Source organism: Rhamphochromis longiceps, linkage group LG12 (assembly GCF_057381845.1).
Source record: "Rhamphochromis longiceps isolate RC_006_pf linkage group LG12, R_longiceps_female_GT1.1, whole genome shotgun sequence".
In the NCBI taxonomy this organism is placed as follows: domain Eukaryota; kingdom Metazoa; phylum Chordata; class Actinopteri; order Cichliformes; family Cichlidae; genus Rhamphochromis; species Rhamphochromis longiceps.
Window position 1 is genome coordinate 19,929,961 of NC_140568.1, and position 72,089 is coordinate 20,002,049.

The 72,089-nt window shown below is 41.4% G+C and overlaps 1 protein-coding gene across 7 annotated transcripts; it reads right to left on the bottom strand.

Annotated features, from left to right (window-relative positions):
- Positions 1-2,946: 2,946 nt before the first annotated feature.
- LOC146657194 (pre-B-cell leukemia transcription factor 3) lies at positions 2,947-59,346 on the bottom strand. 7 transcript variants are annotated; one of them, XM_085425105.1, is made up of 11 exons: positions 57,836-59,346; positions 57,168-57,247; positions 14,899-15,140; positions 13,776-13,966; positions 12,649-12,784; positions 11,796-11,825; positions 8,038-8,203; positions 7,373-7,450; positions 6,827-6,939; positions 5,838-5,927; positions 2,947-4,232 (listed from the first exon to the last, which is right to left on the bottom strand). In XM_085425105.1, exons 1-11 carry the CDS (start codon positions 58,081-58,083, stop codon positions 4,140-4,142), a joined length of 1,467 nt encoding a protein of 488 aa, XP_085281231.1. In that variant the 5' UTR covers positions 58,084-59,346; the 3' UTR covers positions 2,947-4,139. The 7 variants fall into 7 exon arrangements, with proteins under 7 accessions (XP_085281231.1, XP_085281232.1, XP_085281233.1 ...); XM_085425106.1 differs by having other exon boundaries at positions 57,168-57,241; positions 57,836-59,344; XM_085425107.1 differs by lacking the exon at positions 11,796-11,825.
- Between the last annotated feature and the right edge of the window lie 12,743 nt (positions 59,347-72,089).

Sequence of the window (72,089 nt, forward strand, 5' to 3'; positions counted from 1 at the left end):
TTGTCCAAGGGTGGCGATTAGCGAGTTAGCCAGACCCTTCTCATCCAAACATTCTGTGCTAAATAAGAGCTACGGCACCATGTCTTCAGTGTTTACATGTAGGTTACTGTGTGCTTTTAAAAGAAAGAAAGAAAGAAATATAGTTTAATTACATATTTAAATATCCTATTAAAATAACTAAAACGTGATTTCTTAATTATGGCTCTATGTTCAGAATAACAAATACATTTTTCCATGAAAAACAGATGTTCAAAGAGACACACGACTACTCTAATTTGCACTCTTCAGTCACTGTTAGGCTGAGGAGAATTGTTACTCTCGCATAGAAGTGTACACTTCTCAATATGATGATTTAGTAAAACACGGCTTTAATAGTCAAAAGAGAGATTTTATAATTGTGGATAAATGCAAAAAATGGAAATGTCCTTATGATTACATCACTATGATAGTGTCATAAAGCACTGATTAAAACTAAAAAAGCTAAAACAACAGAATATAAGTAAGAACTGAAGCCAGTCTTTCAGAGGACTTTTTTTGTCTTTGTTTTTGCCACTCTGCTGAACATATTAAACAATATAATGGCTGTAAGCTTCTTCCTCTTAAAATCTCTTCATTGGGTATTGGTATCATTTGCACTTGACACCACAGATGCTTTTAGATTTGAATGCTTTTGGAGTTTAACTGTTGATTATATTTTTTAATAGGATTTCCAAATTTTTTAAAAATGCATACACTGTTGTTTATTAACTCAGATTATCTTACACAGTGCTGTTCAAATCTTCAAATACAAATTCAGAAGATTTACATATACTTTCTGTTTTTTATCATATTGCTGCAATCTTTGATCGGCGATCAAAGCACCAACGTACACTTGTAATTATTCTCTGAAATCAGAAAGCATTGATTCCAGCATTATAGCGTTAATAAGGTTAACAACATAATGCTGTTTATGTTTTAGGGTGTTTGTGTGTACATTTTGAATATCAAGTCATATTGAAGAGAGGAACAATACGTTTGGCAGCTCATAAATTTCAGTTTGAACTTCCTACCAATTAAATCGAGCAAAAGTGTGATGCAATTACTTTTTTTTTTTTTTACATTTTAATATTAACAATCACTCTGTTGAAACACAGTATAACATGGGTCCATGAACCAAGCATTGCAAGGCATAAATCATAACGTGACAAAATTACATTTTATATTTAATCTAATACGAACTCTACCTTAATAATACAAATGATATCTTTCTCTAATTTAATTGGCGCTAGCTTGGTGCATATTGCTAATATAATTCAGGATTTCCATATTTAATGATGCATGCCTTTCATGGTGAGTTTTACTTAGAAAATGTCGTCTTTAATGAACCTTAGAAAAACCTCTAATAGGCATAATCTTAGAAAATGTAACTTCTTTATTTAAAAGGTTCTGAGAGCAATTTTGCTGAGTGCAGTACTTAAAATGTAATAGTTGAAGAATTGAGGAAGCAAATGCATTTGTAAAGCTAGAATAAGCAAATAGATTGCACTCTGAATGGCTGAGAAACACTGAACTGACCTCTGCATGCTTTCAAGGATCCTTAGAGGGGATCAGAAAAGGATCAGATGTAAAAAAGGGTAAAACTGGGATTTTAATTTCATCTTCTAAGAAAATGTGTGCATGTGCACAGAAATCTGTGACATGGGTGTGTAGTATTAGGACAAAGGCACGGTTTCCAGAGAAAGGTGTTCAGTGTTTTTGCCTGGATGAGTGGACAAATATGTTCTCCTAGAAATTGCCTGTGCATTGCACTTGAATCACTCTTGTGCTGTTACTTTTTTTTTTTTTTTTAACTGTGTGTATCAAAGAAAAAAAACAAACTTGTACATGTGCTTTGAACTTGCTGCTTGCTGGGGATGCTGGGAGTGTTTGTTGCAGCACTTTGTTGAAAATCTAGAGGGATCCATGACTGAAAGGGACAAACTCTGGACACGAGCTTAGTAGAAAGACAAGAATGAAGAACTATGCTAAGAAAATGAGAATAAATGGATGTCAATTTCCATGTGGAATTGGTAACCAATGATCCATTAAGCCAGCCTTTCCACAACAGACAGACAAAACAGCCTGAATAAGAAGTGCCTGACATTTCAGTTAATTGCACTTTGTCAGCTCTACAGTAGCTACAACCCAGGTCAAGTCCTCAGCGTCTACCCACAATATGTAAAGCTGGCAAATCCATACGTGATGAATAAATAACATGATTTTATCTCTAATTTGTATTTAATCTATCTAAAAACTAAACAGGAATGTGTTTAAAAAATGAGAAGAAATGGCTTTTAATGACTCTGAAGTTTCGATTAATGAGCAGGAGCAGTCAGCTACCATTAAGTTGCATCCCTCGTTGAGAGTTTACAGAGATGGAGAAGAGAGCCGAGGTTCTACTTACCAGACAAGCGTTAAGGGAAAAACTAGAGACAACAAACACACCCCCTTGCTGTCATGAAAGCAAAAGGTTTATTCATGTTTGAAATTACACAACTACCACAAGGAAGACTTTTCAGTCCAGGGTGTAGTCTGGTTAGAAAGTAACACTAAACATCTTTAATACATTAGAATCACTGCCACAAATCATTTGTCATGACTTTTCAGTTTCAGAATCACATACAATAGAAAAAAGAGAAAAGAAGTCTTGAACCCTGTTGAACAGAGCTGGAAATGTACAGTTCTGAATACTGAAACCTCTATGCATTACACTTTTTATAGTGATTTTTTTTGTCTTTTTTCTCCGCATGATTTAGTAACAAGATGAGCAACATTCAAAATGTTCTTTTTTTTTTCCTCCCTTCATTATTTACAACAGTTTTAACTGTTTGGTGTTAATTTAACAACAATATTCGCCACACGTCCCCGCCCCTCCCGCGCGCCCACACCCCCCAGCCATATAAGCCACAGAGCAACAACATCTTCAGCCACCCAACCCCACCCCCTCCCATCCTCTCCCCGTCTATTTTCCATGGTATTAATATTGTTATTTCGTTGTTTTGTTTTGTTTTTATTTGTTATTTTAAGTTGCACAGCTGCAACATCATTTTATTAAAAGATTAAAATATACATTAGATTACATAGAGAATGAAGAGTTTACAGTGTTACAAGATGTGATCAAAATAACTACATAAAAACATTAAATAAGGGCCAAAGAAACTGTGGTGGTGATATGGTTTAGAGGTAGTAGGTGAGCGCTCTAAGCTACAGAAATGTTGGAAATTATTGGTTTCTATGAATGAGGTAATAAAGCTGGGTATTGATTGGTGGGGTGTATAATTACTCTTAAGCTATATTATGTACAACTTTTCCTGTGTAATGGGGGCCTGCTCCTGTGTGCCATGTTGTAATGATCTACTGTCCGTGTGTGTGTGTGCTGTCGAGGGGGGCTTCCATAAGCAGTACAAAAAAAAAGGTTTACATATGTACATACTAAACATCAAATTATAAAATATGCAGTGGTGTCATGTTATAGTCAAGCAATCAATTATGCTTCTTTATGTTCCAGAGTTTGAATAGTCATTTCCTTGTACTAATGTATACAGCTGTAAGGCAAAAATAAATCTTGAAAGTAACTACAAAGCTGCCATTGAGCTGTCAACAACAGCATTGTTGAGTTGCCGGACAAGACTGCGAGCACATTACAGTCAAAGAAACAGCTGCTTTAATCTCTATGTTGTAAGGACTCAATTATCAAAATGGAGAGTGGCAATTAAATCAAGAATCGAACAAATGGGCCTTTAAGGTGTCATAAAATGTCACGGAAAACACACAAGTGTCATCCCGTACTTTTGAGTGGAGATAATTATCCTGAAAGCTTACTCTTATTTTTGTTTGGAAATGTGCATGTGTTTACCTCTACAGTGAACCAACAAATTAAAAAGAAGAAGAAAAGCATGGTGTGTACACTTGATTGATTTATGAAGAAAGAACAAAACAGCTACCGGGAAACACTTGGTGTTCATAATGGAGGATGGAGTTTCAATGCGTGCAACACGGTCGTGATACATTTTAAGATACGTGAAAACCAATCTGCTGTGAAAGTTTATGTTTCAATATCCTCTTCAGGTGGTCAGCCAGTTAAAAAGTCCTGCTAGAGGCGAAGATGCATTAATAGCGGATCAATTCGAGGTATCGGAGTGCACACTTCCAGGTCCTTCTGTTGGAGATATTACAGAAGATGGAGTCGTTGCATCTTGCCATCCCCCATTAGCCTTGGACACAAATGGAAAAGGTTGAGATTACAATCAAACACTCAATGCAATATGAACCTGGTAAATTCTAGACACTCCAAAAACAGAATATGTAGATATATAGACTGATTGCCCTAATGTGTCAGTTGATATTAAAATGTTGCAGACGCAGTTAGTCTAGTCTCTGTGTTACAGTAGCATCAGCAAAGAGACTCTCAAAAACAAATTTGTCCTGTGTCCCGACCAATGAGAGCGATCCCTGAAATCAGTGTCTAAGCAGATTTCAGAAGCGACCGACAGCTTGTCGCTACATATTCTCCTGTCAGTCAAGAAGAGGGAGGGCTAGGGCTGCATGAGGTGGGGAGAGCTGAGGGAAAGTGACAGGGCAGGGCCTCTCCAAGAGAGCCAGTCTTAGCCAGCCTGACTTTGCTTTGCTCCAGGCGTGACCTAGCCTTTACTGGATCCCTCTACGTCACCACCAACACAGCTAAAGGTCTATGTGAATATATCAATAGTGCATTTTCTGGGCTATGGCTAAAAATGGCTGCTTTTCCACAGCTTTCTGTTCAGAATATGTTTTTTACTTTATTACTCTTTGTGCTCCGATCCTCTCTTTTCATGTGTTAAGGTTATTCGACTATTAATATTTTAGTAGGGATCACACTGAGCTCTGCTGAGCCAGTAGGCACAGGTCTACACTGCACATGGAAGTGAGAAACCTTGTGAGAAAGAAAGAAACACTTGATCCTACAAGGAGTTGACATGTCTAAAGAGCTTATAGCAATAAGGCTACAGCAAAGCCAAAATGACACCAACAGCACAGAATTGCTGGCAACAGCCACCACTGTTTGTTTATATTTAAAAAAAAAAAAAAAAGAAATAGATTTTTTAAAAACTAATTTAATACCTTATTTTCATGCTTAACTCTTACATACTATTAAGACTGTGAATATCTGTGCATTTCACCCAACAGGAATGCTAACACAAAGAGAGCAAATGCTGCAGTGTTGATACAGTGCCGAGAGAACGAGCTGTCTCCTCCTATTTCTCTCTCTTTCTCTCCTTCACTCTCCATCCTCCCTCATCAACGAAATTAATCTTTACTCTGATAGCTTCAGATTATGTGCTGCTTTACAAAAAGGCGCCATATCAAACCTCATCAGGGAAGAAGAAATTCATGTCTGGAAAAAGGCTGCGGGCGATCACGTGATCATATTTTATCATGAAGATAAGTCTACGGAAAATGCTGTGAAGCATTTCAAAGCAGCTGAAATGCAACAGATAGGGTGTGTTTTTCCCCCCCTCCAAATCTCATTCTTGGTTTGAGTCAAACAAAGTATTAAAAGCCGTTTATTAAAGTAAATCTGATTTTATTCACCTGCTGTGTAGCATATTTTTTTATTAAAAGCAGCTTTTATTTAGATCAGGTGACACAGTGATGTGACACACTGGCTAATATTTTATTGTGCAGGTTGTAAAGCAATGTAATGCACTGTAATTTCATTGAATAAAATTAAAGGATAAACATGCAGCACTTTTATTGAAAAAAAAAAAAAGTATCAATGAATTTCACACTCCCTTTGCCTCAACAAGCTCCACGTGTAAGCCAATAAAACCTTCACTTACATTTAGGCCATGTGGACTATACATCGTGTTTCCCCCCAGAGCATCATTGTATCCTGCCGTCTGACTGATAACATGGCGCAGGGTATCCACCTGAAGGGACAGACAAGGTGGACAAGCTGGTCAGCCGAGTGTCTCGCAGACTTCCAACACTAACTGTAAACATGCTTAGTAAAGCAAAAGATATTAACTGAAGTGAAATTAACAAAAAGGGACTTCTGAGACAGCAAATGTACTAACCAGAAAAAAACAGGGCAAAAAGATTTTCAAAATAAAATTAAAAACAAAGGATAGTGATGTTACGAGCATGCTCAGGTATACTACTTCATCTAAAGCAGTTGTGGATTGATACCAAATAAAAGCATAAGTAAAAGTAATGGAACACATAGACTTTAAAAAAAATCTTAAATTAGCTTTGATTTTTCTTTACCTTTATTATGAATGAGCATATATTTTTTCTGGTGTGGTAGTGAGTGTGTGCAGTGTGTCGGCTGTGTAGCTGCGTTAAACTCACAAAATGGAAGACATCAACAACAAACAATAACAAGATGAGACAGGAAGATAGCGATACAGAAGTACAGAAAAAAAGGGGATAACATTGTACCAAAAAACCCAAATACCAACCCAAGAGCTCAAGTCAAAGCCAAATGCATTCAGACAATGTTTTGAATAGTAACCAGGAAACTGCTTTGCGGCATGATTGCAGTGGGGTGGGATCATATTTTGGCGGCCAAAGCATTCCATCCAAAGCGAAATAGTCAGTAAACACTTCAGTCAATGGGCTGTTATTGGAGGCCTCACTTGGTAATTTGAACTGCCCGTGGATGGGCAGCATGTTTTTCTTATTTATGTTTTTTGGATTTTTTTTTTTTTTTGCTTTTTTCAGTTTGTTGTGCTTCTTAGACTGCACTGTGGATGGCTCAGTACACAGGCAAGACAAGGACAGCTCTCTGCACTAGTCGTCAGGAACTGTCCCTGATTGTTGCTCCTACCTGTGACTGTACATTGGCTCCGACTTGTGCCCCTTGGTAAGAATCCCCATTCAGACTCTGCATGCTCAAGAACATGTCCCCAGAGTTTGGGAGGTTAAAAGAACCTGAAGAACCTGGAAAGGGAAGATGTAAGTAGCTGAATACATGAGAGGGCTATAAAGGGAAAGCACAGGCACACACACAGACACGCACGCACACTGGCGCACACACATTTATCTGTAAAAAACACACCCAGCTCAAGCAGACAAACACACAGAAGAAAGACTCCCATAAAGCAGGCAACTACAGGGGTGACGGAAGAAAAGGCAAGGAACCAAAACAGAGGAGGAGAAGGATGATGTGCAGAAGAACTGAAGATCTTTTTTTACGAATGCAGTGAGCACAAATTAAATGAAAATCACATGACAACAAGGGGACCGGTTCTATATGTGGTTGGTCGCTTAAGCTCCCAATTGTTCCACATCACCTACTTCCAGTCTAAATTAGCAGGGAGGTATCACATGGTAAATGACAAGGACAATAAGAAGCTTATGAAAAGACCAGTACCAGTAAACATGTTGCTTAAAAGAGTGTTTTTGCTCTCTGCAGAATCCAGCTGAAACTCTTCATCTTTCATCTGGAATCCTGGGTGCAAGAAAAAGGGACCACTTCATAAGCTTACCACATCCCGACGAAGCTCAAGCTAGTCCAAACTCAGCATTACATTACTCATCAAACTTGACTAAATATGCCCTTTCAGGCTCTTTGCTTTTATCTCTATTTTTATTCAGCATCAACTGCACATAATACCATTTTGATACTACTACTGCAGGTAAAATGCTCCCAGCAATTATGTTTCACTTTTTTGCAAAATGCCTTTACCATTCAGTGGGAATACATACCATTACATTAGAAATGACAAGAAGTTGACAGAAAGTCAAGGGAAAACAAATCCCACGGCATTATTTTGAAAAAATTTTTCTTATTTTGCCAAAAATACATGTGTTCTCGGTTCACAAGTCAGGAACGCTCTCTTTATGCATGAGTTTGCTTGGCATCAACTGTCTTATAGACAGGAGACACTGTGATCCCCAAGCTGGGAGCAGAGCCTGTCACTCTAGCCTGTGTGAATGGTGCATGAGAGAGTGAGGCAGGCAGGCAGCAGGTTAAGGACTGAGGTAGAAGGTAGATCTTTTCGTTTGTTTTATTTGTCTATATGCAGGAATGCCTACCGGAGTTGGGTGTGGTAGGGGAGTTGGCCTGGCTGTTCTGCACTGCAGCGGCTGCAGCGTGTGCCGCATTTACAGCAGTCTTGGCGGCATACAGGTTGGCTTCTTCCTGAAACTTGCCGATATTTTTCTTGTACCGGATCCTTTTGTTGCCAAACCAGTTGGATACCTGCGTGGGAGAGCAGAAGGAGGAGGAGCAGAGGAGTCAGATGTCAAGCAGGCACAGCACCATGCACTGAGCAGTGCGATTGTTTCAAGATGTCATGTTTGGGTCCATCAAGTACCCAATTCCCAGCCCCTGTGCTAATGTCCGCCGGGTACACAAGCTAATTAAGCCGTAATCAGGAGCCACTTGTGTCTTCTCATGGATGGGAGCATGACATGCTCTCAGATCTGTCTCCTGACAAAACTAAAACACAAGGGGCTCCTATTGCACAGACACTGAAGTCGGTACATATTTCTCATATGAGGACTGGTTGTTAAGGATACAAATTTTGACATTTCCCTCAGTGCAACATATGAATGTTCATATTTTATCCTCCACAGAATTCTCACTGGTTCCAGACGAGTGGGTCCAGGTGATTGACATTTTATAGAAATACAGTTGCTTAACGTATTGTAATAATTCATCATATGACGAGTACGTCCAATTTAGCATAACCACTGGAAAACATTACACAGTTTTTTGGGATTACTGGGTCTGGGTTGCTTTACTTTGGAAGATCATAAAACACTAAGGCAATGAAACATTTGTGCACGCTCAGTGATTTAGAGCGCCGTAGACATGAGAAGCAGTACAGGGATTATTGGGGCAGGCCTAGAGCTCTTAAGGCTCGAGAAAGACTCGAGATCAAACATGCACTAGAAACTGGGTACGTTCAGATTTAGAGCAGTCGGATATGTTAATTTTGTTGGACCGAAACGATGCCATTCAACATCAGACACTGAAAAGTTGTATGGTGTGAACCTTATGTGTGAATGCTGGCTCTGCAATAACAGTGGAATAATAATGAGATGATGCTTGTTTTTAATGGTCCTATAAATTAGAGTGTCTTGTCGCTGTGCTGCAGCCCCCCTCTCAGGCCCTGCAGCCCACGGCTGGACCAGCCAAAGAGCAGCTGCCCCTAATGACGCTTTATTTAATTTCCACCCATGTGCTTAAATTTTAATATCCCCAGCAGCCCACCGATGCTGTGGCGTAAAAACTGACTGGATTTGCAGGACATCAGATCATTTCTATCCTCCACGTCTCTGTGCTCTAAATCTTTAATATCTAGGCAATTAAAATTAATGACCATTCAGGCGAGGCCCACTGTTGGCAGGGTTTCCTTGACATCAATTGTTTGATGGGTTTACCTAGAGGTTAAACTAACAAGCAAGGCTTAATTGGAAGCAATGAAAGCCCTGGCCATCATCCTTTTTACTTAACCTGCTTAGAGTGGATTGTAGAGCCTAAGACGATGCAATATTGTTGCTCTTTTGGACAGCTCGCAATGTGCCCACAAACCCCTGAAAAATCATATAAAATGTTTTGTAAAGCTCATCAGTCTGTTTAATTTAACAAAATGTTCATAAAAACAGTGCATTAAACAGATCTGCATTTATTAAAATGTCAGTTGTGGCCAGTTGTGGTGTTTGCACGTTCAGACCTATTTTTATCATTAAATTTGACTTAATGGATACAGACTATACACTAGTTTACTTTCATCGCATATTACTTTCATCAGAAAGGAGGCAAATCCTGCAATAAAATATGACTGATTACTTCATAAAATTAATAGATTTTTTTTTTGAGTGTGTTATGACTGTAGTGCACACATTTATTGTGTTACAAGCCTCAGCAGTCTGGACAGACTCAGCCGCGGTGGCGTCACATCTTGTAGATGTTATACCACCCTTTTTTCTGCACACACATTTCTCTCCTGCCCGATGAACTCTGGCTTCAGTGATTCTCGGGTTCAGCTAAAATATTGAATAGATGCACAGCACAGCATCGTAGCAGACCATGCATTCAATTGACTCCTATGTTTGGTAAGAATTACCTGACACCACCCGCACTCAAAGGCAGCGATTGTGTCATGACAATGCAGACTTCCTGTGCAAAGCTATAATACAACTGGCTTCATTGTTGCACACTGTAGTTAAGAGTTTGGACTATTTCATTGTGTCTCAGACTGCTTTCTGATCAATATATGACCAATGCATGAGCCAAAAGTGAGCTTGCAATGCCCTACTGTAAGATCAAATACAAAAAATAAAGCATTCGCTGCTTTGAAATTATTATTATTTTTAAATAGCTGAAATATTGGAAAGGGTGTCATACATTTTGCATTATAACAGAACATATTAACCCTGTGGTGGAATCAGGTTTAACAGTTAACCAGTGTTATATTGACACATATTACATCAAAGGTGGCCTCTGAAGCATCCACACACCTCAACACAAACTACATCCATCATATCCCATGCCCTTAGCCCTTTCTGCAATGCACATGCAAATTAAATAATAATAATAATAATAATAATAATAAAATGAATAAAAAAGGAAATAAGACCTGGTATCGCACTAGGTAATATTACCACCTTAAATACATCATTGTGCATCAGTTCTGTGCTCAAGCAGTAATTGGACATGAAACAGACATCTGCAATTTTGTTAATTCAAGGGTATTTTAAGGGCATTAAAAGTAATAATAGAAAGGAAATGTGGCGTTTGGACTGCTGGAATCTGAGTGTGCGCTTGACTTGAAGATGACTTCATTTTCAATGATCCCTGTTAAAATGATGCAGGGTGTTTCATCAGCAAAGATGTATTGAGCAAAGCTGCAAAGCGATATTGGCATACCATTCACAACTGATGGTGTTTAGTTAATGAACTACTTGTGCAATCAAGAAAGCACCAAAAAAAAGGGGGTGGGGGGGAGGTGGGGGTATTAGTCCAGCCTGCAGCGTGACCACAGTAAGCCATATATGAATCTGAAAGGCTGGGCCACAGTGAGGGATAACATACTTATAGTGAACCCAGCATTATGTCAAGCCTCTCACTCTGTTACCCTCCTAAAATGAGCCAAAGCACTAAGAATAAGTCAATAATGATGTCTGCCATGGCCTCCGCTTATCGAGGAGTACACCACTAATGGGGCCCGGGATGAGTTCAGGTGAATTTTTAAAAGCCCTCTAATTTCTGCAAAGACTTATTTGTTCTCATGGGAACTGGTTCAGCGGACTGCTTTAGGAGACACTCAGACAACAATGCCCATTTCTTTAACTGCTGTAAATCACACAGTGATCATGAGGTGGGAGGGATATAAATAAACTCTAAGTGCAATTTTTTTTGTTCAAGATTTAAAAAGATCACACAATTATTCAAGCTTCTACAAGAAAACAAAACAACAATAAAAGAAAAGAAAAAGAAAACAAATAAATCATGTCATAAACCATAGCCAGAAAGTAAAAATTACATGTGACACATTTGTACACACATAGTATGGTGATAATATGGGTGTAGTGTAAAGATGTCAAACATTAAAAATAGGCTGCAATCTCTTGTTAAAAGTGGGATGTAAATGCTGATATAGCTTAGCCACGCTTTTTTTTAAATGTAAATTTAAACTTTAAATTTGATATTATAGCATTAGCATGGATCCAATAGTGTAAGAGAGGGAGGGTCTGTGCACTGGACAACTGTGAGGCCATTACATACATGAACAAAGGAGGTACAAAAAAATGAAAACAGTGGATCAGGAGAAGTTATGACATACCTGTGATACTGTGATGGTGCTTCCCACCCCCTGAAGGCAAAAAAGAATGGGCTTTTACAGTATCTGACTCTTCATGACTACACTCAATATACCCCTCATCACCCCCTCCCCACACAGACAAAACACTGCAGATTATTGTATAGATTCATGTTTCTCTGATATTGTGTCTCAAGAGGACAACCATAGAACAATGGAGAATAAAAAAAATCTAGATAGTAGTCACAATCATAGCAAAGGGGGGAGGAAAAAAAAGAGAAGACAGGGTAATAATACTTTGGATGTGGGGGTTAGGTGTGAGAGATATTGCCTTCAGGTTTACCCAATGAGGAGGCTATGATAGATATCAAATTGGAAAGTTGACTTTTTAAGTGTGAAATATAACAGAATTAGCAGACTCCTGCAAGGTCACTTGAAGAGCAAACATATGAGTAAATACCCAGGATCATCCAGTGTTTTTGAAGCACCGGAGTGACCGCTTTTCTTAAAGTAATGGATGATGCCTTTTTTTTTCTTTCCATATGACCTGAGCGACTGACCAGGCAAGAGAGAGAGAGCGCACATGGTGGATGGGAATGAGGGGGAAAAATGGCAGGGGACCCAGCGCTGGGGCGACTAAGGAAGGACAGCATAGTGCTTTGATTGAGGCTAAGATGATACAGGCCTCCCTTCCCTGTGGCCCTGCTCTGACTGACTGGGACCAGCCTTGACTGAAGGATCATTAGGAAGTCACAATGTCAAGGTTAGCAAAGGACATTGCGCCTTGGTGGTGCGACCTACGGTAACTATCCCTCAAGGCTTTTAGCCTTTCCCAACCTGATTACCCACCAGCTACTGTTAGACGAGCACTACCCACCTGGGAAACTGTGATGCTGCACTTCTTGGCCAGCTCCTCTTTTGCCTCCTCGCTCGGATACGGGTTGCTGAGGTGCGAGTAGAAATATTCGTTCAAAATTTCTGTTGCCTGCTTGCTGAAGTTTCTCCTTTTCCGCCTGAGTGGGGAGCAAAACGAGAGAAACACCGAGCAAGCCTATTAGTGAGACCAGCATTAACTCATCCATTTGGATTGCACAAATTGCACAATCAATCTCACACATAAATGGTGAAAATAATGAGGAATGGGCTCTAAGGGCCCTCAGGAGCAGGATATCGTGTCCTGCTCCAAGAGCCTCATCAACACACAAAAGACTACAACCAATAAACTGACAAGCACACAGAAAGACACACATACACATACCGTTGCAAAATACATACAATGTTTAATTTGGTGTGTTGGTCTCCAATCTCTAGTCCAAGCGTGTAATGTGTAGAGTTTAGTGCAGCGGATGGGTGGGCTTCATGATGGAGCGCAAAGCCCAGTCGGAGTGCATCTCGGTACATTATAGAAATCATGGCATGCACAGTTGAGCATTGTTCCTGAAGTGCCACAGCCCCAGGGATCTCAGTAGAAACAAGCAAACTCTAACTAGATCTGGGTCCCCTTCCCTCCCAGGGCACTACTTATCATGTTGTTGAGCATTTGCTTATTTTGCCTTGTTTACTGTGCTTCACACAGGCAGTGGGCAGCAAATGTGCTTCCACTTGGCTTGTTTGGCCCAAACTTGTGCTTCTCTCCGCAGAGCTTCTACAATGCACCATACTGTTAGTGATTAGAGTAATCCACAACACCTGCTGATGACCTCCCCTCCACCCATTTCATTTGGGTCCTAACTGCTCTCAGGTGTGAGGGCATGATTGTCTTGGAAATGGATAACGCATGGAACATGGGCATAATTAAAATCATGCATCTCTGCAGTGCTCACACTGTGTGCTGTGCCAGAAAAGTGAAAAGAAACTTCAGACCTGCGCACCGTCTAAAAATGACCTCGCCCACTGGATTTACTTATGTGGGTCACGCAGAAGCAATAAAAAAGTCGAAACTTTATACCTACACACACACACGCGCGCGCGCGCATTCGCACTAAGCACACACGATCAACTGACCTGGCATCAAGGAATCTGGAGCGCAGGATCATGACAGCCTCACAGGTGCTCTGCTTCAGTTGCATCTGGATGGAACTGAACTTACGGTGGATGATTCCCACCATGCGCTCAATCTCTTTGGGAGAAATGGGCCGCGTACGAGACTGTTCCCTCAGCAGGTTCATCACGTGGGTAGTGAATTCGTTACATGCCTGCCAAGCGAAAGAGTGACAAAAACAACCAACGTGAGGCGGGGTTTTTGTTGTTTGTTTGTTTTAGAACTTTAAAAAGCTCTTGACTGATGTTTTAAAGTTATATCCATTTTTCATGTATTAAATGAGTTAATATGCACGCTGTTCTTGATAAAAGCCTCCACGGAGTGCGGTGTTTGCATATAACTCTGACATAATAGGTGAAGTCATCTCAGAATAAATGCAGATCTGCAATTTGGCCTGGCCTTAATGCACTGAAGTTAAGCAGCTTTTCGTTAACACGGTAGTTCATACATGATTAATTAGAATAACTCATTTACGTAGTGCACACTTTAGCTCATTACTCTGAGTAAAATTTGTTAAGTATTTACATTTAGATAATTAAAACCTGGAAACACCCTTAAGAAAGATGCATTTACTCCAGGCGAAGTGTTGTGTGCCCCCGCATACCCACCTCCTCTCTCGGAGAGAGCACAAAGTAAATTACTCTAATTTACCTCACTGGCTTGCTGAGGCATCACAGTTTCACCTTCTATTTTCACCCATAATGCCCGTGTTTAATGACAGGCTCAAAGTGCTGGGTGAAAGAGCTGATCATACTTTCATTTAACACAGATGACTGGGGCACTCCTTTGGATCTCTATAATCAACTACAACACAGTGAATAATACGGCAATTTCGCTTTTTCCCGAGCTGCTTTTTTCCCCACATCCTCCTCTATCGTACATATTCGCCACAGTTTGCAGTTGTGAAAGTACAACTCAGTGGCTTTTAAACATTTAAACACAAAGTGAAAATTTGAAAGCTGGTTGCCACATGGAATAATGCATAAAGAACATTTTGGAGGGTGTGTGCTATTTCCAATAAAAACTCATTCGGGAGGCATTTCTTGGGAGGATCTTAACCTTGGGGTTGTAAAGCTCCCTCCTTACCTGTTCGTATTTCTCCAGCTCTGTGTGGTAAATCTGTCTGATCTGGGTGAGTTTGGCTCTGTAGTCGGAATGTTCGATTGAGTTGTCGGCTGCCCCGCCCGAGGCAGCGGCGGCGGCGGCTGCGGCGGCAGATCCGCCACCTTTCTCTGGTCCCGCTACTCCCTCTGCCAACAGCATATTGTCTAAACGCATGAGCTGAGGGTCTGGGGGGTCCTCCTCCTGAGCGCCACGGATGCTGAGACCTGCAGAGACACAGAAACAGGGACAGGTTTCAGCAAATGCATTCAAGAGATGAATTAAGATGGGGAAATTAACATTATTAATAAGAGAATAAGTCAAAACTGCTGAAATCAGAAGCGTTGACTCTATATCGTTTGATACTGTGATGTTTCCCCGTCAGGTAGGAACTGAGCGCCTCCTGTGTATATGCTGTGTTCCTGTCGCCCATGTGTACGCCTGTTCTCTTTTATTTACACACTGCGCTGCACACTGTGTGTACGGGAAGGCTGACATGACAGCAACATCCATAAACTGACAAATGCTCAATGGTGAAGTGGCACTTCTACTCTGTGAAAGGATGCTAAACAGAAAACTATACCTCTAGTAAGTGTCTGTCTTTCACACAGTGAATGCTGGGAAATCCACAAAAGTAACTGCTGTTTTACTCGCGTCTATTTCCTTGTGAGTTTTGAATCTTCAATTCATTTAATTTAAGACGAATCTAGGCCATTATAAGACTGAGCTGTGAAATAATAATAATAATAAGGAAAAAATTGTGCAGTGAATTGCATGCAAAGCGCAAAGCCTGATTTCTGTGTTTGTTTTCAGATGGTGCTGTTTATTTCCTCTGGTCTTCTGTCTCGCCAGCCTGTCAGCAGGTCGTAATCACACAGCAGATAGCGCAGGCTACGTGCACACCTGGATGCGCTGGCAGTGAAACCACAATGTCAGGCTTTTCAGAAAACAAACACAAAAAAAAGCTCTCGCAGGTCAAAATTACACCAAAAACACGCTCGAGCAATCAGGTCTAGTAAGTGGATAAAAATGTGGCTCAATGGGCAGTAAATACTGAGTGGCTACTCAAACGTTATGATTACCAGAGTTGTTTCAATTCAATAATCCCTCCCGCAATTCAGGGATTTTCAAGCGCTCATTACAGCTTCATTAAGATATGGCTAGCCTTTGGATTCTAAATAAGAAGATTAGCGGCTCTATTGTGTCAGCCAGTAGGCATGCAATCAGAGAAGCCCTTTTTACCGTGCTTTGACCGACTGACCCTGCGAGCCGTTCACAAGAGTAAATACTAGAGAGAAAACACTCCTTTTCTTCTTAATATCTTTCTTATAAACACAATCGTAGGTTAAAAAAAGCCCACAGTGTAACCTCTTTTCTGATGTTTTCATCCCCGTTGGTGGTTTGTTCAACTGCAATGCCACTGAAAAACAAATTTTCCTCTATTTATAGGTCGGCTGGCTTTGAGTCTTTTAGGTGTAATGGTGTGAAAGGAGTGGATGAATGTGGCTATTTGTGCTGGAGACATTGAGATGCTGGACAAGGCTCCATCAGGCTTTGCAGAGCCAAGCCATCCATGTGGACAATATGCCGCTGCTCCACTAACCCTCATCCACATCACGCTGCATCTGCACAACTCCACCCAAAGCCATCATTCTGGACAGATTCGACTGTTTCCATTCCAGTTTGTGCTGCGTGAAACAAAACGGCACATGATTCAAATGTGACTGACCAGATGCCCGGCTCGGGATCTCAACATGCTCTAATAGCTGGTGGTTTGTCTGCCACGACGGTTCATATTTTCCCTAATTCAGTGTTTACACCCACTCTCTGAATCAACGCAAACTCAGCAGGCTGCACTTTTCTTTGTGCTGCGGGTGGTGGTAAGTAGGTAGCCACGTTTTTCATGTCAGGTATATTAAATATAACTCTGGGACGCGGCGTACATTTCCACACCAAACCTAGTTGTCACTTTCACTCCACTCACTCCATATCCAGGGGAAATGCAGCTGAGGGAATTTACAGGGCTTTTCAGCTAAATGGGCATAAATCACTGATTTCATTCAAACTAAATAATCACAGGCCATAAAGAGCTACTTGTCTCTTACCATATATTACCACAAAGTTCCTGTGTGCAATACTGTGGCCATTCACAGCAAAGGAAAACAGAGCGAGGCATTAGAAAGTGACACGTAATCCTGTTAGTCCGCTGACATGTGGAGTGGCTGTGACATTTTTATCATACGTGTCCATTTCTATTTAGGAAATCAGCAGGATAAAAATGATTACTGCGCTGCTCCAAGAAGGAGACGGCCCTGCAGGAGTCCACCAGGGTGTATTTGTGCCACGCCAGCTCTGGCTGGTCATTCATAACACATGTTATGGGAGGGATAGTGAGTTCATCTCAACCACATAAATACTGAAAATTAAAGAAAGAATAAGAGCGAAACGCATATCTCTGCCTCGCTGTCTCTTTTCCACGCACCTTTGTTGGAGGAGCTAAGCTCGGCGTCATCACACAACTTCCACAATATAAGCTCAAGCGAGATAATATCTTTAATTTGCTGTGTGGTTGACAAATCTGTATGGTAACTCGCAATTCCACAGTAACATTTTGCAATGCTGCTTTTCCTGCTCAAATCTTTATCCTGTTTTTGTCTGATGATATGGGTATTAAAACAAGTTTGGGCACCCGAGTTTAGCTTTAATCCACCTCCACAGTCAAAGTGGGATTAATCTCGGTGCGAGGGGAAAGTGCGGGAGTCATGTCACCTTGGTAAAGCCTCTAAGCAAAAGAAAAAGGAAAAAAGAAAAGAAGAAAAGGAATTTAAGAAAGAAAAATCCATATCTTCCAGTTATTACACATGGGCTTGATGATGATGCTCGCTCACTTAATTACCAGGGCACATTTCATGATATAAAAGGGAAAAAAAATGAGAAATTGTAATAATAATGTCACATGTCCTTAATCGGCCCCATTTGTCATTCAACAATACAGGTGGGGTAGCCGGGTAGAAAAAAAAAAAGCACTTGCATATATGATTGTTCCTCATTTCTCTTCTGTGGCTGAGACAAAAGGAGACGCTGTGATTAATCCTTCCCTATCAGTTAGGGGTGGCTCTTCTTTTCACTTTTTACAGGTTTCACTGTCATTATCTGATTCGTGGATGTAACAAATTTGACAGATAAAGGCAATGCAGGCCTTTTCTCTCATACACTCTCCCCTGTTCACTGTTTATAATCATTTCCGGTTCGGGGCCGTTGTCTCGTACATCATTCCCTGCTTGAAGCCCTGACAGCGATCTGAGCACTGCCTGGGGCTGCTCTCCTTTCCTCCCACCTCTTTTTCCCCCTTGTGCCCTCTTTTATTCTGTGGGCTTAGCTGACCTTTGCCCCGCTGCTTGTTTACTCTCATCACTGAAGTGTGAGCAGGAGAGCCATAAAGGAAGAGCCCCGCTGGGTTAATGTGGCCTGCTGAAGAGTGCAGGGGTGGCTCTGGGCTTCTCCACCTCATTCTGCCTCGCTCAGTGCACTGTCAGACACGAGATGATACACTGGAAGAGCGGCGCTTCTTGCAGATGAAGCCAGAGATTTTTATTTTTATTTTTTTGCGACACTTTTCTCTCAATACCTAAAGGACTTTTCAAGATTAAAAGTTCTGTGAAGCAGTAAAGTAACCTATGTTTAGATGATACGCGCTGTGACTCGGTTACTTCCACCACTGTTTCCAAAACAACCTGTTCATTACAAGTAACCCTGACCTCCTGCAGTCCTCTCCTACCCACTGCCTCTAGTGAACAGCTCCGGCCACATATCGACAGTCTGTTCATCTAATTGCATCGATCCGCAAAGGTCTCCCAAAGCCAACTAATCGAAACAGAATTTATTTTCTGTCAATATTTGCAAAGGTCATCTCTCTTAAAGCCGTGGAGTTGATGGTGTGAGGAGAGAATCGTCTGGAAGGAAGAGCGGGACCGTGGCTTCTAGCCTGTTACTGAAGCTCATCCAAGGTGAGCTTTAACTTAAGCTTGGCACTCGGGATCCGGGGCTTCTAATCCACCGTGTTATTAAAACCCGCTGCCAAAGCAAAACACTAGAGACTACAGAGGGCTTAGAGTATCCATTTCACAAAGAGGCCAGTGTCACTACAGCCGCGTTCCACGTCTCCTTTGACTTCATATCATCTCCTTTGTCGTGGCGCCTGGATCGGTAACCTTCAGCTCGAGAGGCGGGGAGCTGGATCAAATTACCATTGAAAATCTTTTGTTCTGTCAAATGAAACATAAGAATCCTCTTTCATCGACGTTCTTAAAGGCTTTTTTTTTTTTAAGATTGGCCTACATCCACATGGCACAAAGAATCTGAGAGAATGCCTGTGGGCTCTCTCTCTCTAACATGTACAGTAATTAACATGCCATTAACACATTAATACACATTAACTATTCCCAATGTTAATGGCAGGGTCATTATCATACCTGATACCACTCTGTGGGGAAGCCAAAGCACATTTGCCACTTTGTGTTTCACTTTCTTTGTTGAGTGAGCTGAAAAGAATAATTTGGGAAGATGGCTCGGGCTGCTTTCCTCCACATGAACAATATCTGTGTCAGTGCAAATGGATATATTGTCTGTCTCCAGCTCAAACGCTAAGAAGGGCGTCCGTGTGAATAATGCAGCTGTTCTGATTTTACTATAAAAACACCGGAAAGGAAGAAAGCGCCCATTGTGAGGCGCTAAGGACTGTTTTTTTTTTTTTTTAGAGGTGAGGCTGAAACACTGGAAGGGACAAAGAGTGTGGTGATTAAATGCCGAGCAGTAGAAGACAGGGAATGGGCCCTAAACTGGGGAATCCCTGTCTGGAATGATGATGTATTTCCTCCCAGTGCAGTGAGTGATAAGCTAATCAGCCGCGCTGACAGTGAAGTGTTACAGCCCCCCAGTGCTGGGTCAAGACTTCTCCCATCATACACCACCAGCACACACTAAACAGACAACGCATGGAGATGGTGGCGCTGGGGAGTGACAAAAAGTGGCTCTGGTCAGAAAAGAAGATCTCTGTCAGTTCAGGTAGCCTTTGTCCTTTGGTGATGATGAGGCACTCCTCCCCCCCCAAAAAAAGCTGTGACAGCATTGGGGTGGGGGGTGGAGGGGGGCATGCCACTCTCGACCCACAACTCCAAGACATGCGAGGAGCGGGGGTGGGCAAAGGGGGTGGGAAAAGACAACCCAAACAGACATCTTGAAGACATTTTGCCAGGCACACCAAAATTAATCACTGTCCCACGGTGGCACTGACATTTGTGGGAAGTGACACACAACATGACAGACTAGAGGGAGAGGATGAAAGGAGAGCGAGGGAGGGTGGGAGGGCTGAGTAAACAAGAGCCACTGTCACTCGCTGTGATCATGTGTGTGCGCGCACCCCTGTGTGTGTGTGTATGTGCATTTGTGTGTTTATATGTGGATATGTGAGTGCCCACTTTGTTTCCTGCCCTCTAAGACTCAAATGTGGGCAAACAGCCAAGTGGTTCAGTGATGGCTGACCAGGCCTGGTGGTGGCGGACACACGCGGCGGTCGGGGGAGACTGGCCAAATGAGCGGACAGGACCTCCGCTACAGATCAGCACACTGACTGACCCTACAGGACACGTACAGCATGGGGCTCCAACATAGGGCTGACGTGGTTCACATGGTCCGCTAGTCACAGAATGAGCAACAAACACAGAGACATCCGTGTGGTACTCAGGCAGCCGTACCAAAACCTAGGACAAACATAGCATACGCTCAATAAACAAAATGGGAACAAATGACAGGAAAATCTTCCACAGCAGCTTCAGTGTGCCTTGGTTTTGGTTTTATAAATCTTTGGGATTCTGCTGGAGGATTGAGCACCATTCACCCAGCTGATCTTCATTTATTTGTTATTTGAAACAAATAAAGTGGTCAAAAAACACTGTCATCTTGGGAGAAACCACTCCCATCAAGACAGGAATGTTTCACCCTAAAGATCCGCAGTGACACTTCCCTCTACAGGGGACAAGTGGACACAAACCACATGAGAAACCCCTCCACCCCCACATATTCGAACTGCCTCACTAGGCTCTCAGTAGGTGACATGCATTCAGACCTTCACCCTCTGTTGGTGTTGGTAAGGGATGAATCATCCGACAATGTCCCCCTTTTTTTCCTGCATCTCTAAACCAGTGATAGTTTTTAAACTTCTGAACCTTCAAATTTGCATCTATCTTTGTAGGGATCAGTTTAAGGACTGCAATACTGCTGTAATATCCCTCTCTATGTAACTGTCAACAGTCTACTGTTGCCGAGACTGATCACATGCTGCATTGGCATTCTCAAGTCAGCTAGGGAAGAGTTGCTCTTTTGTTTTTCCCTGAATGTTGCTCTAGTGCACAAGCATCACGGGCCAATAGCAGTTTCTGACCATCTTTCCCACAGATCTCAATGCAGACGTCACTTAAGTCACTGTTCTTACTGAAGCACTAGCGGAGCAGTCTTTGTGACCGAAGCCCCTACCATCTGTGTCCCAACAATGAAACCACTCTTTCACCAGTGAAGAGAAATATGGGTGAGGGGGACTGAGAGTTTTACTGTCCAAGAATCAGACCCACTGCTTCACAAGATGTCTTTGCATGATCGAATGCCAGCTGCTTAACTCCTGCGTACCTGTAGTCACTGTAATTTTCCACTCATTTCTTTATGCCTTCCCTTTAATTTGTCCCCCACCCTTATTAGTCAAATAATATCTGTAAGCCTCATCTAGACTAGCACGTGGAGCGTAGATCACTTTGAGACCGTTATTGCATCTCATGTTTCAATATTTCATTTTATTGCCCCCTATATTGTGTTAGCATGTTTTGCTTATTTCTTTTCTTCAGTTTCATTTTATATTTCATGTATTGATGGTCTTTAGCTGCTAGCCTCAATTTGCTGGAAAGGTAGGCTGATTTGTTATTCAGACCCCAAGCAAATAATGCAAATGTGGCACTGAAAGCCACTTATGAAATACCCAACGGCAACTAATCACTCCTCCTCTCGTTCCAGCCTTTCTACAGCCTCCTAATTAGAAGATGGAGATTGCATGAAACCAGGTCACACAGCAGGTCTTGTACACACCGATAACCAGGCAAATACGCAGGCAAAACTTTGCCCAGACACTAAGCCAAGCATGCATTATTTTAAAGGCTAGAGGTGAAAAATAATGCTATTCAGGTTATTAATCCCATATATTTCACTGTATGCTTCCAAAGAAAGGATTTGGGCTGGAAGCATTTTGTCTGTGTGTGTTTATGTGTTCTGTATTTGTGTGTATCTGTGCATGTGCATACGTCCATGTCTGCATGTGTGCGTGCAAAGGCTAGATGCTCACATAAACAAAGAAAAGGCATTGGTAGCATACAGCCAACCATGATCCACTGCCAGAGAGATTATTCTTTGCAGTGCCATTTCTGCAAGAGAGTTGACAGTCCATCATTTAGATTTTGCAGTGTATCCACGAAAAGGCTGCATTGCCTGAAGCAGAAGGAGCTGCTCTTTCCTTCAGTGTCTTTTATAGAAGAGAATTCAGCTCCAAATTGTAAAGCCAGAATGTTTTGCTAGCCGTGCTAGCGTGTAAGGACTCTGCTACGAGGCAAGCGGGGTTATGACATCGGAATAAAACTGCACTTGACGTGCTGATTCTCGGTGGGGACTGATAAAGCTCACAAAAACAAATCCACCTCCAGTATCTGAGGCTGAATGCACCCAGGACGACAGCGCTTTTTCTGGAAGCATCCTGAGTATGAGCCATGTTGCAGGTTACTGCTAGGTCTGCAGAGTGCAGTGCAAGGAGTGGCTGGGCAGATCAGGTCCAGGCCAAACAACAGCTTGTGACAGAAGCAGGCCAAAGAGGATGTTGAGACACGCAGAGATTTAACAGGCAGCCGGCCTGCCATCCACTCTTTTTCAGCTCTCCTTATACTCAGCCCATCACTTCGGATCCATCGCAAGCGACTCTCAAAGAACACAGCAAGAATATAGTTTTGCATTGCTATGAGAAAGGGACAAAATAATAGTTGCACGTTTGTGGAAAATGAGGAAAATATCATTTTTCTCATTTTATTTTGATTGTATTACACACCTGCCGAGGATACTCCACTTTTTTTAATGACACCCTGAAAGCAAGATAGCAAAAAAAAGAGGTTATTTGGTGCTAATTATTCCCAGCATGTACTTTACACAACATTTAATGAGTTAGACTGGAGGTGTGGCCATTGGCTGTGACTTGCTCGCCCAGTTACCGAAGATGAACCATGCAATCTCCCTCACGTCACCCCTGTCATGTGTACCACGTCCCCCTCCGCATCCAATTCCCCGCTAAGGCTTCAGTGGAGCAGAGACGAGGCGCCACTGAAGCAACACAACAGCTCCCGTAGCGTCTCCACACACCGGCTAGGGAGGGGTTGAAGGGGGGTAGAGCTGGGAGCTCACTCCCATAATTACAATAATTAACAGTTGCAGATTTAATTGGAAGGGAAGGCATTAACAGGAGGAACATTGTGGTGGCGCATGCAGAGGGAACCTTTGCTGCGAGAAGCTTTTGTCTTCTTTGTACCTAATGGTTGGCGAGTGCTGACACAACACAACACAACCGAGCTGAGGGTTCAGACGGTAGAGCTTGTCAGGACTCAGACTGGAGGCAGATAATTAGGTGCCAGGTTAATGAGAGCACAGGCTCTTGATGGCATTTGGTTACTGTATGTGGGCAATTAATGACTTTGTTTTTGTGTTTTTATTGCCCACTTGAGTGGAAAACATAATACATTATTCACCTCAGGCCCGGCGTGTGGTGTTTGATGGAGTAGCAGTGACTCTGGACTAAAGAATCAGTTTCATTCACCGTGGCGAATTCAAAACAATACATAGTATACGGAGTTGTGAAATGCAATCTCGGCTCACTCACGGCTACTGCGCCGTCTGACCTTTTCAGAGTGCATTACCTCATGTCGTCAGCAATGATGTTAAAAACTCCAAATATGTCAAGCAAACGATGAAGTCACTGGTCAGGCGGAGGACAACGTAGCCCACAAAACACACCAGAACAAAGAAAGCAAACCCGAGCGTTGGCTTAATTCTCCGTGTCGCGTTTCATAATGTATTTACGAAATTCCACACCCCGTGGAAAAGCCCCGCTTTCATTCCAGAGGATTTATTGGCAATGAATCCACTGAGAGGTCTTTAGACATCCTCTTCTTTAGCCCAACCGCTCGACGCCTCCTATTTTGGAGTTAGTTGTTCTCTAGCCTGTGGTGGCCAATTAGAGTGCTATAAGATAAATGGGCACCCGCAACTTTGATGTCCATCTTTTTAATAAGCTTTGGTTAAGATGACATCTGTGTGAAAGAGTTCAATATCTTCACAGTGGGAGAGAAAAGAGGTTTATTCTAAAATGAAATATCATGTAAATACTGCTGGAGGTTTAGGCTGGGTGGGGTGGGGTGTTGGGGGATCACAGTGTCTGCTGTGACTCTGGTGTTGGCATTCATTATCTTCCACTGCAGTCGCGCAGATTAGTCAGCGAAAGATGATTTTTAGAGCCTTGTGAAATCTAGGCTTTTATATACACCGAATACTGAATCAGCTTTAGCAGGATTCAAATAAGGAGAACGTATCACATCTGAAAAACAGTGTCTATTTTATATATGTATATATACAGAAAAGTCAAAAAGAACATAGTAGAGCAGTAATAGGATAAAAGGTGCAGTGTAACAATATCTAAAATGGTGGGGTAATAAAATGGTGCATGAGTCTGTATGAATGTAGGAGAGAAGGAGAGGTGGAAAAAGCATATATCTAACCTAGCCTGCGGACTTGCTCCTTTATATGTGCGTGTAACTCAGTCAGGAATAATGTAAATGTCTGGAGAGTCTTAAGACTGAGCAGGCCCGTATAAAAGCACCTTGTTTCGGGCTAGTAAAACAAGTCAATAAATACAGCGGAGAAGTCAGTGCTGTCTGCTGCACTCTCGTGAATGAAAACAGAGGTGAACTGCTTATTTTCAGTCTGGCACCAGAGGTTGACAGCGGCATTATGGGCGCTCATACATTCTGACTATCACTCGTCACAAGCTATATCTGTCAACATTACACTCAAGTGCATTTTAGATGTAAAACAAGCCTTCGCCTTGCTGGTGGGGTGGGGGGCAGTATTTATGACTCGGCGTGGTCAGCTGCTAAATGAACTAAACAGCGGTGGCTGACCGCGGTTGCGACGTCCTCGAACTACTTTTCCGTCTCGCCCACTTGGCCTGTTTGTCTTGTTTGCAGATTCTCACGGGCAGAACAAACACAGAAGCGCTACATGCGAAGCCTCTGCAGACTGGCACTTACTGTGGGAGAAAGCGCATCTAAATGGGAAGCCAATGGCACAGACTCGCACAAGATGGAAACACCATTAGGTAGGCAAACACTTTACCGAGATAACTGCTACCTGATTACAAGAGGGAAGCGTAGCCATGGTTCTCCTTTTTTTTTCATACTGTATCAACACTTTGGGAAAGCAAATATTTCAGTGACTACCCTCGCCGCGCTTTAATCCATATGGCGCATTCCGCGTGTCACCACGGATGTTACACTCCCCGGATGGGTTTTCAGAATAGGAAGAACTGCTCTCTATAAGCAGTGCTCACCTGCTCCGTGCTACACAATGAATATACAGAGGTCACACACCATATCACACCAGGGCCAGCATCAATCCTTTATTAAATTACCCAGCTATCTTATTTTCTGTCACCACGCTGATATGAGGGTTATCTTTTTCATTTATGTAGCGGATTTTCAGGGGATTATGCATTAAAGATTAGGGGTGTGTATACCTCAGCACAACAAAATGCAATACCTCAGACAGCGCATGGCTGATGTGTGTTAAGGAAAAGGAGGTGCTATAAAACAAATCTTCAGCAGCCAGAACCGGACAGGGTTTATTCTCCTCAGACAATACAAGCTGTGACTATACAGAATGCTTCAACCCTAAAATACTGTGGTAAGCAATACAAATCCCTTGGACAAAATGAAATGTATTAAACATGTGGATTTCATAAATCTCCCCTTCCTCGGTCTGGGTCAGAGGTATATTCACTGTAGAGCTCAGCAGGCATTTTTTTTTCTTTCCCCAGCATTGTTACACTGAGTCGCAAGTGCTCCGAGTGGTTTCAAAATGAATGTCAGCAAAAGCTGCATGTGTACGGCAAACAGCAGATCTTCACACTAAAATGGTTCAAATCACTTACCCCTGCTACTTTATAAGAGTACAACACTGGTGAAGGGATTTAGAGGTGTGCTAGAGGAACGCTGCAGCTGAAATAGTGAAGCGGGATCTACACTGTAAATGTGAAATCGTCTAAGATGAACAGTTCCGGATACTTCTCTAAGCTCACACTCTACAGTACAGACAGTTTGAAAAAAAAAATGCCATTCAGATCCGAGCACAACACTGTTAAACACCCAACTGGGATCCCTTTAACCTTGAGTAACATACCAAAGGTAGAAGCAGCCTGGGGCTATGGGGGTGACTGGCTAGCACAACTCCCAGTGCCATGCTGGTCCACAGTGGGGGCCCGACATGGCCAGATTGCCAGAGCGGCCAGGAGAGGTGGTACTACAGAGTTAGTGGGGACTGATCATTCATCTGCCACAACATTCATTTAAGTTGCTTCATTATCTGTTTGTTTTGTTTTCCAAACGATTCTGTGCTGGTAACCTCGCTGAGGAGAAATAGCACCAATGTTCACCTTGTGACTGATAAAGCATCTGTTGGCGGTTCGTTTGTGAGACGTTCCTGCTAATTATTTAGCTAGCTTGATGGATAATATGTGATCATTAAAGACCAGTGCTAAGAAAAGGGAGTAATTAGCACTGCTTTGTGGTTCTTGCTAGGACTTGAAGTAGCACAGATACACAATTAAATATTTGCACTTTTTGGACATACCAACAGGCTATACAATTTGGATGTCAAACTAAAAGCGTATTAATGATCTATGGATGTTATATATAGTCGTGCTTCGTGCGTCTGTGTGTGCGAGGGTTGGGGGTGTCGGGAGGGTGCAGGAGATGAATAAAGATGGAAGATAAATTAGTGTGTGTGAAAGAGGATTTTCTTTCCCTCAAGCTCACGTTACAGCTGAAGCAAAAACAAATAATGAAGCCTACAACCTACGAGTCACTTCAGTCCCATTGTACGATTCAATCATTTTTGTGACAGCTGACGATTACTTCATCATCACATAGAGACAGATTAAAAAGTTGTCAAATTAAATATTAAAGAGGGACTGCAGGCAGTGGTGAATTTTTAAAGGAATAACACAGATTGGAGATGAAACGAGGCACCTATATGCATATTTCATGCCATAGGGAACAAATGCATATTTTTTTCCTCTAGGCCACCTACTTTGTAATAAAGAATAGTGAGCGTATAGATGTGGCAATGCAAGTACAGCAGAAATGATATGAAAGAGAAATTGGTTCTACATAATGATGTCAAAAGGAATACGGCTCTGCATGGTCATGCAGAATAAAGATAAGATTCTCTTTCTCCGTCAGTGAATATTTTGCTAATGGTTTCTTCATTTCCTTAAAGAATAAAGAAGTCAGCTTTGTATGAACCTTGAATGAGGTTTCTATTGAATGAAGTTAACATTTATCTTTCAATGGCAGAAGAGATCTGTTGAAAATACCCATGTGTGGAGCAGAATGCTGAATATAAAAGCTTTGTCATCTGTTGAAATAAAGATAAAGTGACAAGTGACAGTAAATGCTATCACATTTTCAGCAGAAGGGAGGTTTGAAGAGGAGAACAAAGCCACGAAATGCAATGCAGAGAGGGTTAAATCCCTGCAAAGAACAGAGAAGAGGCTGCATTTCACTAAGTCAGCATCGATTGGAGTAAACAATGACTGATCAATACGCATATAAAGGGCTCCTCCTAACAAAGACTTAAATGCAGATTTCATATATTATATCTCTCAGAGAGCGTTTTCTCAAGCCTGTTGAATTAGCAGCGTCGCACCTTTTTTTTTCTCCTCTGAGCAGTTTTCTATTCGGTGCTGCTACATAGACGCACTCTTGTGTCCATACACACTTACTCATGCAATAAGCATCACTGTCACAGAGGCTTCCTTTCCAAATGGTTCAGCCTCCACCATCTGCAGGCGTTCCCAGACACACCGCTTTGAGTCTACCATAATGATGCATGACTAAGTACAGTTAAAGTGTTGCAGTCTGTTGGCAAAAAGCAGTCAAGCACTTTGCTATAGTGTCACTCCGGATAAACCATACAGCTGAAGGTTGACGATGGATAAAAGGCGGTGACAGGCCTAGTGATGTGACTCTGTGTGCATGTGTGTGTGTGTGTGTGGATTCATACGTGTATGAGAGGTTAGAAACCATGGCACAGCAGATTTGTAAGTGTACTTAACTAGGATGTGAAATAGGGTTGGACACAGTGAAATAAAATGCTGCGCTGGAGTCTGTTGAAACTGGGACACGGTTTAAAAGTTATTCCTTCTGCCAATAAACACGCGGCCTCCCTCTAGAACTAAGGGGTTCACAAGAAACGCAGACTCATGGGTTTGGAAATATGTTTCGTTACACACATTTCTGAAAGACTGTTGTTGGCATAACATTGTCAAATTGCAATTCCGGGATGTTATTTTAACTGCTGACCTTGATCCACTTGGACCGTCTTTAAAAAATTGTTTTGCATTGGAATTATTTTGTGTAGAAATGATCATTACTTGCGGTCCATGTTTTTGCCAGGCTTATTTGGTCCTGTGCAGCCTAGTGGTTCACTGAATTTAGCAATAAGGGCAGCAATAAGCCTTCCTCTCAGCTCCAGTCCAGTCATTCTCCCCTTTTTTACTGTCTCCTACAGTACGCTTCAGAGTAGATATTCAGCGTACAGTGAATACAGAGAAGACAAAGAACTCTCCATTATACTGTACTCTGTTTGCCAAAGTCTTTAGTGTCAAAATGCTCCGCAGACTTTGTTGCTGCTTTGTCGAGTTCACCGCTGCAGCCGCTTTCATGTAAATGATCCTGAATGTTATTTTCTAAAGAATGCATTTTAAAGAGAAATTCTCATTTCTGCCTCTGCGTCTTGTCACGAACCCTTTTCTCTTCTATCTCCTCCCCCCTCTCTCTCTCCCCCCCCTACTCGTCTCCCTCCTGCCGCAGCCGTAGACTGCATAATTGATGCAAATACTGTCACTTGTGTCAGGAGTGGAGGCTCTTCTAGTTTACTTCTGTGCTACACTTTATCGGAGAACATTAAGTGGAGAAAGCGGTCTCATGCCAGGGGTGGAAAATCAGCTTGTCAGTGGTCTCATTCACAAAGCCATTTCTTCGGGATTGTTTCATCAAGGTGATTGAGAACAAAAAGAACGGCAGCAAATTCCAGCTTATGTTTCGGAGCCCTGCCACATACATTATTTATATTTGTTGCCCACCCCGGTCTCCCTAGCCATCTGAATACATCATTGCCTAATTCTCAAATATTTCTTCAGATTTGCTCTTATTTGTGCAATATCCTTTCCACATCAGCCACGCCAAACCATTAGGCTTGTAAAGCATGCCTTTTGTGTGTGACACTGACATGAAATTATAGATAGCTACTTTAAAGGAGTGCTAGGGCATGATGAGAAAGCTGTAATGGCTGTTGAGTGACTGGGGTGCAGTCACAGACAGAAACAGGATTTCATTTGCAACAACGATACAGGAGGAATTATGTAAAATGGTAACATTCCATGCCATTTAATGAGCCATATTCACTAATGTCGAAGTCTATGGTCTAGCAGTAATAAAACGCACCGCCTGCCAGAGCTCTGCCGCTACACTGTTTCTGTCTATTTCCAGCTACGTATGAAACAATGGTGCATAGCAGAACAGCCAGACATTTGCAGTTCTTTACCCCGCGTGCTGAATGCTTTGCCTTCAGAGTGAGGCGCTTGTCTGCTACCCTTTCCCCTCCTCCTCATCCTTCTCCTCCCTTTCACCCCCCCCTCCTTCCATGCTCTCCCTGTCCTCGTTTTTCTGGCCGTAGTCTGTGCCACAGATTAAGTGACTTGATCCTGCAAACATCTGAAGAATTCAGCTCCACAAAGAGGTCAGACAAAGGCCAGGGGATAGCCTTACAGGCCCTCCTCTATTAGCAGATCCACAGAGGTGTCATCAAGAGGAGCAACAAAGTCGACTCAAAATGAGCAGACGGCCAGCTGATGTTTATCGCGGCGCTTGTTATTAAAACTTTCACAGGCCGCGTTTGCTTGGACGCATGCCGTCGGAAATTAACGGGATAAATCGATTAGCCTCGGACTGCGCGGATGTTGTGTGATGAGCTGCGTCAGAAAAGAATATATTTTCGGACTTGTAAATGGAATCTTTGCTCTTTGTCGTATCTTTACAGTTTTTATTTTTATTTCTTCACAAAACAATTTTTTCCTTTTTTTGCACAAACAAGTTCTCACTTGTGCACTGAAATACTCACACCAAGTGAGCCGCAAGTGCTGACTGTCTCTTTGTTTACATGCCACTTGATATAGATAAACAAAAAAATACCCCCATATTTTCCCAGCAATAGCGTTCACAAAGAATATCTGGGGCTCCTAGAAAAACATTTCAACTGTAATAAGCTTTCTCCATGAGAGTCTGAAACATTTCAGAGCGCCTCTTTGAAGCACTCACTGTGTTGACTGTTCATACAGACAGTGCTTGGAAAGTCTGAGCGCCATATCGCTGTAACCTCTCACTGCTTCTGCATTAATAATTAATAGCCAATGTGAGTAAACACCACTGTAGATACAAGAATGTCCTTAACAACGCAATCTCTGCTCTGCTCCCACTTAAAGCTGTATGCTCAACAAATTTAGTCGAGCTTGCAGATGCATGCTAATGCATGTATGTAGCGCCAATTCCAGCGGTGCCTTCTGTGTATATATTCGTGTGCAACTGAGCGCTGTTTGGCATATTTACCTAAACTGATTTGCTCAGTTGTGCAAAACCTTCACACTGGAGACGGATTCAAGCAGGTGGCTTTATCTTTCATGCCACAGACTCCCATGTGCGGTGAGACCTGCTCAGGAGGAGATTTGGAGGTGCTGCTCCTGCGCAGTTACCCTTTTGCTTACAGGCAACACGCTGTGAGTTTACAGCTAACACGGCCTCATTTATATTACTTATAGTGAGCAATGTATGTGCAGGGCCTGTAGAACATGCTGACCTTGTCACTGTTAGCGGCATCTCTCCGTGCTAGTGAGGAGCCTGTTCAGGTATTGTTATCCAACCACTCCGTGGCTTCCTGCTCGTGTTAAAGGAGAAGTTAATGGGAGTAGTACAGTTGCTTATTGAATGGCTGAACAACATAACATGCCCACTGAGCTCTGATTAAAAGATTTTATTACACATACAGCACAAGCTCATATCACAGCACTGCACAATATCTGGTTTTGAAAACCCCAGCTTGCTTCTGAATATAAGAGAAATGAGATGCTTTATAATATATAATATAATGCATACACTAATCATATTACAATGGCTGTGCAAGCATCACCAGTGAGCCTTATTTAGCTTTTGGTGACGGAATATGAGCAGCTATTCAAAATTCAGGAGTTAGGAGAGCGTCTTTTATCTAACTATATATCCTCATTATTTCTAATAGCACTTCTGAAGGCTAAAGAGTAGAGCAGAGCATGTTCTCTTTATTCTTCAGTCACTGACAGACATTGCCAAGCACTATGGGTTAATGTAATATCACAGTTGGATGCCTCCTCAACTCACTTACATTCCCTGTTAGCTTAAAAGTCTGTCCATGAAAAAAAGAGGGGGGGATGCAATGCATGAAAGGATGTGACGATTGTGGGAGCTCGTAATGGCAGAGGGCCCACAAATTACACCATAAAAACAGTCTTTCAAGGACCCCTTAAGAAAATAAGTTTAGTGGGATAAAAGCATATTATTATTTTTTTATTCTAAATAAAGAAATGCATCATTATAATGTTTTCGCATAAAATCAAAGGGAAACAAGAGATCAAAAAAATTCACATGTGTGATAGCTACAGTCCCGCTTTGTCGTGGGGAATTGCCGGTCTAAGAATAGAAAAACTGACTGTAAAAAGTCCATGGTTCATCTACTGAGACTGGCATATCAATTAGGATTCTGAATAAGAGTGTAATTGAAAGCAACAGGAGCAGAAAGAAGCGGAAATTCATCAAGGCAAGCATGGAAAAGCACAAATGAGTTCCGAGCGAGACACAGAGAGCCTTGTCCCTATTCTCCTGCTCTGTCTTTGCCCAGAACAGATCCACCTAATCTCTCCCGCCATTACCAAACAATGAAATTAGCAACCAAACAACTCCGCCCGCTGTAGTTTCCTTTAATAATTCCAAGCGGCCTAATTGTTTTACTAGAGGTACAAATAAATATTTCTCAGAGAGTCTCCCTTTCCAGCCACAGTAGATTCATAAACTTTGCGTTAACGGCGCACTGGGCGCTCAAGTCTGCAGCCTAAGGGGCCCCAATAAGTGGTAAATCTAGTTTTATAAAAGCAAGCGAAAAAAAGGAGCTCACTGTGAAGCATTAACCAATTACTGTTAGCTCATCAGTCACAACCTGTTGCAGTGGTTCATCGCCTTCACGCAATTTTGAGCAAACTAAGAAATAAAAGTGCTGCCGGGGTCAAAGGTCACCTTGCTGGGAGTTTTATAGGTAGGTTTTATTGGGTGCGCCGGAGCTCTGAGCTTGTGATTGCTTTGCGGGGTCTGGTTTGCCGGACGGTTGCGTCTGGGTGTTCCTACAGCCCTCATCTCTGCTGGTAAGCGTGCACGCTGGTGCAGGACTGCCACACAATCATTGTACCATGGCTCCACTGTCACTAAATGGCACGTTCTCTGAGCCCCAGTCCTCCCTTTCCTAGGCACGGGCTTCTCCAGCTGCAGCCTAATTTCCTGTGACTTGCCTAATTACTGTAATTAAGGATTAATTGCCATTAATTATTCACACATAAGCTCATCGCAAATCATGGGGTAAATGTCTTGTGAAAGCTGCCATACAAGCCATGTATAAACACACTAGGATGCTACAGGCTGCTGAATCGATCACTCAGCCCTCTAGCAAATACTCCACGCCACACTTAGAAAAACAGCGATAACTCTCCCAAAAATCAACAGCCTATTCAGGTGATGGAGGGATCAATTCACATGCTTTATTCATCTCCGCTAAATTCTGTTGCTTCCAAACAGCGCTTCCAGGATTTCCAAGGCATCAAACAGAGGGAGCTGTCTGCGAAATATTCCGTACTACACTAACTTTTGATTTTAAAAAAAGGGAAAAAAAGCGTCTCGACAGAGAAGAAAATGTACGTGAAATAGATAAGTTGAGGCTAATTCTGCTCTAATCTGCTTCTGTCATCTTCCGCTTGATGTCAGCAGCATAAGAATCAGTCCATTAAATCTGCTATCTCAGCAAAGAGGTGAGGAACGCGAAGCTCTAGCAGAAATTGTCAATGATTGAGGTCATTCACTGACAACCCTAAGGAAATTTATTCATGTGCTACTTTACTTTTCATTGTCTCTCTAAATTTTATGCTCAGTTGTTTGGGGGGGGTTCCAGGAACACGGTGTGATGGTTTTGCGACTGCGATGTTGCGGGACCTTCTGGTTCTGGGTGGAGGGGGAAAGTTGGACAAAATTCGGACAATTCCCAAGCAGCTTTTTTTTGGAAAATACTTTTTTTTTTTTTTTTTTTACATTAAGCATCATAAAACCTTAATAGCCTATAATGTAAATCTGCTGAGCAGGAAATGTCTTCCAGGGACCTGCATGCAAACAGTATTTAAAGTGAGACATTTTTACAAGGCTTTAAATCAGCAGCGGAGCCATGTGTTGATAGAGAGAAAGAGAGAGAGAAGAAAAAAAAGGAGAAGTAAACTGTGTGGTGCGTCACACCGGTCCCACCACATATCAGCTCCTCTGTGCTTTTTTTTTTTCCTTTTGGATAAACACTGGCCACTGAGTGGGAGGTGGATGGAATGAGAAGGGACTAATTGCTGGACCAAAGGCAGATGTGGCAGATTAATGCAGGAAACAGCTTCATTTTGGGCGCATAAGTTTGTGTGTTTGATTTAAACATTTATGTTAATGGGCCTTCTGGCAGCTCTTTAATGCTCTACACTCTCTTGCAAACAGCCACTTTGCAAATCCATCATTGGACCATCTTGAAAAAAAAAAAGAAGAAAAAATCAAGCTGCACAAGGAGAGGGGAAAAGATAACACTGATCCAGATCAAGACAAGGGGATAACAAGGCTTGGGATGTACAGAGGCAGCTTGAGCCAATGCCGGCAAAATTTCTCCAGATCAGCATTATCGCAGCCAGAGTTTAATTTATAGAACTGAGCCAGTCCTGTTTTATGCGTTTGTTAGATTAATGTGCCGAGCCATAGTTTTTTACTGCTATAGCCTTTGATCAAGTTCAATTTACTGGGCTTAACCTGCGGTTCAAGCGTAGTCTAAGATCCATTTCGAGTCATTATGTGAAGCCTCTACTTTCTTCATCCGCCACTGGGCTTCAAGTCCCCGTAATTAAACACAAGTTCAGAATATCAAATCTGTCCCCCAGTGTTGATGCTTCTTCAATGACCCTTTGCCGTAGCGTATTCGTTTCCTTTTATTTCGAGCCAACTTTTATACCTTTGTCGCCTGCCCCTCAAATTAGCATGTGTTAATTGTTACTTTATGAGGAGTGCAGTGCTGTGATAAATACCACTTTTCACTGAGACACAAGAGACAAGTGCGCACTTGCAGCTCGGTGTTAATATGGAGATATGTTGTACAATCAACGTGTCACCGCTCTGTGCGACTGCACGTGAGTTACAAGATCCCACAACCTGCGCTTTCTGCGGACCCTGCTGCCCCCACACATTTCACACTCCTACCCCCCGTCCCCCGCGTGACACCTCCCAGCATACGCATGCATCATCGCGTCATTGATGCCTAATTGATACTTCCCTATTTATTGTCACCTACCCTCTCTGTCAGCTGACTTGGCTCTCCGTGTCGCTTTGCATTTATGGACTCCCAGTTCGCTTGATCTCAGTAATTAGAGTTTATGTGCTAATTGGTGTAAATACAAAGATGGGAGTTGCAGGCGAACACTTCACACCGCGGCTATAAATTGTGGCTCTGATAAGTGTGGGTTGTAGTGCTGAAGGGATAGCAGGAGTGTCTCTAGGAAACTGATATTTCAATCACCAACCCCCGTCTTTTTTTTTACACAATCAAAGTGCTGCAAAGCGTGAATAATATTTAGATAGCTTAAGACATCTTCACATCTTCAGCCTTTGAAAGTCTCATTCACCTTTTGATGTCAGGTGTCACACTTCTACTGTCCGGACCAGGCTGTCAACTTAATTGCGACGACATGACAGTGTTTTATAGATATGGAGAGATGGTTAACCATTTCTAACAGAGCCGCAGCTTCTCCATTCTAGTGAGAGTAATGTTCAGTCAAAGGCAGTATAACGTATATAGTACCCACACTTTTTGGTTTCTGGTGCCTTCAGGAGAAAGAGGGTGATGGTTTGGCTTTTTACACTACTGTACGGTTACAGCAAACTCCACTTTCAGAATATTCATTTTTAAACTGACTGTGGTGTTGCTGAGGGGGAAGGCTGAAAAATAACAACTGGTTTGCAAGTCCACGGCAGAAAACATGTTAGTTTCACTGGAGAGGTGCTGCAGTTTCTTTACACTTTTTTTTCCCTCTTTGCCTGTCCTCATGTCTCTTTCTGAGAAAATAGCACAATACAGTGACTTATTTTGCACTAAGAGTCCAATGAATGTCAGCCTTTTTTTGTTGTTTTTCTTTCACATAAATAATTTGACAGTCACACGATGATGAGGTAAGCCCAGAAAGGTTAAAAAACCATAACTGACATTGTACAATTTTTAGATGGTGTTGTGAAAAAACTTACACATTTTGATGTTATAAAATCTAACAGGGTATTAAAGATGAAGAGAAAAAAAAATAGCTTTGGGGGCTATAAATTAGACTTTTTATCGTCATACAATAAGTTTTAAGTGTAAACAGAAGATGAAGTTAATCCTCATTAATCATCCTAAAAGTATAATAACCCTGACATCAGTGCAACAGAGGGCTTTACTTCAGAGGGCCGTAAACAGAGATAGGAGTGGATCACTGTTGTAGCTGCTATGGAAAGAACTATCAGTGAGATGCGATTTTAATCTGTAAAACTCAAACCAACCTGTTTTTAATATGTGCCGATGAGATCATTTATAACGTCTGCTCAAAGCTACAACATATATTTCCTTTCTCGAGCCAGGCGCTTCCAAAAATGCTCAAATCTGAAATTATACGACAGTTGTGCAGATATCAAATAGCAAACGTTCACGCTTGTTAAAATCGTGGTTTAACCACATGCTTTTCACATGCAAACACGCAGATGCATGTTCCTTTATCCCCGTTTCATTTTCAACTCGGTTCCTTTTAAACTCTGTGTTGTCAGCAGATGTCCTTCTAACGGAGACAAAGAAAATGAGAGGGGGCTGGATATCATCAGCATAGAAATGAGCCTCCTCCGTGGCCCTTCTAAGGCACAGCCACAGTGCCGCTCCAGCCACTACACTACCTTTTCAACTTGCAAATGACAGTGTCACCAAATGCTATCCTTCCATCAATCAAGTCAGGGGGGTCATGAATATACAAAAGGCAAAGCGGAGACTGGCTGCCTCCCGCAGCTCTACTTGGCCCAATTATACAGGCTCAGCTTTCTCCTGTGAGCTTCCACTTTTTGTTTCAGTCTAAAGGGTACAGTCCAAGGCAGCCCCGGGCTTAATCAAGGTAGGTCACGCATACTGGACCTCTCAAGTGGACTGCAAATGCAAGTTAAATGTGGACACCAATCATCTTTCTTTTACATCATTACTGCTAGGGGGCAAAGACAGCAGGGGTCAGCTGCGCACCCCTTTTTCTGTGCACACTCCCATGAACTGAAGTCGTCCTCTTTACCCAAACACAAGACCCTACCACTAAGCCGTTGTAGCTCCCTCCTCTGCTTCTCTCTGCCGCAGCCTGCTTGCCCCTTTCTTTACCCCAGCTGTCAGATCATAGTAGTGAATTAGCATTCTAACAGATTCGCCTCAACCCAGGGATGAATTAGCACACAGGAGTAACTAATGACCTCCCTGCTGAAAGTGGACCTTATAGTCGATGGCACAGCTGATCAATACCACAGCTTCAGCTCAGTTTACCTGCTCTTCTCTCTTTTTAGTGCTTTTGCAGCCATGGAAAAAGCTTTCAAAGACACTTTAATTCAAAACATTACTTGGGGAATTGCAAAAGCTATTTGCATTCATGTCTGTCTGAAGAAGAAAATGGCACAAAATTCATCGATGCAGCTGAATGGCGACTGCTCTGCGCAAAGTCCGCTGGTCAATAACGTCTCATTGTTACGTATTCATTATGATACCAAATGTAAACAAGATAAATCCACGCAGTAGTGTAAGTAATGGTAATGTGACCAGATAGCATCAATCACTGAATGCAGCGTTTGTGTTCTTGCTCTGTGTTGACAAAGTGTTGCGAGAGCTGACCAATCAATCATCTCATTAAAAGCCATGATTCTAATAGTTTTTGATGAGTGTAACACTGACGCAAAGGTTAGACCATTTTGTTTCAGTGAAAGGCGTCTGACTGAACGAACGCGTTATAAATTTGTCAAGAGTGACACTGATGAAGCAGGAGTGGACTTTCTTACCAAAACACTTAACGATGATTTCGTTCTGAAGAAAGTATCTCTCCGCGTAATCACACGTTTTCTACCTAAGCGAGACGAGCCACTGACATGCCGTGCACAAACATGAAAGGATGTAGGCTGTCAATGTTGTTAATCGGAGCTCCAAGCCCTTTGAAAAACACATTCGAAAATAAAGAGTGTCAAAAAGAAATCCGAAAACAAGGAGCCCGAAATGAGCTTTGATCAGCTGTTTTGATGTGCCGGTGAAAGAGAAGCGGTCGGCCTACGATGACAAGTCTCAGAGGACTACGAGAAAGCAAAGGGTTAATGTGGCTGGTAAAATAAATTACTCTAAATATGTAAGTGGACGTTGGAAGGGGCCCCTGCAAGAGCAGAATGGGTTTGGGTAAACCAACAGTCTGTCTGCAATAATTTATAGACAGCTATGATAAATACTATTTGTCCATGACAGTCACATGAAATAATAAACCATGGCTGGCTATAAACATTACTAAATCCTGACACTATTGATTTATAATGTCTAACAGTGACATCAAACCAAACAACTGACAGAAACAATGCCAGGGCTTTAGGAGCAGTTTGTCAACTATTAATTCTGTCAAAGGGGGTTTTGCTCTAAGCCGAGGGAGCTTGTCTTGCAGTTGTCAATCCCTTTGCTGGAAATGACTGCAGCACGTCTGCGGGTAAGGGCCCTAGGCGCTGCTCCGTTAGCCCTAATTACCCCCATCCCTGCCTTGGCAACGACAAGACCAGCCTCTATTTAAAATGCATGTTAATTATGCAAATTATTAATTGGGCTGGTGCTTGAGGATTTGTGTTTATGCCCGGATTAGAGTTAATAACTGTATCAAGCTACGTTTTAAGCCTGACCTATGACAAGTTATGCTGAGGTGCTGAAAGGGATATTTTCCAATACATTACCCTCTCTTCTCTTCCAAGTCCGTTCCCCATTACGGGAGGTTGAATAAACGGCACACAAATTCTCTTACCTCGCAGCAACACCCAGTTTGGATCTACACAGTGTGCTATCGTTGACACTGCTGCACCATAGGGCGCTTATACAAGATCTTTTCAGGGTACAGCAATCTGTATTTGCTGGTAACCACTATGATGCACATGTAAGCATGTTTTAAAAAAAAAAGAAAAATCACACGAGCATAGTCACATAAAGAGTAGAGGGTCTTATTTCATGGTGATCCAGGAGTAGCTGTCAGGCTAATTGCACACACCTGTGATGGGGGACCACACATGCTCTGCCACCACCTGCCATGGGCAACAGTCAACGAAAGCCTTAACTCTCCTCACCCAGTTCTCAAGTTCAAGCAAAGATCATGAGGCAAACCTAAAATGTCTCGTAGTTTGTTCCAGTCGTACGTGGAGGTTTCATTATTTTGACTTTCGAATAAATAATTCTGGTTATCTCATTTTATGTATGTCACCATTGAATGGCATACATCAGGGTGGCATATAAGAAACAGGAACATTTTAGGAAAATCTCTAGCACTTTAAAGTTAAACAGTAAACAGACTACATGGGGTGTCAGCCAGTCAGCAGTCTTTCTACTTTCTGCCATGACTGAAATGGTTAAGGGCGCATTAAGCTGTTTTGCTCAATGGCCCTTGACCAATATAAAGAAGTACTGAGATAGCATGTTCTGATTTATGCCCTGTGAATACATTATCAATGCATCCAAGCACATGCATAAAGAACAACACACAGGGTGCAGGAAAAAAAATCAGTAGATAGATAGATAGATAGATAGATAGATAGATAGATAGATAGATAGATAGATAGATAGATAGATAGATAGATAGATAGATAGATAGATAGATAGATAGATAGATAGATAGATAGATAGATAGATAGATAGATAGATAGATAGATAGATAGATAGAAACTACTACAGCACAATCTGCACAACAACAAAAGACTAAATAAGCCCAATAAAAGAGAAAAACCTGTAAAATTGCAAATAGACTTTCCATTTATTTTCTAGGGAACCTTTTGTTTGTTGGATCTAAATTATAGCTTGATTAAAGTCTAACAGAGGGCTACAGTAAATCCTGTGTGAATGTTTGCTGCAGTTCCTCTAAAATGGGAAATATTGATCAGTATGATTTCCCTGGGTACTAGAGAGCTGTAGAGGAAGAGTGAGAGACATTATTTAAGGGACATGGAGCCTAAGTTGGGGGGTTGAAGAAAAAAAAGTGACATTATTGTATATGCCTTGAAACATGACTTAGTCTGAGTGGCCTTTGATGGTAAGGCAAAAAGGTAGTTCATCATCGTCTGCATGGGAACCAGGGGGGTGGTTGTCTTGTGTTGATTTTACATTATTAATTTGAAGCGCACAAGGTCATCTGGGCCCGTATAGTCATGAGAACCGGTTGTTATCTTAACACAGCTGTCGAGCTGCATCTGCATTGACTGATTATGCCATTGATTGGTAACAGTGTGAGAAGGAAGCCTTTAGGATGTTGCTGTAAAATCAGGGTATTTTCAGTACCACGACAGCTTCCTCGCTACCAAAAGCCTCGACTCCAAACAGGCCTTGTTATTTGTATGTACTGAATTTTCCAGCACAGTAGCTCCAGGAGTATTGTAAAAACCATGCCTCAGACACCTTCAATCTGCTGTAAGCAAATCAAATGTAAATGTCAAATTATTGTAAACATATGCTAATGCAGAAAAAAAATCCATGGGGGGGAAGGTGGTAGTGGGGGAGGGGGGCTAAATAGAAAATAAACATTACAAAAACTGTGAAATCTTAAACAAAAGGGGGTTGAATCCTGAGCAGCTGGCAGGGAATGAACTCTTCTGGAGAGGGAATGCCAGTTTCAGAGCGCCCCGAGCATCGATTTGGAGCCAAGGCAGTAAACAGCTTTTATCAGCAATAATGATGGCATAATCCCAGCTAAAGAGGAAAGTAGCATATGGTGCAAAGCTTACAACTGCAATCCCAACAAAGTAGGGGGGATTTTCATCACTTTGTCCACTTGAAAGACAATTCATTTTTTTTTCAAGGATGATAATCCAAACAGTAAAACTAAAAGGGATTTGTTTCCTCTCATCTGTTGACTGTAAACCAGTGTTATTTATACATCTCCACCATGCAAAGTTATACTGAAAAGGCTATAAGCACACCTATGTGCTTTAAATTACAGCCACACATCAAATTATGGATATGGATAAAAATCTCTAAAATGAATTGCAAACAACGCATTAGCTTCGACCTACACAAAAGTCAGACAATCTTTGCTCCAGCGTCCTTATTTCAGCTGTCATCTTTATCGTATCCTCCATCATTAAAACGATCAAGTTCTCCTTTTGATCAGACAACCAGGGCCAGAAGACAGCTCTTTCCCAGGAACAGTGTAACGCTGCCAAGTAGCACTCTAGACTGGCTTCAACCTCTGTCATTGATTTTCCTCCAAGCTGTGACCATTCATTGTTTGTGACATTCTCCTGTCGGCTCTTTAACACCCGTCAACCAAATCAATTTCATATTTTTGTCAATGCCTTGCAACTGGATGAGCCAGATGGGAAGGGATGTCACATGATTTAAGATGTCGATTCCTGGCAACAGTTTTATCTGCAGTTTTTGCAAGACATGGAAAGCTGGCACAATGTTTTTTTTTAAAGATGCATAAGAACAGGAGAACATAAAAAAAGCTAGCATGCATCGCTGATCACTAATTAGTAATTAATTGATTACTTGATGAGTGTGGCCTTACTGTAGCTTCTAACATTCATTCATTCATTCATTTTATTTTGATTTTATAGTTCAGCCTATTTGCAGATTTTGGATGTAAAACAAAAACAGCGTTATCTTCTGAAAACTCCAGCTCCAAAGAAATATAATCAACAGAATGTAAGTTAACATAAGTTAATATAAAGTTCATGTAATCTGATGTTAAGTTAAGCGGTAGGAGTCATCAAAGGGAAACCAAACAACAAACCAATTTGCTCAACTCACAACAAGTCACTAAATCTATTCTTTGTCTCTTTGTAAGCCTAGCAGACCATATGGCATTGCCCTCCATTATAGTCTCAATATCACGCACTAACAATGACAACAAATATAGAAGGGGTGACCTTGACTTCCCGTCTGGACTCTAAGAATAATATTTGATAGCAATATTAAGTGTAACAATAATGAGATGAATATTCCCCATTTAGTGCAGACAGCTTTAGGACAAATTCTGAAGGGAGAGCTGCCTGCTGCAGCTACATGCTGGTCACTCTTAGTTGTCAAGGCTGATTTATTGCCTCCTAGCTGTTCAATTTCACATTTTGTCCTCGTCATATCCCCGACTCATGATCATTCTGCACTGACCCTTGTAGGGCAGGCAGGGAATATTGATAAAACAATTATCTGCTTGCCGTTCATTTGATTTTCCATTTCAATTACGGATTGGAGGAGGCAAAAAGAAAAGATTGCAGCATCGATTTTTTTTCCCTACCTTACAACAGGAAGGAGGCGAGCTTTGATGGGATGCTTTAGTGACATGGAACACGGGAAAGAGAAGTGCCTACCAGCTTTGGGAGTTCTACTTCTCTTTGGATGATGTCATGGCTTCAAGCACTACAGACTGAATTTGGCATATTCGACACAGCCAATTAATAGTTGTTTCAAAGCTAAAATAACGCCCAGATTCTGTATTTTTAAATTTTTTTAAACATATTTTGGAACTACGCGTTCAGTTGACTAAAGATTATCTGACCAATTATTGGTGTTGATGATTCGGTGCGATGAGCGCAATAGGCTTTTTCTCCATGGGGGAGCAACATGTTCATGCTGCTGCTGACCTGCGGTAAACACTGTATGTGTCTTGCACTCTGGAGGCCAAAGGACCCCAAAGGTCATAGCAGTTTGTCAGCGATACCATTCCACTCTCTTCCCCTTTCTGATGGTCTGCCACTGTCTATTTGTCAATCTAAAATGACAACACAGTTGCATCATCCTTGTTTTTCCTGCAGCACTGACACAATGCTCCACCACCTCTGCATTGTGCAATATTGCACTGTGACGGAGAGCATACTGTGGGAATGATTTGGGGCATATTCAGAGACAGTGACAGATAAAAATCAAACCAAATATACAAAATACAGTAAATGATTCATTCATGCATGTTAAAAGAAGAGTTTCATTAAGAATAGGCTTGGCAAATGAATTCATTACGACATAAAATAAATAGATTCTTCTGTAAATGACTTGGAACATTGGTAATGGGTAAAGATCTAATGGGAATCCTGGTAAAATAGCCTTCGGGGAGCCTGGGAAAATCTGCCTCAGTGAAGTGGCCGGCTCTTGGCCAAAACCCTGTGTAGATGGGGAAAGGGGAGGGGGGAGGGAAGGGGATACACAGACTTCACAGAGATGACAGAGAGCGAGGGGGAGAAAAAGACAGACAGAGAAGGATAAGAGTGCGAGCGAGAACGCACTCTCAAGGAATCTCCAGCCGTGGATGGTTTTAAGTTCCACTGTTGAGCATAATCGTGTAAAAATGCTGAAGACTTGAAAGGGCTGATGATAATGCTATTGCTGTCCAGTGATCCAGCACGGTCACCGGCAGCAGCAGCAAGCCACAGCGCTGTACTACTTCCTATATCGCAGTCCGCTTCGGCGCACACTGCAGCTCCCAGGAGATTTCACATGGCTGACCTTAAATAAGTTTGGCTTTGATCAAAGTTTAGCTTTAGCATGATCAGTCTGCTTACTGCAGATCAGGGGATCAGGGAGATGAGACCCGGGGTAGGAAGCCCTGGCAAAGACTCCTTCCCAAAGCTCCAATGCACCCTTCCAACACCGGATTATGTTGAGCAATTAAGGTAATGAACTGGCTAACGTAACAGCACATAATGATCCTTTTTATCCTTGTTCTCTAAGGTGCCTCTTGTATTTTATCTGACACATCTTTCTCTGTATTGCACAAAAAAAAAAAAATCAATTTTGTACCCTGATGGTTGATGCTCCCAATGCAGGAATTGATATCACAAGTAATATAAGGCAAAAGAAAACCTCCACTGGGCATGCCTGTGGGTAATACAGGCAGTGTTCAGAAGCAGAGTGCTAACAGAGGGCCTCTTGTTCGCAGTTTGGGCAGAAAGTAGAGGCCAAAAGGAGAAAGAGTGCAAAAGTACCTGTGCAGACATGTGCACTTGCCTGCACTGGTGTACATTGGAGTGAATGGTCAGGCCTAATGTCTCTCTGTGTGGCAGTGAAAGCCTGCATTCCAGTTCCCCCAATCAACCTCCCACCCCATCAGTGCACGACTTGTCTGCCTGCTCCCTTTTCATTTGAACACATTTTCTAGCCAAAAATTTCACTTCAATCTCACCTCATCTCTCCATACTACATTAACCCCTGGCAATTGCCTTCCAAATGACCCCATTAAGCTGTAATTGCCTCAGCAGGCCTGCTCCCTCGCTTGTAATTCTGTGCAGCGAACCCACCAGACGTTCCCCCGGCATTGTTTCATGTTCTGGCTCCCATCAGCCAGTTCAGATACTGACCCCCACCCCCACCTTACCCACCCACCAACCGCTACTCCCCACCTCTTCTCTGTCGTGGCCAGTGCGCTGTTGGTGCTCACTGCTAGCAATGCCACTCTCAGGCTCTCCTCATCTCCGCAGCTCACAGAAGGGGTAGCATGCCCTCACTACTTCCTCCTTAACAGCCAAACTCGTCGTCACTTACACAAGTACATTTACTAGAAGAACCGCCAAATAAAATAAGCTCCACCTGGCTTTTTATCATGTCTTTCCCTCCATTTTATGACAATATTTGTTGTAACTTGGGAAAAGTATCAGGATGAAAGCAACGTGTTTGGCTTTGCCGTTCACAATCTCCCTTCACGTGCCCATCACACAATTAATATGGCATAACAGTTACATGTTAAAGCATCATTTCTCTCTTCAGTAGTCATTACGGTGCTGTTGGGTGCAGCGAGTACAGCCAGCGATGACACCCGCCGCGGCAACTCCCAGCACAACTTCACCTTTTCGGTTCCCACAAGGGAGCTGATGTCAGGACTGCTCAACTTTTTGACGAAGGCCTCCGCGGATAACTAACGTGCAAATGCGGATGGGTGGAGAAAGTGATCCTGACAGTGATGTATTGCAACTAGTTGCAGGTGTCAAAAAAGAAGATGCTCTGCCAGCCACTGGCGTGCGTGCAATATATACAGCGTGTGCATGCATGAACACATCTGGGGCCCCTGTGTGTGTTTCCTCAACATGTGTCCCTCTGCGCGTCACGTACGCGTTTATATTTGTGTGCGCACTCACAGACGTTCGATGTGCACGCACGTGACTGTTGATGGCTCTGAGCCTCTATGGGTGATCTCGCGTGAGGAGACTCGGACTAATAATCTATTCAGTGTTTAATAAAGGGCATTTCTTCTTCTTACTCCCACTCCAGATTGGTTAGCTAATATAGGCTTTCTTTCACACGCTGCTACACAAACAATCAACTTAACACCATCTTAAACACCCTCCACCTACTATATATTTCATTTGTTTAAAAAACTTTAATTTTTTTTAAACTGCTGAACGTCATTACCAAAACACTTCAGCTACACTGATTTCCATTTTGTACACTGCAGCGCTTTACTGTGATTTGAAAAGTGGCTGCTAAATTAATTCTAAGCCAGAGATACACGAGCTTTCTCTGAGCACAGAAACCTTCAGAAATGCTTTAGATCATTTCATTCTCTCGTTGCCCGTTTATTTAAATTCATTCTTTTTCCTAAGCAAATGTTCCCAGGAATATCAAGGTGTTTTTGTTGCAAAGCTCTAACTGATCCAGGGGGATTTGCTTCCAACAGCCTGTCTCTCCCTCGCCTTTCAACACAAAACTCTGCGCTCCAATCAAAATGAACCACCAGGGACCCCCGCCGCACGCCCCCCCCCCCCCCCCTCCCCACCCGCCCCCCTGAGCTACGCCTGCATCGAGTGCTGTGATAGCAGCCTCTCTGCCATTGATCGCGGAGTTTAGCACGGAGCATGTACGCCACTGTTAGCAGAAAACAAAGACCTCTCTCCCTTTAATAGCGGCGCGCACGGCTAATGCGCCGTCCTCCGCTTCCCCATGCCCCGAAGAATGAATGAAAGAAAGCAGATAACAATTAAAAGGGTTAACAAGGGTCCACGTCTAGTCACAAGTCATCTTTTTCACACAAATCTTTTTACCTCATAAACAGATTGATATCTTTTGGGAGCGCACATTCACTTGCCACCAGAGATAAAAACATGCATTCATGTCTTACTTCTAATTGTGTTCCACGTCGCAAATCTAATTGTAGGCACTGAATTCAAAAAGGAAACACAGCTTTATTGATCCACCTAACACAGACCAGGAGGATCTCATGAATTAGGAATGAGATAAATCACCATTAACCCCAGAGAACCCAGCTTGTGGTCGACCACTGACACACTGCGCTGATCTTTTTTTTTTTTTTTTTAATATTTGGGATAATTCTGCCTCGCAACGTATAAATATAACTCTTCAGTGAATACAGCATGTGTCTGTTTATTAAATCAGGGGCTGATTTAATTGTGACAGAGAATAAATTCTTCTATTTTCTGCCTCTATAAAATTGCCATCATTTTTAATTAATTCTTAATTAAAATATATTACACCACAGCTTCTACCCATCTCTCTTGATATTCTAACATAATCAATTCAGAACCATTTACGTATCATTAATTAAAAGCTTTCCTCTCTCATCCTTAAAATCATAATGAGGGCCGATTCCTCATTAGTAACCTATAAGGGAGAAAATAACAATACAGTAGAGAATGGATGGCACATTGCACAGTGAGTCCTTTGTCTCGGAGATTCGAAAAAAGCACATTTTTAATGCTTCTCAATTGGATTTAAGAATTACTGAGTCAATTTTGGAGACTCAATGAGAATAAGTGAAGCAACGCAGACTCTCTTAGTATTAATTTGTGCCTCCATGCTGCGTGCAGCGGTGAAACTAAGTCAATCAGGATCATCAGTCAGGTTGATTTTTGCACTAAATTCTATTTAAGCTGCAAAGAACTAAAAAGCAGAATTACTCAAGAGCGTTAAACATTATAAAAGCCTAATGTAAATATTTAAGAACGTGTGTGTGTGTGTGTGTGTGTGTGTGTGTGTGTGTGTGTGTGTGTGTGTGTGTGTGTGTGTGTGTGTGTGTGTGTGTGTGTGTGTGTTGTGCATTTGATTGCATCTGTGAATGCTGATGCTAGACCAGTAAATTAAATTTTCAAACACTAGCACTTTTTATATTGAACCTTCAGACAAAAAAAAAAATACGACCATTTTCTCAGAGTAATAAACAATTCTGCATGAATGTAAAAGCCATTTTAATACTTGTTGAAAAGCCATCAGCCTTCATAATTCCACTTAACCATAAATTCTTCTTTGGGGGTGGGCGTCTAAATAAACAGCGGCCAAAGATCATTTATTATCCAGACTTTAAAAGAAGCCAACGCGTTGAGACTATCTTTCCATCTTGAGCTCTCTCTTAAAGAAGAGTAATAATATCAAGTAATGATAGGTATTGTTATGCCGAGGATCAGGCGTATCCTGATTTTTATCGCTCGTCTCTCACAGGTGCTCCGGCGTTACTTGTCAGGACTGCATGTCTGGGTCTTCCACATGTCAGATAAAAATCGCTGCACTTGGTGTTTCGGCAGCCTGACAGCAATTTATTTGAATGTTTTGTCACACTGGTGTTGGTGCATTATGTGTGGGCTGCTCACTGGAATGGCAACAGCTCGTAGCTTCCTGACACTCTCCAGCACTCACACACACACACACACACACACACACACACACACACACACACACACACACACACACACACACACATGTTGTGCAGCATAAAATCACAGATGTACATGTCTACTCTGGGTAATTAAACCCGCTGTATGTTAGAAAATATATATATACAAATAGCTGCTGATGAACTTCATATCTAACAACCCATGAAGTAAGTGACACTACATGATGAGCACTATCCTTTTCAAAACTGTACTTTTTTTGCTCGCTGTGACCACACACACACACTCAGACACACACACGCACGCACAAAACCCACTATGAAACCCAAATAAAATGTCAAACCAGCTGAGGTCAACTACAGCCAGGGAGATATGGAGTCTATATTTACATGCAAACCCACTGCTATTTGCTCCTCCTATTAATTAAATAGCATCTAGGTAAGTAACCCACTTGTTTCAGAGGATGTTAAACACAAAGCTCACTGCAATCTTGTGATCCTCCGAGCTGACATGGAATATTGAGTAAGTTAATGAAATCCTCTCAAAGACAGGAACTCTATTTTTACACCACGATAATTAAAGTAGGGTACAGTTATAATTTACAGCTCTCGCTTAATTGCATAGGAAAAGTAAAATGGGAAGCCTACAGTATGAGATTAAATGTGTGTCTTTGTGTTTCTGTGTGTGTGTGTGTGCCTCTTCACTCAAGAAGAGCGAATATAAAAAGAGCTTCCTGTGCAGCTACACAACGGGACTGTATCTTTTAGCATCGTGGAACGTATCAAAGATTAGGTAATGAAATATACACTCTTCTATTTTTCTGCTACCAGGCCCTTTGACAAATCGAGTACAATCCAAAATCTCCATAAATCACTATTAAAGACAAGTATATCATCACCGGCGCATATATCTTCCCCAGCCTGACCTGTAGACTAATGAGAAAAGGCCCAGACTATCTTGTCTGATTAATTAATTCAAAATGTCGGCTGTTATTCAAATGTGAGGCTGGTGTTATTTGAATAACACTTGACAGCGACGCCTGAAGAAATAATTTCTGGTTTGTGAGGCTGCAGCGGCATTACTGATGATGGCTCGTGGAAATGTTAGAAGCCGCCGAGTGTTTTCTCCCCTCTTTGCTTTCCCTCCCTCACCTTCTCAGTTATGATAGCTCCAAGAAGTATTTCATTACTTCAGCCGCCCCTTCCTCACAATTATGGCTCTTGCCATTTTTTTTTTCCAACTGTCCCTCTCTCCGTGTTTGTATTCCCTCCCACAGCCAGCCCAGATCTACAGGGCAGTGCTTTGGCTCTGCAAGAGACATGCTGGCAAAGAGGAAGGTCATGGTTTTTACAACTGCAGCTCCCCAATGCTGACAGCCCGTGCTGCCAAAGTGACACGCTCTGTTTGGCTTTCCCACGTTCATGGAGCTCCACAGCACTTCGTCTTTATCACGGAGCACGCCACACACACACACGCACACACACACACGAACACGCACATTTAATCAGGCTCAGAGCTGCATTTCCTGCCAGTGTGCAACAAAACGATCACATGTACGGACATAATCACGAAATATCGTGACGGACACAAGCGGTTATTATCCTACTTGGTGGTGCACTTTTCCCTTTTATGTCTTTCTTTTTTTATTGCAAAACCCAGTGGATTGGGAGGGGGGGGGGGGGGAATAGGCACTGGAGAAAGAAAACCGTGAATGTACGTGCTAGGGCCTAGGGGCAGCGCACTCCCCTCTATCGCTTCCCTCATCAAGCATGGATTCTAATCAGGGCTGGGGAGATATAAGACGCTCAGTCATTAAATAAATTAACTCTGCCACTCCATGCTCTCCTTCAGCACCCGTGCGAGGCCCGCCGTGCTCTGCATACTTACAGAGGCTCACCTTCACGCCATAACCTAGCATGCCTGCCAACACACACACACACACACTCACACACACACACAGATGCACGTTAAGAACTAAACTTGAATATTTAGAGAAGGAGAGGAACCACACCTCCTGTCCCTCATCAACTGATGTTCCCTTTCCCATTGAAAGCTTTTACATTATTGGATTTCATTAAAAAAAATTTTTTTTAAAAAGTCCTGTGGACATTTTAGGTATGTCCCACAGTTTAGCATTACAAAATAAAAAGAATTGGAAAAAAATCCAAGTGTACACATAAGAGATAAAAAAATCTCTGAGATCCAAGGTTGATTCAGAGGGCTGGTGAGACAGCACAGACACGAGGTTTTTTTTGAGGATCTGTGCAGTGCGCTGCCATTCATCAACAGGAAGCAAGTGCAGTGACGAACAGTAAAAGAGCTCAGTGTCGGCTCGGATCACTGACACAAACAATCAAAGCTGACACAGTCTTCGTATAGCACCTGCCACTCCGCCAACACAAATAGATCAATATGAGGGGGAACTCATTCGCTGTTTAAAACTTATATGCGCGCACCCACATTATCTCCCAAAGCGGCGTGATGTAAAAAGCGCACGCTTAATACATATCAATCACTTTGACAGAGGAAATGCTTATTTGAGGAGCCAACGTGAAGCAAATACACGGTGTCAGCAGAATGTCCGTTGTCAAAACTTGCCATTTGAATTTTCAGCCGCATTGTGCTGAGACAAATGTCCTTAGAAATCCCTTACATTTCAATTTTGATCATTTTAATGCACGCTTTAATTCTCCATTACTTAGAGAGGAAGTACCTGGGAGGGTGGAAACGCATTAGAGAAAGTAAGAAATGAACAGAAGGGTCTGGGGAATCTCTCGAGCAGACACAATTAAATATTCATGCGTCTCCTCCTAGGACACAACAGATACAGATTATTATCATGGCAACAGCACACCACCATTTTGTTCACACCTTTGGCTTGGAATCAATGGGCGTGCGTAAAATTCTATACGAAAAGAAGCCATCGTCAGGTCATCTCTTATTAACTCTTATTAAAATTACATTTGCTAATTTTTTTTAGCGATTACAGATAACATTAGATATCAGATTCTTAACTAGAGTTATGACCAGTGGTTGAGCAGCTTTGCAAAAGGATCCATGTATTTGTGAGGATTTTGCAACGGGACAATATAGTAGGTCACAATGTTACTGAATGGTTCCAAAATTCATTACCAGTGCTCGGTATTTTCCTGCCTCTTGCTTGAGGATAAAGTAAGAAAAAAAAAAGAATAGCAGTGTGTAATGTACTTCCTCCACTTTCTAAAGAGAGGAGAAACCAGCCTTTTTTCCCTCCTTCTTTTTGGTTTTCAATCCCCCATCAAAGAGGAGCAAAAGGAGGGACAGCATTTCCCTGCTCGCCGTCATTAATCATAGCTTTCTGGGAGCAAGTGCATATTAATTTCTGTCATCCCAAACATCATTTGGTATTGTTATGCCACGGCTTAGTCCTCATTCACCAGCAGACGTCGGCCGTTCCTCCTGGTTTGAGGGAAGACAGGGCCTGTGTGGCTGTGTTTCAGAGCAAGAGGCCTTTATCCCTGGGGCTCTGACACCAATTAAGCCATTTCACCGAGAGACGAAAACAGGTCCCACCGTTTCTCTGTAACATGAGCCAGCACCTAGCTGCTGGCCCCTCGCCATCTCTCCATTACTTCAGACGCAAAAATGAACTTCAAGGACTAAAGAAAATAAAAAGACAGTTAGCCCGGCAAATGGTTGCACTTAACTGACTGCTGACAAAATTACAAAGAAAGCTACTTAAGTCTTTGTCCACTGATCACCAGGAGTGCCAGCCCAGTTTCTCCATCATTAGCTCCAGTGACACATTTAGTTAAAATGATTTTAAACAGATATTTGAATTCACGGACGATATCAAAACAGTGTGATATTTATGCCAAAACTGATAAGAAAAATGCTGGGTGTGCACTTCCTTTAACACCCCCTCCACTCCTCCATCGTTGCCTTTTAGCAGGCAGCAGAGTGGAGCTTGTCTTAGGGCAAGAGCAGAATAATGCAAGGTTTGTTATGAATTAAATATTAGAAATCTTAACACAGCAGCCAATAAGAATTATTTGCCTTATTAAAGCAGCAGAAGACGCTGATTAAAATTTCATTGCATTGCAGTCTTTTTCCCATTTCTGCCTTCAATATATCATTCTAATGTATGAAACGTGGAACAATGGCATCTGGAACAATGGGGAGAGGGGCTACATTTTCAAGCTCGCAAATGTAGCAGAGACAGCAAAGAGCCCCTTTTTTTCCTTCCCCCGTTTTTGGAAAACAATCGTGTGTAAAGAGAAGAAAGGTGACGATTGTGTATCACGTCGCTTTTGTCACACAACAAGCCGCAAACCGCCACGGTGTCGAGATATTACAAATGTGTGCATTTAGTGACTGGTGGCTTTAACTCCTTCATCATTTTAGCAAGAGAACCGCATCACCTGTAACACCTTCACACACACACACACACACACACACACACACACACACACACACACACACACACACACACACACACACACACACACACACACATCCCCTCCAAAAAAAGTCCATCTATTAAAAAAGATTAAACACAGGCACAAAAAAAGCTAAATTAGGAGGAAATTCAAGAGCGCTGTCCATGTTCTTGCACTCACAGATGATGGGTCACTTAGTTGTCCACATGTAATGTGTACAAGAGTAAATGAACATCATGGTGTCTATTGTCCCATGAGGAAGACTCTTCCCTGAAACACTAGGGCTAATGAAATAGGGACCTATAAATAGCAGAGTCATTACTGAGAGAGGACTTGCTTTGCGCCAGTCTTTCACTGTAACGCTTTTTACACTAATAACCAGCTCTATGGCATTACATACACTTGGCCATCGGGTGACACAGTAATGAACATCATGACACAAGAGACTTGGAGAGTAATTTTAAAATAAAGTCTCTTTGTGACTTTATTTACTTACTTGTAAATAAACTCCAGCTATAGCTTGAAATCATATAGAATCACTACGAGTGTAAAGGAAGAAAAACGCATAATGAAATGTGTTTTCATAATCAGAAACGCATTAAAAGGGGTTTTAGATTTTGCAACAATTTTTTTTTCGTCAATACATTTTAGCCTATGAATAAATAAATAAATACAGATGGATATTTTATTTTGTTTTTCCCTGCTACATTTAACTTTAACATTTAAAAAAAATGCAAAAATAAAAAGTGGAATAAATAAGTTATAAAATTGTTTACAGTCCAGCTGCAGTGACATAAAAAAATAAAAATTAAAAACAACAGCAGGACGAGTATTTCTTCAAACAGCCAAAAAAAAAAAAGCGCAATATTTCTACAGGTGTCAAAACGTGACCCACCTTCTTCACGTTTGCGTCTGCCTCGTGCTTTTTGCATTCAGCAACAAACAGATGCCACAAAAAGCAAGAGGGGCATGCAAAGAGTCTCCAGCAGGCACGCTCCTACTGCTGTAAACTAATTTCAATCAATCCTTCCTTTTTGCATCCAAAGCAGCCTCTGCTGGCTGCCACCGCCTGAAGATAACTATTTCACCACCTCTGTCATGCCTAATTAACAACTCAGATGTACAATTCAGAAATTTCGCAATTAACCTACTAAAATATTGTTGGAGGATGCTAATTGTTATGCCAGTTGCCATAAAGGCTCATTTGCATAACGTATGTGCAAAAAACAATTATGAGCTGTTGATCGCGCAGGAGCCTGCAGAAAACGCTTGAAGCGATTCGAGGGGGAGAGAGGGAGATGTGTGCAAGAAGATGGGTGCGTGCGTAGATGGAAGGACAGCACTAGATCACCCCCCCCCCCCCCCCCCCCAAAAAAAATAAATAAATAAATAAAGATTTGAGGTTCTGTACGTGCAGATACCAGCCACTACAGCTGCAGAGACATCTATCGCCACAACACAAAAGCATTTACCCTTCCAAATGAAACCAATATGTATACTCTGTTTTTTTTCCTCTTTGTCTGGCTCTCCTTCTTTTCATCTTTGATGATGGGGAAATGGAGGGTATTTGGGAGCTACTTAGATAATAGCCACATCTTCCTCGGTCCCCCTTGTGCTTTAGAAGGGGAAGCACTAGTGGCCCTGACACTGAGCCAGTCAAGAACCCAGCTGTGCGCAAGCCATTCGGCACAACACTATCTAGTCAGTGCAGCCGCATCACTGGGGCTCTCTGAGACAAAAAGCAGCCAAAGTCAATTGTGTCTGCTGCTGAATAGCTTTCTGTTCTCTGTCATGCATTTACTGGAGCCTTTTCAGGATGAAGAAAAACCCATGAGGTAGAACCAAAAAAAAAAGAAAAGAAAAGAATTGACTAAAATAACATATATTTTTGTTCCCTAGCTCCTTAATTTTGAGGGGAAAAAAATTGTAATAAAAATATAATCATAATAATAATAATACAATTAGAACTAGTTTCCTCATTAACTTTGGCAGCACTAAAATTCATGTTCCCTACAGAATTCAGAAATGCTTACCCACTCAGTCCTAACTCTATTTACTTCAGGTAACACTTTTAGTCCGGCTTGCATGTGGTTAATTACAGGCTCATCCTGAACTGTATTTAGTGAGCACAGTCTTTCTCAGTCGAGCACCGAACACAGCGTGGACAGACCCAAATGCACACGTGAAAGCACGTTCAGCTCTTTCAGAAGCCATATCAAAAACGTGCACAAAAAAAAACACCAAACGGCGACACCGCCTCGACCTGTGAGTGCAGTACCCTCCCTAATCCACTGCCTCTGACACAGGATCGCAGCATTCATCAGCCTGAATCTCTGCCACATTCCCTCCCTCCTTCCCCTACCTCTCCAGACCCCCCATTTCTGAACCTGATGAGTCAAAGGTCACGAAAACAACAAGTCAATACGCAGCCAAAGAAGCGCCACGCAGCTGAGAGAGCTGTGGAGAGGGCTAAGCCTCTCTGTAGTACTCCATGATTTAGCCTGTAATAGTTTTCTGTAATCTCTTTCTATTGATTAAACCTCACATCAAAGAGGAGTCTTGCTACAGAACCTCTCTTTTCCTGGTCAGAAATACCATATGGAGGTAATCTTTCACCTTTGTTATTCTTGCCGCTCCCGCTGCTCCTGCTGCTGTGAGCCTCTCTTCCAAGCAAGAGAGCAAGACAAGGGAGTAGCCAGCAGGATAAAACAAACCCAGCACAGAGGAATAACTGCAAAACTCATCTGAATCGCAGGCAATTTTCACTCAATGCATTCATTGTCTCCTCATGAAGCCTAAGGGGGGGAAAAGGTACAGCGTGAATGTATCCTTTGTCCTAAAACAGTTAGAGACATGAAAGATTTTGATTTGTTTGTCTTTTTTTATGTATCAACCTAAAGGGGAAAAAAAAGATCACACACATGAAAGCACAAAGAACAACACTTGCCAACCAAATCTCACATTCAGCTTATCTAAATGCAAAACCAAGAAATTTTGGAGGAAAAAGCCTTCCTGCTAAAACACTCAATTTAGTGACAGGCAAATGACTTCATGCTGCCACTTAATCTCATTTCTTGCATAATGCTCTCTAATTAGCATATCAAAGTGAATTAATACTTCGAGGGCATTAGCAATGCAGAAATGTGCCCGTAGCTCTACAATAACAGTTAAAAGAGTGCCATAAACTTCCAAACACCTTGGAAAAAAATGCTTTGAAGTGTCTTGCTATTACTAGAAAATGCATTTTCTTAACCTTTCCGTTCCAAAACGCAATCATTTCAAAATGCAACTGAGTCTCGCCATCTTCGTTACAAAATAATACGAAAGCCAGACCTTAGTCTTACTAATCACCTGCACACCATGCAATAAGCCCTGATAACATGATACATGTGTGCAGTAATTACACTGATGATTCTTGGACCACTTTCAAATTTATTATTAAAAGCCATTTTCAGGCAGCGGTGGGCTCCATGGCTAAAAGACAGCGGCCCCATGTGCCATCTCAACAGACATGAAAGGGCCAAGGAAGCCTTGTGAATGATGCTGTAGGAGCCAGTGAAAGGCTTACTGTGAGCTGGAAAAGCAGACCGGTCAACAAGGCCACCAGACCAGCTGAGCTCTGTCAATGGCTAAGAGGGGGAGGCTGTGACTCTAAACCACAGGTTAACCATGCACACATACATACACACATGCACGCACGCAGGCTTGTGCTCACTCTCCTCCTCTGTCTCGTCTCTTTTTCACACTCACTTCTTACCAGGATCTCGATCAAACGTGCACGTGGACACACCAAATGATGTTGCTTTAAATAATTTCCATGCTAACTTGAATGACTCGAGTTCACACAGCTTAAACATTCAAACAGGAGCCATTATAACTTCAAACAAACAAACAAGTAAAACTGATGTGGGAAAGTGGTTTGGGTCTGAAACTAAAAATCACTTCTAATACTTGTTTTTTTCAGTGAGCTCCACATTCTACAATCGCAGCAACACTTCCGCCTCAAAGCTGGCATCGTGTTTGATCTGCATCTACTCTTTTTTTATTATTGCTCCGTCTCTTTCATTGCCTGAAATCAACAGGCTCACAAACATAGCAGAGCAGCTCGGCTAGACTGTGGACCCTCGGCCTGCCCCTGTGGACGCCACCTGTGTTGAGGAAGTTCATAAACTTTTATGACCTCCTTCAAGCTAATTTCCTCATAAACCGCACAAAGGTCACAAATCTGACAAAACACCAGGTTTACTCCTTTTTTTCTAGTAGAGTCAAATTCGTTCATCATTTTAAAAATACATATTACTAGAAAAATAAATAGCTAACATATAGGAGAGTAGATATTTGAAGCACCTGTTCAATAAGCATTGTCTGCAAAAAAATTGTCATCAAAAAGCCAGCGTCCTTATTTAAGAAAATAGACCATAAGGTGTAAAACCAATAATCTCATGGGATACAGGTTTGGACTTGAAATAAAAAAAAAACACAAAGTTTAAGCTATAAAAAAATGAACGCTTGTAATTACAACTCTCAATAATATATGAATGAAGTGTGTGTGCATGCTAAAGGTTTTCAATCCTAGTCCTAAAAAACAGAAATAACAGTTTATGCTCATATAAATATATAAAAAGAGGATTTTTTTATTATTATTTCACAATCCTTTTCTCTAACTAAGCTTCCAGGAGATGTGTTGTTTGCATTTTTCAAGATTAACCATCCACCTTTGCAGGAAGGCTTTCATACAACTGCAGTCGAATTATTAATTCTGCGAGCCCATCGTATGATTTGACTAATAAAAAAATCTCTTATAAGTTGATGGCAAAACGTTGTCAGGTTTTCCAGCATGGATTCTGTGTGATCTAGGATATGTAGAGCATATGCTACGGGACTTCCCCAGCCTCTTCACTGGCAGGGTGGTGAGTGTGAAATCTGGAGCGCACTTTATGTTCAAATCCAAGCAAACCAGTGCTTTAAAGCACACTTGCAGAAGAAAAAAAAAGAGCATCTTCAGTGGAAGAAGACTCTGCCTATTGTTCCGTGACAACGGGAGTTTCTGCGTGGTACGGTGACGTATTTTTAAAAAGTGACTGATTCATTCGGTCAGAGGTCACCTATAACCTGGATGCAGGCTGTCATCAGCTCACTGAGAGGTAAAAAAAAATGCCTGTGTTTTTATTGATTCTCCAATTGCATGTATCACTGTAACGATGGAGTTTATAGTTTGATATTACAGTATTTTAGACAAAGATCTTACCTGTCTTTTCTTTGATTTCACAGAGAACGCTGAAGAGTGCTGGTTTCATTCTGTGACAGTTCAGTCCGTGTTTCCTGTTTCAGTATAAGAGAAAATAAAATACTGAAATAAGTTCACTGATAGTTCACATGTCTGACACAAACAGTTAATAGGGTTGGACACGCTTTTAAGTTTAGTTGCCACTTTAATAATGCCTTCCAATGTTCCAAGCCTCTTCTTCAGAAAGTTAGCATTTTCTTCTAAAATGTATACTGTGTCATAGTATTTTTTTTTTTTTTTAAACACCAAATAACACCAAGCCCTAATGTAAATATTAGTCTCAGTGGCAATTCCCTGCATAACATGAGCCCACTGGCATTAATTGTGTTTCAACACCACGTAGACTTTTGTAGATGAATGAACATTTATAAAACACGTGCTCACTAGGACAGTTTAACTAAAATGCTGTGCTTCCCTCAGTGGCAACTTTCACTGTGTTAAAGCTTTGCGAGGCAATAAATACACCTCAGAGTGAGATTATCATTAAAGCCACTCCAGCCTATTGTTGTGCATTGGGGAGTTAAGTTAAACGGGCCACATCTCAATAATGATGCGTTCGGCGTTTTGTTTTGTTTTTTCTTTTCTTTTTTTGGTGTGGCGAAGTTAATAAAACATATAAATCAACCAACTTTGCTTGCGCCTCGTCCAGACTTTGATCAGTTATGGTCATTATTTGATGCAGAATGTCACCAATGTCTTGTTTTCTTCCGTCTCCGTCTGTCCCATCGTGTCCATGTGGAGGCGGCAGTGCCATGCCTCCTTGTACCGAGTGGCCAGCCAGACTGACACCGGCGATCGACTGCATGATCCGGGCTTGATCGTCCATAGTAGCCGCTAAAGAGTCTGTGCACTGAGCCACACAAATTGAAAAACTCATATACGAAATCGGCTACAACATATGCCGCAGACTGGAAGGATGTACGGTTGTGTGATTCTTCGGGGTTAGGCAGCACACACGCGTCTTTTGTTAAAAAATATGCAGCAGTTTTTATTAATACTATTTTTTAGCGTAAATCTTCTGTCCAAGTTGTCGTCGCTTTACGCGCGGTCCAAAGTGCCAAAACGCTGATTTCGGCTGTGTTTGTAGAAAATCGCATGAATATTTTTTTCTCTTCTTCTTTAAAACTTGTTTGTCAAAATTGACGGTCCATCACATCCCGCACGGATCCTCATAGCAATCAGTCTTTTCTCTGGGTTTTGACGGGCGGTAGAGACAGAAACGGTCCTTGGTGGTCTCTCATTTATTAGCGCTCTTCGTGGGATTCCGGCGCATTTCCTTTCGAAAATGTCCAAATCCTCCTCATGAAGCACCGGCAACAAAATTAAAAAAAAAAAAAAAAAGATATCCGCTGTGAAAACGTGTAAACAAATAAAAAAAACAATCTTAGGCTCGCAGGTGTCAGCTATAAATGTGCAGAAATTATCCCCGCGACAACTGACAGTATTTAAAAAAAATACACAATCTGCAGCAAGGTTTCCAAATGTGACTACAAAAAATATGAAATGTACAAAAAGTTGGGAGATTTCTGCTTAGAAAAAAAAAAGCAACGGCGAGAGGAAATTAATTAGGAGACAACGCTGTATTAAGGCGATGCGCAAAAAAATATCTTGCCCTTCTGAAATTTATGAGCTCCAGCCTCTGCCTGTGTGTGTTTTATGTTGTTTGATGGCAGCAGTAGTGAGCGATTGACAGTGTGCCAATGCCACTCACTCAGTGCAGACGTGTCAGAGCAGGGAAGAGGGCAGGAAAAAAAATAATCACAAAAAAAAAATACAAAATACGAAATGAAAATGCACGCTCCGCCCTGCAGAGGAGGGGTCTATATTCTTGTCACTTCTCGCCTGAACACCGAAAAACAAAATGTTAAGCGCTAGTACTTAAGATGGTGATTATAATGATGAAAGCACGGCTGAGTCCCCTCTCTTTCTTGCAACAGCGGCAGCAGGGTATCCTCGTTTCCTCACGCGTGCACGTGCAGCTATGTGCATATTCTCTTGCAATAACAAAGATTTAGCTCTGTAGCAATACAAGCAAACACATAATGAGAGTTTTTATACAGTTTGATGTAGAACTGCACAGTCCCTTGTAAGCCTCGGTTCAAGCCAGGCAAGCAGTAGACATGTTTATATTATTGGAAAGTAAAGCTCCTCGACCAATCCCGGGCGAGAATGACGAAGACTGACGAGCTCCGCGTCCTATGCTGGCAGATGCATGATGCCGAAAGCCCACCCACTTCATCCCTCCATCTTCACCACAGCGCTTGCAAAAGGATGGGAACTTCTGATTGGTCGTTGCTACGAGTGACATCCACTGCACAAGCAGGCGGCGCTGCTCTGTGCTCTTTCGCAGTTGCTATGGCAGCAGACAAGTTGTTGAGCCGGAGGAATGGCAGCAAATATACAGTGCACCTCTACTATAAGCATCGAGATCAGAAAAAAAAATAGGGGCTTTCCCTTCAGTTAAAATGAATTCAGCGATAACGTGTAGGAATAAAGGATGTGGACAGAGTTTTATACGAAGAAACCACAAAAGAGGGCTTGTGTTGTGCAAAGACGTTAATGGTGAACTTTTGATAGATAGGCTTTGCTTGGTTCTGATTACTCTGCAATGAAGTGACAAAGTCACATAAACAATATTTAAGCACGGCCGTGTTGCTAAATATATGGACTTGTTTGCTCAAGTGAGTTGTTAAGTTGTCCACCAGCCACTTTTCTTCCACCCTGACATCACTGAATAAATGACGTGTAAGTAGTTTAAAGCGGCCCATCCAGTGTATCACCGGACCTCTGAAAAAACAGAAAAGCTGCCTAAAATGCTATTTATTACTTCTGAAGTAAAGCGCTATATCCAGTTGGTAACTGTGTGCAAAGGTGAATGTGAAGCCATCAATAATAGAAGTGGGAGTTTCAGCAGGCAGCATGGTGGTTCAGCGGTTAGCACGTCTGCCTCACAGCCAGACTCCTTGGTTCAAACTTGGGCAGAGCCCCTCTGTGAGTACGCTCTTCCTTTACGTTATGCATGATTTCTCATAATAAAATAATAATAATAAAAACTAGTAGTTGGTGACCAACCAGCCTGCTGATTTGTACCGTGGACGCAAAGTATACCAGGATGTAGCATGATTTTTTTTATAAGCACCTTTTAGCACACCGAGTGAACATGTGCATTTAAAATATCTATTTATTTAATTATTTTTGCACAGTTAATTTAATCAAAATACAAACAGGATGTTCTATACAGTCAACATCTGCCTGTAATTTTGACTATGTTGCATGTGTAGATATTTATCAGATTTGGAATTAGCTTAATTCATGAAACCTGAAATGTAGAGAAAAAAAAATACTGTAACATTTTTAAAAAACAAAAAGCATATTTCATTTGTTTTTGTCATATATGTGTATGGTTTTGTTTATTTGAAAGGTTTATGTTGACCTTCCCTACATCTACAGATGTAAACTAGCAGTTTCTCTAGAATGTGACATCTTTGCATTTTAAACATGTCATGTATATTTGACAAATATACATGTTTTGTGTATTGATGTTCATTAAACTGTGTTGACCCTTGAGCTCATTCATTTTATGGAAAATGTAAGTCTGAATTTGATGAACAACAGAAGTTACTCTGACATGGAAAGTTGGCATTATGTTCAACTTGTGAGTCTGTCAGTGCGTCATCATGAAAAACTGTTTTCCTGGAGACAACTACTGTAGCGGAAACTACCACAAAAGCACTTCTGAGTGTTTTGGCAGGTGTTTGTATGTCTGTCTGTGTACAGATTTCGTCAACACAGCAGTGTCGCAGTCGTACAGTATAAAGCTTCAAAGATTTACAGATGTGATGCTGAGCTCAAAACGAAGGCAGGAATTAAAGATGTGTGTTGTTTGACCAATAGAGGGACTGCCGGGGGCTATGACAGCTTCACAAAATACCACCTTCTTCTTAAGCTTGAATATGTTTGTAGCTCCCTGATTAAGTGTCTTTTATATGAAAGTTTGATATCTACTAGTAACAGCTGATGTTGTTTTAACCTTGCTCTATCTGTCTTTGTGTGTACGTCTACGTGTGTGTGTGTGTGTGTGTGTGTGTGTCACTGTGACAAAATGTGGTCGTCAAGACAATGTTGCAGAAACCACCACAAAGGCATTTTTTAGTGCTTCGCCAGGTGTTCGTCTGTGTGTCTGTTGACAGATTTTGTCAAAATGATAGTCACAACTCTGCAATATGCAGTTGCAAAATTTTATAGGTGTGTAACTGACACTGGAATAAAGTAAGAGATTGACTATGGGTTTGAGACTGTGGCTGTGGACTGTAGAAATCTCGCTGGTGTGATCCAGTGTGTGGTCTTCACTTTATATGGCAAATATTTAAAATCAGTGTGCTATAACAGTGATGTGACGCATAGCTAACACATTTTAAGCTCTGATGACACCTGTGAAAGTCACCTGTCTCATATAGATGGTAAAGATGGATATGATGTGGCATGACCATATTTTACATCACTGCATTATCTGTTATTAGAATCATCTTATTACTTCAGGAAGTGCTCCTTTTTGAATATTTCCCTGGCAGCTGTCAGGGGTCCACGTAATGCTGTATTAAAATAGTGAATAGTTTTAGCGAATGATTCATCTTCATGAGTCAGAACTCAGGGAGTGGATCGATCTTGTGAAAAGGGAGCAACTTTTACTGAAAGAAATTTGTTTGAAGTCATGATAAGGTGAGTCATTACTTAAAATAACCTTTCAGCTTCTGATTTCCTTACTAGAGTAGGTAAGAAAATCTTACCTATAAATGAATATATAATTGTTTCACAATAAAATCGTCTGACGTGGTCAATTTAAAAGAAATCACTGATGCTAAAAGTTTGCATTAGTGTATCTACCAAATTCCAAAGTTTGAAATGTTCACATCACAATCAATTTCAACATGTGAAGAAGAAAAAAAATCTAATTTGTCTTTAGTGGTCTGTGTGGTTTTGCTCATTCATTTGACCTTGAAGTATGGGAGCAATGCACTCTCGAGTTTAGTGAATGGGAGTCCCAGGACTACTGCATTTATCATTGAAATACTGAGCTGTCAAGTCACACTGCATACCTGTCAAGAGGGGCTCAAAGGTACAGCTCCGACTCCTCTCCTCTGTTGCAGTGCATGATTCTTCATTGCATTGCATAGCAGGCCTATTCGCCGTTGTTTTCAGCCATATGTCAACATAATTCATTTCCGTATGTGACAGCTCCTTACAGTAAGACACTGTGGGTCTACTAGTTGACAAAACCATCTTTACATAACCGAGGGGTTGTGCTAACCACTGCTGCTGGTGTGAAAACAGTGCAGGTCAGTTTATCTGAGGAGAAATAATTTAGACGTAATTTGACATGTTGTTTCCACAAGTACTGCAGATTAGGTTAAATAAAATGACAATATTTTTACAAATGTGCTTAGCGAGGCATAGGAATAAGCACCTATGAGTGCAGAGACAACACTTTGTCATCATGCTTCTCATTGTGACATCTGAAAAGACCCACAGGTGCTGTGGAAAGTGACTGTGTTGTCATATTTCATTTAGGCATCCTTCTGCAAAGCTGTAATTGCCTAATTAGCTTGTTAATTAGGAGATTAGCATTTACTGATAGAGTGGCTTGCTCTGTTGTGATGAGAGTAATACAGATTAAGTGAGAAGTTATGGGTGCATGAGTTCACAGTTTCACTGTCCACAAAAAGGGTCAGAAATCATTAAAAGATTTGTGAAATCACCGGGTGTTGTGCAAGTGAAGATGTCTTTTCTCCCGGCTTCCTTGTATTTGAACTGGTGTTGAAGAAGGTGAGAGAATGCAAGAAGTCAGCCTGTCACGGAGCGGCGAGACACTTCCTGTTCTGAGTGTCGCCTGTATGATCCCCTGTTGCTCAGGGAGATTGAAGGAAATGACCGAGCAGACGGTGCCAGGGATATTACTAACCCAATTATAAACAGCCTTTCATCTGGTTTGGATATATTATTTATTTCTTGATATTTGTCGCTGCTGTGCATGCAATTCGTCTTCATTGTGCTTGTAAATGTTAGAGTGGATAGAAGTAGCATGAATATTGGTTTAATCTGCAGGAATCGGTGCCATGAAAAATTTTGACGTTTATGCCTCAGATGCAGGTGCAAGTCGGGTAGAGTCAGGTTACTTTTATTCATATAACACATGCTTCGACAATACAAATACACGCGAATATCCAGGATGGGTAATACACGAAACATAAACACAATGAAAAACTAAAGTAGAATCAAAAAGTATTTATGGAGAAAGTATTCACATCCTTAATTAAATTAAAAATCCTGCTTTCCAAAGCATTGTCAGCAAAATGTACTTATAGCACCAACATTAAAAGTACTCATTATGCAGGACTGTGGCTGTCGTTAATTGCATTCTCATGAAGCACTTTTATGTTGAAGCTCATCGAGGAGGAGTTGATTTTAATTGCTTTGTGTACTGTTGAGTGTAAAAATAAAGCTTCTTACGTGTTTTGGACATAAAGTCTTCTTCTGCAAAGAAACCAGTAGAGGCTTTAAAGTGAACTTGAAAAATACAAATGCAAAAAAAAAAAATAGAAAGCAAACTGAACACAGTCTCAAAAAGAAAATACAGATACAAAAGTACTAGTAAATAGTAAATATGGGTTGACAGTTTACAGGAAATACTGTATGTGAGGTTAAACTAATAAAACGTGATACCTCTCAACCATGTTTCTGGCACATGACAGAATGTTGCTACTAATAATAAGATCATTTCTTTGAGGTTTAAAAATCTGGGTGATAAATAAACAGATGAAGACTAACAAAGTAGGCTTCATTAGACTTAAACTGATCAAGCACACACATCCATACATATGCAATAATACTAAGTGCAATAATCCTTTCTGTCATCGTTGTATTTTTACTCAGTTGTATATAGTATTTGTAATTGTATTCTATTTTTATCTTATTGTATATTTATTTTATTTTATTCTACTGTATATAGTATTTTATTTTATTCTATTCTGTACAGTTGTGTACTGTATTTATTCTTATTGTATTCTAATTTTTGCCTCATAACTTTTGCACTGTCCACTTCCTGCTGTGACAAAACAAATTTCCCACGTGTGGGACTAATAAAGGTTATCTTATCTTATCTTATCTTATCTTATCTTATCTTATCTTATCTTACCTTCATTACAACACAGCACCTACTACAGCAGCTACTCAGTGCCTCACTCTGTCCACCTCATTCATGTGCATAACTGAAACCAAAAAGTAAACCAGTCAATAAAGTTTTAATCCCAAGAGTTTTAAGTCTAAGGAATTTGTTTCTTGAGAAAGTCAAGACAGATGTGAGAGATCAGGAGCAGGCACTAATCTGGGAGGGGGGGGGGGTGTAAGAAATACACAGCTATACTGCTCAGCGCGATCAATCATAGTACACTTGTCCTCCCTCGACTCTCTCGCTGTTACTGTCTCCACTGAATGCTCTTCTCTCTTTGCTTAAAATTATTACACAGACCATAAACCCAGAGAGGTGAGTGTCCTGTTAATGTGGGTACATGTAGTGGATGCAGTAACCTTTAAGACTGGCCAGCGAGCAGTGGTGGCTTGGACACAGGCCATATATTCTGGTCAATACCAAAGGCATGGACTGAGCTCAGCAGGCATTTTAAAGCCTTACATTTTAATTGTCATTCAGGCTACAGCCCAAATTGATTCTCAGGAGAGGAACAACATCAGACCTTTGTTACAATGCTTTTATTGCAAAAATTCTGATACATTTGTTGGATTTCTCAAATTTTGGGGGTGGAAAGAAAAGCTGGAGTGAAAGCTCTGCCACTGTAACATTTGTTTGGCTCAGTAGCCAGAAACTTGATGATGGACTGATGTAAAATTCTATCATATGACTCATAAAAATTGGTTAATGTTCACGTTAATCACTTTTTAGCCCAGGTTTTCTTGATATTGTAGAGTCAATTTTTAATTTAAGCTAGGCTGTGTTTCTCTTCATAAAACAGCAGAAGCCCTCTACACGACCAACTTCGGACTTCATTTCATCTACTTTATCTCCATCCTATGTCTAATTATAAAGATTAAAACATAAAATTTTATATTTTTCACTGCTTTCATCATCAATTTATCTGGTAATGAAGAGGAAATCTCAGAAGAGGTCAGAGTGTAGCATGTCTAAATCACTGCGGCCAGACTGCCCTCAACTCAGCTTGAGTATTGACATTATGCCAGCTATGACACCATAACTCAGCCCACTGCGATGGTCATTTGATAAATGGTATCATAAATTGTTGACAAAACAATTTGTGATGTATTATGTTACCGATGGGTTGTACTGCTTATCAAATCAAGTAATCTGGCAGGGCTCTCCATTCATCAGCATAATGCAAGCTCTAGCTGTAGATAGTGATGGCTTTGTTGCTTTGTCAACATAAAGTTCAAATGTAGTGTTGCTAGAAACAGGGAGACCGGTGAGTTTCATTATTTTTATGAGGCTCTTATGGGGTTGCAGTGTTACTGTCTTTCTTTTTTTTCTCTCACTTGAAAGAACGAGAGCAAGGCGAGTATATTGTGTAATTTTCAGCTCATCATTATGAAATAGTCATTATATTGAAATTCGCCGGTGCATGAAAGAATAGTAGTGTGCAAACAAACATCACAGATGTTTTATCATTAATGAAAAGTAATGAAGCATCAAGAAAAGGAGTCAAAATGCACAACTGCATGCATGTTAAACCAGTCCAAAGTTTAAATTAGACATTTTGGCAAAATATTTGCTTAGTTCTGAATAGGCAGCCTTTTTCCTTATGCTGAGCTAACATGACCGATGACCCAGTTAAATAAACAGCGAGAGATTTGTTTTTTTGAAATGGAAGTCTTAGAGTTAACATATCAAGACATATTTAAAAGAAATTAACTAGTGCTTACTAGGTCTCAAAATCAGGTGAGTGGAACCCAGATGAACAAGAATACATGACACATAACACTTTGTGATTATTTATTTAACCAAATTTAAGAGTACCCTCCATGATTCAGTAGCTTGTAGAATGACCTTTAGCAGAAATAGCTTAAAAAAAACATTATTGTGATGGAATTTTGGCTCACACTTCTTGCAGAGTTGTTTAATTTCATTGAGGTTTGTTGGCATTTGTTTATGGCTCTGCCATAATATATCATGTGGGTTGAGGTTTAGACATGGGATCACTGTCCTGTTGACTGAGCCAATTTAAACCAAACTGGACAAAAAACTTCCCATTAGACCCCGGGCCACATACTGGTACCGGCCCGTGAGTCATATGGTGCCGGGCTGCGAGAGTTGAGGCTCTGATGTGAAATTTATGGTTTTCAGGGTTTTTATCGTTATCTCGGTTTCCCTGGGTCTTTTCCCGAGTTGTGTTTCTTATTTTGAAAGAACTATTTACACGTTACCATAGCGACCAGAGAGAATTAAGGGGCAGAGAAGAGGAGGTTACTCTCAATGTTGTTGGCACATTTCAGGAGGACGCTGCTAATAAAGTTACACAATTAGACAGTGAATTTGCGTTTTTTATTATATTTACAAAATACCACAAGTTTTGTCTTGATCGTAGTATTTTATTTTGTTGTATTCATCTGTGACACCTTAAAGGCTGGTCCGTGAAAATAAAGTCTGACATTAAACCGGTCAATGGTGCAAAAAAGGTTGGGGACCGCTGCTCTAGAATACTTTGGTTTACAGGGAAGTTCACGGTCACCTCTATGACTACAAGGTCCTGCCCAGGTTCTGTGGCTGCAAAACAAGCTGAAATAATTACCTCTCTCTACAACCGTGCTTTACAGTTGGTACAAGGTGTTTGTGCTGATATGCTGTGTCTGGTTTTCACCAAACACGGTGCTGTGCATCATGGTCAGACATCTCCACTGTGGTCTTGTATGTTCAAAGGAACTTGTTCCAGAAATCTTTTGGTTTATTGATGCACTGATGCAACTTTGCAAACCCAAGTTATGCTGTCGTGGTCTTTTTAGAGAGAAGAGGCTTTTTCCTGAAAACCCTTCCAACCAAGCCACACTTATTCAGTCTTTTTCCAGTTGTATTGTCATGAACTTTAACATTTAATATGTTAACTGAGGCCTGTAGCGTTTGATATGGAACTCTTGGCTTGAACACATCTTTGGTTTGTTTTAATTAGGGATGGGTATCGTTTAGGTTTTATCTGATACCGGTGCCAAACCGGTACTTTTGAAACGGTGCCGGTGCTTAAACGGTGCTCAAACTGGTGCTTAAAGAATGGAGAACACAAAATTGGTCCAAAAACCTCTCATGTTCAGCTGTTTTTTTGTAAAAAGATAACAATGTTAGCCTTTTCTGCAGCTATGGGGCATATATGGTATCACTCTTGGCTGGAAGCAGTGCTTAAACAATGGAAAAAACACAAACTTTGTCCAAAAACCTCTCATGTTTAACTGTTTTCCACTTTTTCTTTGGTAATTTTAGCCTTATTGGCCAGGGTGAAGGGAGTATCTGCCATCAAACAAGAAGACAGCCGCATGTAGCTATGATGATGGTTGCTAGTTCACCTTACATGCATTAATTTAATGACGTGGTTAGCCTACTCAATGTAAATTACACACGAACAACATTAAGCTACTCACGCAGAGAAGAACGGCTGCTGCTGCATCATCATCCGTCATCATTTCTGCTACACTGGCAGGGCTAGGGGCCAGGACTCTACTCTTTGTGTTTTTGCTTTCTGCTCTTTGTATGTTGCTAAATCCGGGTCCGATAACAGGCAACCCACCCGCAGTAGATGTGCTCAGTGTGAGGTCTCGCAGCAAGCTATCAAATACGGTGCATTTCTCGGCTTTAAAAAAAAAAACCGCTATGCGTCGCCAGGTGTTTCATCGGATTTGAGGTGTTACCTCCTTTGACAGTATCACAGTATCAGCTTAAAGCACTTCTTGCAGGCTGCTGAGTTTGCATCTTTTGCTGTGAAGTACAGCCAGACTTTTGACCGCTTTGCCTTGGGCATTTTTAAGCTGCAGCTCTGCTCTAAAAGAACGTACGTACCTGGCCCCGCCTACTATCCTCGGAAACGTAAAATGATTGGCTAGAATCTAAAGTGTATCACAGCTCAGGAAAAAAAAAGCACCGAAATAAAGCACCGAAATGTGCGCTGCTTTTCAGTCTGGTTACTGCCGTTTATGTCAGAACCGGTGCTATCATGGCACCGGACACCGGTACCCATCCCTAGTTTTAATGTGATTTTTTTTAGTCCAGACATCAAAGGGTTGATTTTGTTACATTCTGTTGTTCTCAACAAATTACACAGCATTCATCAGTAAAGATTTTAATAGATTAAGATCCACACTGATTCAGTATGATTTAGTAGAAAATTGACTTTTTTGTTGCTTTTTACACTGACTTTCTATGATGCATATTTATAAGTAAAAGGTTAAATGCGTTTGCTAGTTTTGGCAAGTTTCTTTACTCCAATTTTATCCCAGAATAAGTGGCTACTATTGTATTTTTCCCTACAGTTTCTATCAAATTCTGCACTGTTAAATATCTTCCATTGATTTCAATTAAAGATCAATTAAAATAGCCTGTTTCACAGCTATTTCACATTCATATGCACTCCTGGTATCTAAGCTTGATTTTACTTTCACGCTTTACAAATTAAATTAATTTGACACACATGTCAGTATTTAAGACAGTTGTTTTTCTCCTTTACAAACATTTGTCATCCTTTATGTCCCTTAAAAACATGGCAGATAGAAAATATTCCTCTTGCACCAAACAGCTCAAGAGTGAGTTCATTAATGTTGGGTTACTGACAAGCGGTGGTGTGAATGTGACCGCGCTCACCAACAGCTGTCTTTTTTTTTCTCTTAAGTGTCCTGCATAGAGCGCTCAAAGAAAATAAAAAGCAAAACAGCAGCCTGCCTAGGTGGTGTAATTAGGAGGCATTTTAATAAATGCTAAAAGCATAAAAAGAAAAAAAAACTCCTTATTTTTGCCTTCTGTGAAGTCACACGATTACACTTTTAATTGTCAGTTTGCTTCAAACACCTTCAGGGGACTGTGTCCCATTTTTCTTTTTTTTGGCATTCATGTGAAACATACAGTACAATATTTATGAAGTGCACCGCCATACAGCCTGCACTACAGCCAATTTTCAGCTGAAATATTTGATCTTAAAAGCCACAAGCCGCGTGCTCTTGATCAAGAAACAATGTTGCATCTTTTCATCTCGCTCTTCTTTGCTGGAAGTCGCCTGTCCATTCTTTCTCTGACAGTGCCATTTCTGTTTGGCTGGCAGTAAGCAACCCCTGGGCTTCAAAGATACATTGAAGTTCTGCAAATAATCTGTCAAGCATGGAGACCAATGACTATAACAGCATCTGTCCACCACATCTCAGCAAACCTATTCATGAATGCACCGTTTGTTGTTGACATGATGGAATGCGTTTGTTGTCATCAGAGTATTTTAGCACAGTGAGGCCCTCCAACGCAGTCATTGCTCACTTCTTATCATTGTCTTAATGCTGTTTGTTGAGGAAAAGGGATTTGATGACCTACTGGTTTGTGACATTTAGTATCCACTATCTCTCCGAGGAGGTGATGGGATTTATGAAATGGGTCACACACACGCACATGAGTCTTACTTAAGCTTCCCGTTAAGGCCGCATGACCTTAAGAGAGAGAGAAACATATCACTGGAAAATGCTAATGTGGTACATTTGGTGCACATTAATTCTGTGCATGAATAAGACACATATTTCACTACAGGAAAAACACAAATGTAGCATTAGAGTGATGTATTCTCTCATCATCCTTAAAAATTAAGGGAATCTGCTCTTTAGCAATTAGTGGTAGTATTTGTAATTTGTAAATGGTGATATTGCAGCTATTACTGGGTTTTCTTGTGATAATATTGAACTGAGTGATTTGTTTTGAGGGAAAGCATTTTAAAATACATGTAGACTGTGTGGATGTACAACCTGGAGTCAGTAAAAGTGGAATGCATTCATTTAACTTTGTACTTTTTTATATCCGTATTTGTTTATTTTTATTTATGACGGTGAGACCTGGATGACAAAACTTTCCAGGGAGGCTGGAAAAAGGGGGAGGGGCTGTGATCAAACAGTTAAGCAATATCAGAACGATACCTAATTTAAACATCTGGATAAAAACTCTGATCACAGTGTTCAGAGCAGGATTCACTCTATGTAAACAAAAATAATTATACAGCAGGATCCAGATGTTGTTTTTGAAAATCGTGGATTCCGAATTGTTTGGACTGAAGAGGAGACGGATCGTTTCGGCTGTTACCAAATCCAAAAGTCAGCATCTGTGATGATATGGAAAATGTTTAGTACAGAATTCATCATTGAAGGATTGATGGCACAATTCATTTGGAAAAACATATAAAGGTTTTATTAACGTCAAACTTTGTTTTCTTTGGAGGAAAAGTCTTTCTTTTCTATGCAAGACGATGTCAAATCACATTCTGCATATATTCCAACGTGGCTCTGTTGTAATCAGACCTGGCAAGAAAAAAAACATTTTGTGGTCTATGATGCCATGTAAAACACAACAAAGGAAGCCCCACTAAATTAAGAATTAAGCTCCTTGGTGCCTCAAACAGTTACAGGGTGTTTTGAAAGATGAGGTGATGATGCATAGTGGGAAACGCCGCTGTTTTTGCTGACATCACATTCAAAATGAACTTTTTTCCAAACCCTAACATTTACATCTTTATTTAGACTTTATTTGCAACATTGTGCCCTGAACTATGTCCCAGTCTCTAACAGTCAAAACTGGACAGTTGTTGAGCATGAGAGGAGACAGTTGCTATGGTTTTCCTGTCCAGTGGAAACACCTGACTGTCTGGGTTTTGGTCAATTTTGCTCCACGTTTCAACTTCAATTTCTCCCAGAACTGCAGCACTAACTCCTATGAAAAGATGAAGTGCTCTACAATGTAGGGTTCATGATAGCCCTTACTGGTCTGCATTGGTGCATCATATCTTTATTCTCTTCCCCCTCCTGCCCCCCCCCCCCCCCCTCTTTCTTAAATAGATAACTATCATATCTGATATCATATCTCACAGTACAATAATATTGAATGGGTTGCATTGTTGTATTTTGTCATGTTTCTCAGGTCTTTGTCTGAATTTCTACGAACATTATTGCTAAGGATTGTCTTATTGCATTGGAGTCACACTGGGTTAAATATGTACACTTGGGTTTTAAGGGGTATTTATTATTTTCTTCTTTTTTTTTTTTTTTTTTTTTTTGGGGTTGTATGGAAGCCCCAAACGCAATTTCATTGTTCTTGACAATGACAATAAATAAATAAATACTAATACTAAATACTCCTGGTGTTCTGTGGAGATCACAGCAATTAGGCTTTTCACTTGTGAATTTTAAACAGTTTGAAATTGAAGAGGTCAGTTGTCGTTATCAACTGTGTGCCCTCAAAAAGGAAGACAACACAGAGGTCAAGCGCGTCGCATTACAGGGCTAAGATGATAGCGAAATCTAAGCAATGAAAAATTGGGGTTCATTTTGGATTTTCATTCTTTTTCTTGGAAATATCTGAACACCTCTGGCGGCTCATGTTGGCCTAGCATTTAGTAATAATTTGGGGCCTCGTGCAACACAAGCTCCAAGTGAGCCACAAGTTAATTTGTTTACCAGGAGACAGAAATTTGTGTGAGAAAAGTTTTGGGCTGAAAATCAAACCAGTCATTAAAAGTCAGGCAGCACTACCACCCCCTTCCATATTTAAAGAGTGTTGCGAGTTAACAGAGAAAGGCTATCTGTGTGACCAAAATACTCAGTGACTTCTATTGACTCAGAAAGGTTTTTTATGCTTTTACA

Coding starts and splice junctions, on each gene's coding strand:
- LOC146657194 (XM_085425105.1), bottom strand. CDS start 58,083: ATGAGTTTTTCAATTTGTGTGGCTCAGTGCACAGACTCTTTAGCGGCT. Junction 11,826..12,648: donor GCAGCATCACAGTTTCCCAG/GTGGGTAGTGCT, acceptor TTTTGCCTTCAG/GGGGTGGGAAGCACCATCAC. Junction 7,451..8,037: donor CCCTACCACACCCAACTCCG/GTAGGCATTCCT, acceptor TCTTGCACCCAG/GATTCCAGATGAAAGATGAA.